Source organism: Barbus barbus (assembly GCF_936440315.1).
Source record: "Barbus barbus genome assembly, chromosome: 35".
NCBI lineage: Eukaryota > Metazoa > Chordata > Actinopteri > Cypriniformes > Cyprinidae > Barbus > Barbus barbus.
The window spans coordinates 24,624,033-24,696,121 of record NC_136763.1 but is presented as its reverse complement, the minus strand read 5'-3'; the positions used below and the strand labels follow the sequence as shown (position 1 = coordinate 24,696,121).

Here is a 72,089-nt window from a genome sequence, read left to right as displayed (position 1 = left end):
CCTGCCCCTTTAGCTGGTGCACACCGATTATCCCCTTAGCTTCCTAACAGTCCATTGCAGTCTTTTTAAGTCTGCTTTAAGTGAAACCAGGCTGTTATAGTCAAGTCAAGTCACCTTTATTTATATAGCGCTTTTAACAATGCAAATTGTGTCAACGGTGACCTCGAAATAAGAAACAGACTAATATTAGCGTAGATGTCAATCTTCTTACAATGTAACAAGTACATTGTGTGTTATGGGAAGTGTTCCTGGTTCCGGTTGACCTAATTAGTGCAGCCTAACAATCCTTTATCGGATTTGAATATTAGAAGAGTATTAGTGTGTTATGTGTATGCCAGGTTAAAGAGATGGGTCTTTGATCTAGATTTAAACTGACAGAGTGTGTCTGCCTCCTAAACAGTGTTAGGTAGATTGTTCCAGAGTTTGGGCGCTAAATAGAAAAAGGACAAACCGACTCAATAACAGCTGAGTAAAACTGTGTGAGCAGCTCCTGTGGCAGGTTGAACTTCCTCAGCTGGCGAAGGAAATACAACCTCTGCTGGGCTGAATGACTCTACTGCAGCCACAGTGCTGTCCATGATGGTGAGTGGAGGGAGTGCTGGGGTGTTTCTCCTGAAGCCCACTATCATCTCCACTGTTTTGAGTGTGTTCAGCTCCAGGTTGTTATGACTGCACCAGACCTCAGTAGAAATTGCGTTTCACGCCTTTTGGTAGAAATCACACGTTTGTACTAGACGTGTGATATTTATGTGAAGAAATTACACTCTGAACCCCATGTGGATTTTCACAAACTGAGAAAGTCAAAAAGTGTTAAGTTGTGCCCTTCTCTCCCCTACTGTTAATGTGCCTCTATAGGAACCGAACTGCGAAACACTGAACAGAAAGTAGTAATAGTAATTAATTGTAATAGCACATTGCTAGCACATTGTCAGCATTTTGTCGTTAAATTTAAAAGCATTTTGTCGTTAAATTTAAAAACCTCACTGAGATTGCCTGGATTCACAAATATACATATACAAGTAACAATATATAATAAAACAAACATAAGACAACAACCTTAAACATATTTGCACATCATTAATTCATTCTCTAGACCAGGGGTAGGCAACGTTGGTCCTGGAGTGCCGCTGTCCTGTAGAGTTTAGCTCTAACCCTAATCAAACACACCCGAACAAGCTAATCAAGGTCTTCCGAATTACTAGGGCTGCAGGCAGGTGAGGTTTTTTTTTTCAGGGTAGGAGCTAAACTCTGCAGGACATCGGCACTCCAGGACCGACGCTGCTCTAGACCTTGCATAACAATTTTAAAATGATTGAAAGACTTATGTAGCCATTCTTTTGTTTAAAAATATTTCCAAACTGAGATGGTGGCATATTTAAAGGCTGGTTCTAGTCAGAGGTACATAGAGATTATAATAAGTTTGTGAGCATAATAAATAGTTACCTGCTGTTTTTTGTTTTTTTTATGAAACAACAGACATAAAAGACTTAATATATTGTATATTTTGCTCTGCATATCATTAGGTACCAATGCATTGTCCTTTGAGTGGTTATTGACTGTGTTCCACACAAGCTTGCGAGACAGCCTAAGTTAAAGGGGAAAAACAAAAAGAGCAAAAACAAAAATAAACACAAACACAAAAATAAAAATAAAGCCACTGTAAAAACCTAAAGATATAACTTAAGTATTTAGCTTTTTCTCATGAGTTTTTGTCACTGATTATTTCAAGCAGGATTGTTTTTAATAGAACCAGACAAAAAAACGAAAAGAGTCAGGAGATGTTTTTATTTAGGGGTAATAAGTCATTAGTATGGCTATTATTGTTTATGAAAAAACATCAGACCTTTGGGTCGATATCAAATTAACACATCGTTTGTTAAAAAAGTAAATGATGTTGAGGCTTTAAATCAGTGCTTCTCAAGCTTGTCATGAAGATCCCCACCACTGCACATTTTGTATGTTTCTTATATCAGACAAACCTATTTGTGGTTTTGCAATCTCTACTGAGATGATGAGTTTAATGAGGTGTGTTAGATGAGGAAGACTTCCCAAATGTGCAGTGGTGGGGGGTTTAGACAGGTTTGAGAAGCACTGCTTTAAATAATACAATTATTAGATTATAATAAAGGAAAGGTAGTTCTACAAAGGTAAATGGGGAAAATACATAATATTTTTATATTACACTTTAGAATAGGGAACACTTATTCACTATTAACTACGACTTTTGCCTCAATAAATTCCTAAATTGCTGCTTATTCATAGTTAGTAAGGTAGTTGTTAAGTTTAGGTATTGGGTAGGATTAGGGATGTAGAATAAGGCATTAATATGTGCTTAATATTAATTAATTACTACTAATAAATGGCTAATATTCTAATAATATGCATGCTAATAAGCAACTAGTTAAGAGACCCTAAAATAAAGTGTTACCATATTTTAAAATTATTGATGGTTAAACACTAATATAAATTTACATCGTAGTTAAATGTAAATATAAATTTACTTCATAAAGCTTTGTATGTTACATAAATGTTGAACAGATGCAAGGCTTTTCTTGAAACATTTGCTATTATCTGATGATTTTAAATAAGACAGTGGGTTGCTTATAGAATGATTACATTTACATAACTGAAGATGCTCCACATAACTATTAGGTAAGCGGTGAGTGCCACCCACTGTACTTTGATTTTTGTTAAAGAGCATAGATTAGTTAGAGTGCCATGTGAATTCTTACCATTTGTAAAAACTGTAAATATTTTCTTTTACATTTTGTACCCCCTTTGTACTTTTTATTCCCACCTTCTGTAAATAACGTAAGTACTTGGTAAAAACTTGGGTTTTCATCACTTTGCATTGTCCTGTGCACTGCACTATATTTTTCATAGGTAAAGTTACAACCCTATATCTCTTGATTGACACCTAGGGATATAACAAATAACCGAAGGGCAAAAAGTCAGATTATTGCAACCCAAGAAAAGCTAACCACTGACAGGAAATATCTGCAACTTTTTATGACGACACACACAATATATTCTGTAATTATTCAGCAACTGCCACATACAATAAAACCATTTAGATAATGTGAGGCATATTACATATGACATTTTGTTGTTACAGTACAATGAGGCCCTCATTGTTCATATTTAATTTACTTATTAAGAGATTGTACAGACTATGTAATATGCCTTAAAGCAGAACTTTTCACACCACTCGCCCAAGCAGGAGGGGGCGGCTCTCTGCAGTGGATCTCCGGCTCAGAAGGTTCCACAGCATTAAAGGCACTGAGCTTCTTCCAGAGCTGAAACTGCTGCTTGTATTATCATCTCTCAGTGGATGGTACTCCTTATATCGCCTGGATAAACAATATAACTTGAGGGTGACTTTAATGTACATAAACTTTATTTACATTTAACTAGGCAGCAAACAATAACATATTATTAATATTAATTTTGATGAAACCCATATGTGTATTGGTGTCTTACTTGTATGTAAATGCAATGGCCCCCACAACACAAATAAAAACCAGGACTCCCAGTGTTGCTCCAGCCATGTTCTTTGATGAATTTGTGTCTGTAATTTTAACAAGATAAGCTGTGAATTAGTGAGGTTATATGCTCAAGAAAATACATTTTATTATTTTAGATATGCTTTGAATTTATATGACACTTGCCTATAGCCACACTGAGCTTTGCACTGGTTACAGCCAAGCTAACATCATTGGTTAGAGAGACGTTGATACAGAAGGTGCCAGAGTTGTTGAAAAATTGTCGCAGCACCATCTGACACTCAGAGGTTGGAGTCACAGCATTACACTGTAGGGCCTGAACAGGGCTTATGCAGTCTGCATCAGATACCACAGTGCAGACTTGATTTGGGAGGCTGGCAAGCAAATATAAAAGATTAATAACTTTGCATAACACATTTTATGTTCTACAACAGCCATTATTATTACCAATTTAAGACTATTATAAAACAGTAAAAGCTGAAATCACTAAAGCCTATATACAGCCTATAAAATAAATCCATATTGAAGGAATATTTACCTTCCCTGGCATGTGACTGTAAGATCTACAGCATTCTGCTCCAGCTCTGTGGCCAGAATGACCACATTATTCACCTCCACAATCTCAACACTCTCTATTCCCTCTGAGTTGGGAAAACATATATGTAGAGAATATTAAACGTATGTAGACAGGCAGTTTTTGTGCTCATCAATACACTATTAAGTGATTATAATAAAAAAAAAAAGGTAGAAGAGGTAGAAGTGATCTGTTTACAGGTATCATTAAGACAAAATAATAAATGTTAAAGCAGATGTGGCTTCTGACCATAAATCTAGGCATCTAACACTACTAAGCTATGATTAACCACTAGTAGCCTGAGTTTTACATTTAAAATACAAATGCAGAATACTTTTGGCAGAGGTCTAGTGTCTTTGTATAATTCAGCCTGAGGGTGGCACTCTAACCTTAATGGGCAGACTCTATATACATAGAATATTATATTAGAATAGACTGTAATGTAGTACTTTATGTGTTTGAATATTCAATTAGAATGTTCCGAATTTTGGAAAACAAAAGGCATGTTTGTTTCCCAGAACAATTAACCAAGTTACATGGGGAACTCTGTTACTTACCAAAACAAACACAAATTCACTATTTGCAGGCTATTTTTACACACACACACACACACACACACACACACACACACCACGCACACACACACACACACACACACACACAGGGTAATGTGGGGTAAAAGTGATGTATCTGAGAAAACGGATTTCACAGTGATCTAATTTTTAGCATAAGAAAAAAAGGGTTTTAAAGCTTGTTGTTTGGTAGAAAATCAGTTATTTGTGATATGAGAATAGTAAGGCCTATATAATTATATTTTCAGAATGACAAAAAAAAATGTTCTCAAACATAGTTTACTATACTCATCTCACTTTACAACTTAGAAACGCCAAAAAATAATTAATGAATAATGTTGAACACATTTACAAGTTAACAATTTAGAATTGGTTCAGTTTATATAGAGTTTGAGATGTTTATATAGAAATGTTTTCAAGTGGATTAATATTTTATGGCTGTTTGAAAGCCTGTTTAGCATTAGTATAGTGTTTCTCAATTTCAGCCATGGCACACATTTTGTATGCCTCTCTTATCTGACACAGTCCAGTTCATGGAGCTCTTTCCTAATGAGATTATGATCTGAATCAGCTGTGCTAGATAAGAAAGACATACAAAATGTATAGAGCTACTGCGTTAGTACAGCAGTGTTAACATTGCAGCATTTTATGGATTTGACCCTGCTAGACAATTTATTATTTATTATTTATTATTTTCATTTCATTATTTGAGGTGATATGTAACCCAATTTTGACAGGTAAGCCAGCCAGGCAAGTAATGCTGAAGTGAAGCCATGTTCGTGGTGGTTGGAATATAAGGATCAAATATAGCAGAAGTTAAGGGGCCAAGCACAACAGAGGCAGAATGAGGAGCAAGCATGGCATGGATGATCAGACCAAATGAAACAATGAGTAATTAAAGACATCTTAAAGTTGTTTTACTCAAAAGCCTAAAAAAAAAAAATCATTAATTCAACCATTAGTGCTTATCATGACTTATTTAACTTCATTTCGATTTTTTTTAACTAGCATTTGAATCATCTTGAATTAAGGGATCAGAAGAAAAAAATATGTTTGTTTCTACCCCATACAGTTCAAACGTTATTAGCACAAACATGAGTGCAAATTTGGACAAGTGGTGGCGCTAGCGGGTTTGAGTTAGAGACTTCAAATTTGGTGTGATTAATGTTCAGACTGTTCTGTGTGCCAAATTTCACAACTTTTACCTTGGACAGCCATGGACTGTTGATTTTTTATTTTTTTTTATAAAAAATTAAAACATTTTTAATGTGTACTTTTGCATAAATCTCTTCTTTCTTTTTTGCCCAGATGATTAATATTCAGGTCTAGTTTTAAATTAAATTAAATTAAATTAAATTAAATTAAATTAAATTAAATTAAATTAAATTAAATTAAATTAAATTAAATTAAATTAAATTAAATTAAATTAAATTTAATTTAATTTAATTTAATTTAATTTAATTTAATTTATAAATAAAAAAAAAATACTCACGGACTACTGTAAGAGTTGTAGAGAAGGAGCCATAACGATAAATCATACAGTTAGTTTCTGCTGGCATTTCTGGTGCTTGCCGCTTTGCAATGACTAGAGCGACCTGGGTTGCCTCATTTCCTGCCACCAGTTCAGCTTCTAATTCACTCACTGTTGCCTCAGGTATGCTAGTTAAGCCTGCAATTAAAGCACCAATGGAAATACATTAAATATATGACAAAATTCATTGTTATGGATTATATAAAGTTATGAATGTCTAAATAAAGGTTGTTTTTTTTCACCAGTGATAGCTTCGGTTGCCTCGTTGACCCCAGCAACAGTCTCATTAACTGCTTCTATGTCCTCTACTGCAGGTATAACAGATGCTACAATATCTGTGACCACTGCCTCAGGGGTGATAATGATTATTGCATCACCAGTTGGTGCCACTGTTTCTATAACTGTCTGAACAGAGGCTGTGTCAACTACAGCAGCAGGGGGTTCTGGGAGTACTGTGGCTGCCAGATTGATAATAATCTCGTCTCCTTCTGGGGCTGTGTCAGCCACAGGAATTTCTGTCGCAGGTTCAGCCTCAACAGCCGCAGGTGTGGCTAACATAACTGCAGCAGTATTGTCAGCTTCAGCCACAGCTGTGTCTCCAGCAACAGTGGGCACCTCCTGGGCAGCATTATCTAATTCTGCTTCTGTGTCAATTGCTGACACTGCTAAGTCATTGGCAACGACATTGACATCAGCTGCAACTCCTTCCTCTGCCGTGGGCACAGCATCAACCGACTGAGGAGAAACAGTCAGTACAGTGTTTTCCACTGTTGTAGCTTCATCTGGCAAAAAGGAGAAGGCACCAACTTATAAATCTTTTGGAAATCTCTTCAAAACACTTTCTGGACTGAGAATTGTCTTTCAAATGCTATGAAATATGAGATTTGGTTATAGTAGGAAATTCTACCTGTGACAGGAACAGGAGGTACAACAGTGGCTGCTGGAGTTGGACTGAGCTGACAACCAGTTGAGATGGCTGCCATCAAAACCACCTGTGGCCTGAAGGAACCAGTTGTAAGGTATGTGTGGGTAACAGTAGTTTCTCGGGAAATGAGAGTTCCACTATTGTCACCAAAATCCCAGTTGAAGGTGATGTCTGACCCACTGAGATAATGGCTAGGGTCATGCAAATTAATGCCAAAGGACACAGCTCTGTTCTGGATAAAGCTTTGGTCACCCTGATTGATGTCACCAACCTGAGATAATGTCACTGTAAAAGGAATCTGGTCTAGAGAAGAAGAGGAAATTTCGTTAGGGTCTTGTGGGAATATGTTCAGTAAATGACAGCATTGGTTTACTCTCCAGTTACGTTGATCACTTTCCAGGATTTCTAGATAAATGTGCAATTATCAAACTACTCACCAGTGATGGAGAACTGGGTAGATGCATAACCAAGGGGAATAAACTTGTCTTTACCACGGCAGTGATAAATGACTATATCCACTGCGTAAGAACCAAGAGGCATATTGTCTGTTTCAATGGTCAGTAGAGAGGAGGGACCATCAGCCACCTGCCAATATTTTCCTGAAAGAGAGATACAATGAAAAGAGTGACTAAAAATCAGTCACTAATAGCCCCGACACTGTCCCTAACACAAAGCTACCCTCTAAAATCAGAGAGAAATGATTTTAAAATAAATGGTTCATAAGAATCTTGTACAAGCCTCCGCAACTCTAACCTTAAAGTCTTCATAGATTGTTGATCCAAGTGTGTGTCCTACTTGCATATGTAAATCCATCTCTCCACTAAATGTGTAGGTTAATATATATTACTCTAGAATAAAAATACAGGTTTAAACTTGCTCTTACCCCATGTTTTCCATACATAGATGAAGCGGGGCTTTTTGTTAGAGACCTTAGTTAAGGGTGTCCTGTCAGGGAAGACACCTGTCCATTCTTGAGGGATGTTGGAGTCAGGGTATACAGTCTGGCCCATAGTATAGGATGTTCCTAAAAGACAAATTGTATATATATATGCATTATACGGTGGGGTAAAACATTTTTTTTGATCCCCTGCTGATTTTGTACATTTGCCCACTGACAAAGAAATGATCAGTCTATAATTTTAATGGTAGGTTTATTTGAACAGTGAGAGACAGAATAACAACAACAACAAAAAAAAATCCTGAAAAACGTATTTCAAAAAAGTTATAAATTGATTTGCATTTTAATGAGTGAAATAAGTATTTGATCCCCTATCAGTCAGCAAGATTTCTGGCTCCCAGGTGTCTTTTATACAGGTAATGAGCTGAGATTAGGAGCACTCTCTTAAAGGGACTGCTCCTAATCTCAGTTTGTTACCTGTATAAAAGACACCTGTCCACAGAAGCAATCAATCAATCAGATTCCACAATGGACGATGAACGGGACCATGTACCGTCAGGGCCAAGGCATTGAAGCCGGCCAGGGCATTGAAAATGGGTCGTGGATGTGTATTCCAGCATGACAATGACCCAAAACACACGGCCAAGGCAGCAAAGGAGTGGCTCAAGAAGAAGCACATTAAGGTCCTGGAGTGGCCTAGCCAGTCTCCAGACCTTAATCCCATAGAAAATATGTGGAGGGAGCTGAAGGTTCGAGTTGCCAAACGTCAGCCTCGAAACCTTAATGACTTGGAGAAGATCTGCAAAGAGGAGTGGGACAAAATCCCTCCTGAGATGTGTGCAAACCTGGTGACCAACTACAAGAAACGTCTGACCTCTGTGATTGCTAACAAGGGTTTTGCCACCAAGTACTAAGTCATGTTTTGCGAAGGGGTCAAATACTTATTTGACTCATTAAAATGCAAATCAATTTATATCTTTTTTTAAATGCGTTTTTCTGGATTTCTTTTGTTGTTATTCTGTCTCTCCCTGTTCAAATAAACCTACAATTAAAATAATAGACTGATAATTTCTTTGTCAGTGGGCAAACGTACAAAATCAGCAGGGGATCAAATAATTTTTTTCCCCATTGCAATTTTTGTAATGTAAATGTATTGTATTATGGAAGCTTGTATACCATTAATTGTACAGTTTCTTGCCCACACCACCTCTCCATCAGGAAGTACTGTCTGGTTCTGAGGGAAGCGAACATCAACGTTGAAAGTAGCTTTGGCTCCTGTCAGTGTAGGAGAATCACTTCTGACATCAAATGTCACCTCTCCACCTATGGCAAAAAAGCATTTCCAGACATAGTTTAAAAGAAATGTAGCAGGTGTAGCATATCTTCTTCCAAAAAAATTTAAGTTAACTCAATAAATAATTTTGACAATTTATTTATATGCAAACCAAAAATTTTCTTTTTGGCAGAAGGAATTCTTGTTCATTATTTTCCATAGAAGTTTGAAAATACTTTGAGTTCAATGTCTTGTGCTTTAACATTTTTAGAATGAGTCAATTAATTGTGTATGCTTGATGTACTGAAATACCTTTCCAACAGTCTCTGTATCTGGGATCTCCATCCCTCCAAACTGGATACATCTGTGAATTCCATGAACGATAATGTGCAAAGCGTGTTCTTGATTCTAGAATGATGAAAATAAATAATTAAAAAATTATTTGTGAAAGAGCATTAAAATTAATTTTCAAATGAGTAATTAATAAAGTTAATTTCTTTATTCAAATCACTCAAGTCTTCTTTAAAACTCATCTATGGGGAAACTCTTTTCTCTTTTTTTTTATGATTTTTCAATTTCCCAATAGACCCAGTTATTAGAAATCATTAGATGTGTGAAGTGCACATTTATTAATTTAATTCCCTTACTTCAACTTTATAAGCAACCCTACAAACAATAAAATGGCCTACATGAGACAGCAGATTAGAAAAATGGTATAATAGATATTTCAGACTCGGTAAGTTAAATATAGTACAACATAATACATAGTATAATTTTAAAAGGAGTAGTTAAAGTAAATAAAAACAGGGTAGTTGTTAAAGGTTGGCTTAAGTTCATAAGCGAGTCAAGAGACAAAAAAAATCAAGAGAATGTGAGGACTGGCAAATATAGTCACACGACCTCCACAATCCCATTCAATCCTTTTCATGTGACTTTCAGCTGAGGTTACCACTCTAATCCCCACTGCTGTAATGAGGTAAGATCCCACAGAGCTCTGACACATAGTCAACCTTTGAATTTTCACATTGTATGTATGTGTGCATCTGAATGTTTGTGTATCTGATTGTGTAAGTTTTTGTGATTTATTATGTTTTAAGACTCATTACTTACATTAACATTTAGTTTATTTGGCATATGTGTTTTTATCCAAAGCAATACATTTCCAGAATGTCAAAGCCATAACCCGCACAATTCTTTAACATCTTGCATCATGCAGCAACACTATACTTAATAAAAATCAAAGAATGGCCAATTATCACTTTAAAAGTTAGCCTTGCAACAAGCCTCTTTAAAGCATTCATCATGCAATTCATTTAGATAGAATTGTAAGAAACTGAATTGTTTAAAGTGCTGGTATTTAAAATAATGCAACTATTTATCAGCTATGGATTTAACCCAAAGATTCTAAAAGAAGAAATATATATGACAAAATTTTTTACAAATCTTGAGTAATTTTATTTACTATGAGGCATTTAATGTATCTGCTTTATACTTTCAAATTCTGTACAATCAGTGGTTCTTATTAATGGTTTCCAGTATATAAAGAACAGAAATAGGCTACTCACGTGAAAGTGCTCCTGATGAGAACGTAAGAATTAGAAAGATGAGAGCCCTCCACATCATCAGGGTATGCATTGATAGCTACAACACCAGCCACTGATCCAGCTTTACTCTAGAGACCCAAGAAGTGTCTTGCATATTCTTCAATATCAGCACCCAAAACCAAATCCCAATGTATGACATCATAGATTTGTGCATATTAGGTTCCTCCCACAGCCTCAAGTAATCCTAGAGGGTTGTAGTTTAGGAATGTTTCATTCTTACAATGCATTACTATTATGCAGCCTCTCTTCCTTGGGATCTTGCTGGGATTTTCTGATTACATAATGATTAAAGGGTTAGTTCACCCAAAAATGAAAATTCTGTCATTAATTACTCACCTTCATGTTGTTTCAAACCTGTTAGACCTTCATTCATCTTCGAAACACAAATTAAGATATTTTTGATGGAATCTGAGAGCTCTCTGACGATCAGCGTCCAGAAACATGGCAAGGAGATCTGTAAAATAATCCATGTGACATCAGGGGTTCAACCATAATTTTACGAAGCTACGAGAATACTTTTTGTATGCAACGAAAACAAAAATAACAACTTTATTCAAGTTTGTCTCCTCTACGTCAGCGTAGAGCCATTTTGGAGAATATCTGCTGGACGGAAACTACATACGTTCTTCTGTGTCAGCCGCACCACGCGGATACGTCTTTACGAATATTTACGTTTTGATTTGAACGACAACAGCGCATCTGGTATGCAGCTAACACAGAACGGCAAACGCAGTTTCCATCCAGCGGATATTCTCCAAAATGGCACTAGGGTGACGCGGAGGATATGAATTTGAATAAAGTCGTTAATATATTTTTTTTCTATTGCGCACAAAAAGTATTCTCGTAGCTTCGTAAAATTACAGTTGAACCCCTGATGTCACATGGATTATTTTACCGAGCTCCTTGCTACGTTTCTGGACCTTGATCGTGTAAGGACCCTTACTGTCCATGGAGGGTCTGAGAGCTCTCAGATTTCATAAAGAATATCTTAATTTGTGTTCTGAAGATGAACGGAGGTCTTACGGGTTTTAAACAACATGAGGGTGAGTAATTAATGACAGAATTTTCATTTTTGGGTGAACTATCCCTTTAATTGAGAACCTTGAATGTTAACCAAAAATAAATAAATAAAAAGCTTTTTTTGAAACTGCAGACAAAAAGAATAAATGAGGATTAATGAAATGATTATCCTTTTATAATATTATTGATTTCATTTATGTTACTATAACTGTAACATGCATTTTCTTTTAGCCATTTTACCAGTTTCACAAGTTTACACAATTAATTATCATTATCTGTAGGCTACTCGTGTGTTTTACAACAGGTTATACACAAATGTATATGTACATGTATAATCCTTTATTGAATACAGGAAATCTAAAATTACCTAGTAGTATGTGTGCACACCCTTTTATTTTGATGGAGATGGAAAAAATTTACTAATAACATTCAAACTCTTACTGAAAAGTAAGAGTTTACGTAACGCTACTTAATCCTGAACAAAAACTCCCAAAACATTACAGATGCCACTGAATACCATGCAGGCCATCATCAACAAGGGGAGACAATGTGACAATGACATCTAAAAAGATAAAGGAAAAGTAAGCAGGTCATCTGTCAAAAATTGATGGAAACTACAATAATGAAAACTTGTCATTTGTCACAATAGAAAAAATCATAGATAGTGCCAAATACCAAACCTTTTTTGGCACAAGACCTGCAGGCCTCCATGAAAATTTTAAGACGAAGAGGGATTTCATCTTTCAGCACAATAATAGCCTCAAACACAAATCAAAATCGAAAAAGGAATGACTTCATAAGAAGAAGAACATTTTGGAAAGGCCCAGTCAGAGCCCACACCCAAATCCAATCAAATAAACTTTTGAGTTGACTTGAAGAGGGCTATACTCAAACGATCCCCTGACAATTTGAACAGTCTGAAGCTCTTTGAAAAAGAAAAGTAATAAAACTGACAAAACAAGAGGTGAAAAAAAAATGTTGGCTTCATTAGTATTAGTTGAGGGGTCATTTAAAGTCTTTTATTTTTCTTTTGTTTTTCCTTAGATTCTTTTGTATTGAGATTCTCTTCAGTCAACATCACTGCCGAGTTTTACATTGAATTCACAACTGTACAGAAATATTATTTCAAAATGATGGATTTGTAAATGTGAATGCCGCTGCTGCAGCTCCTGATCTTGTGATCATATGTGGATCCTGTGAGAATAAATGTCCATTCATTATCTACAAATGAAGACAAGAAAGAGGGCAATATTCTTGGATCATGGCTGTCTGAGAATCGTGATTTTTGGGTCATATCTGATATGACCCAGAGCTGCAGTGATGGAGAGTCACAAGATGAGAGTATACGCACAGACCAGTCAATGATGTTCTTTCATTATTGTTCTCTTTCTCCTCATGTCTTTACCTTCATGTACTTTTCTTGTTCATTCTTTGCATTCTTGGGTTGGTATTAGTGTTACAGTAACAGTCCATTTATTGTTATTCTTGGAGGTATCTTTTCAAAGTAATTAGAATTTAGGAGTTAGGAGTTAGACTTTTTGATTGCAGTTAAATGTCAAAACTTTGCAGAACAAATTTAAAATATACAAAGAAGTGATCATGTCTGGTTTGATATCAGATGGTGGGATGTCATATTCTCTTTACCAACAGTACTGTATAGTCATGTTATAAGTCAAGTTTTATACATATATATAGTTTTATAACTAATTGCTGAGAACTGCATATCGAGACATCGCTATTTCTCTGTTTTATTTGGTGACCATTATAATATAATATATAATATATAACTATATACAGTGCTGTGAAAAGGTTTTTGCCCCCATCCTGTTTTGTTTTCTTGTTAGTTTTTTTGTCACACTTAAAAGATTCAGATCAAACTAATTTTAATATTACAAAGATAATGCAAGTAAATACAAAATACAGTTTTTAAATGATGATTTCATTTATTGCGGGAAAAGAGCTGTCCAACCTACCTGGCCCTCCTTGAAAAATTAATTGCCCCCTCCTGTTAAATCATGAAAGAACTGTGATTAACCACATTATTTTAGAAAGCTGAGTTAAATTTATCTAGCCAAACCCAAGCCTGATTACTGCTAGACCTGTTGAATCAAGGAATTACTTAAATAGAACCTGTCTGATAAAGCGAAGCATGCTTAAAGCGCAACACATTATGCTGCAATCTACAGACATTCATGAACAGATGAGAAACACTGGTTGACATGTAGACCATGACCCAGAACAACATCTAAAGAACTGCAGGCCTCACTTGCCTCAATTAAGGTCAGTGTTCATGATTCATGAACAATAAGAAAGAGACTGGGCAAAAACAGCATCCATGGGAGAGTTCCAAAGGCAAAAGCCACTGCTGACCAAAAAGAACACAGTGGCTTGTCTCACATTTGTCAAAAAATACCTTGATTATCCCCAAGACTTTTGGGCAAATATTCTGTCGACTGATTCGACAAAGGTTTAACTTTTTGGAAGGTGTGTGTCCCATTACATCTGGCGTAAAACCAACACAGCATTTCATAAAAAGATCATACCAACAGTCAAACGTGGTGGTAGTGTGATGGTCTGGGGCTGCTTTGCAGCTTCAGGAACTGGACAACTTGCCATAACTGATGGAACCATGAATTTTCCACTCTATCAGAAAATCTTGATGGAGAATATCTGGCCATCAGCTTGTGACCTCAAGCTCAAACACACTTGGGTTATGGAGCAGGACAATGATCCGAAACTCACCAGCAAGTCCACCTCTGAATGGCTCAAGAAAATCAAAATTAAAGTTTTGGAGTGGCCAAAACTTAAATCCGATTGAGATGCTGTGGCATGACCTTAAACAGTCCATTCATGCTTGAAAACCCTTCAATGTGGTGAATTAAAACAATTCTGCAAAGAAGAGTGGGTCAAAATTCGTCCACAGCGTTGTGAAAGACTCGTTGCCAGTTATCGCAAACGCTTGATTGCAGTTGTTGCTGCAAAGGGTGGCACAACCAGATTTAGGAGGCAATTACTTTTTCAAGTAGTGTCAGGCAGGTTTGGACAGCTTTTTTCCCTTAATAAACGAAATCATTATTTCAAAACTGTATTTTGTATTTGTTCGGGTTATCTTTGTGTAATATTAAAATTTGTTTGATGATCTGAATCTTTTAAGTGTGACAAATATGCAAAAAAAAAAAAAAAAAAACAGGAGGGGATTTACAGGAAATTAAAACCTTTTCACGGCACTGTATAGTATATATAGATCGAATATATAGGTGTGTTTGATTAGGGTTGGAGATAAAGTCTTCAGGATGGTAGCCCTCCATAAAAAAAAAAAAAAAAAACTAAACCTAATCAAACACATCTGAACAAACTAATGAATGTCTTCAAGATTAATAGAAAGCTATAGGCAGGTATGTTTAATGGAGCTAAACACTGCAGGAAGTGGATCTCGAGGGCCAGAATTGCCCTCAGCCCTGACATAGATTGATGTGGATTATTGTGGATTAACCTTTTTTTTTACCTTTAAACCAGGTAACTGTTCCTGGAGAGCCCTGTTGAAAAAAAAAACTGCATATGCTATGTATGTTTTGAAGCATGACTGCTGGTTTAAGATGGTCATGTGCTGATCATAAACAACTAGCTCCTGCTCATAACCAGCTAAGAACCACCTCAAACCAGCAGTCATGCTTCAAAACATGAAATGAGCTGAAATGGTATGTTTACACATACGAGGAATTTGTTTTAGTCAAGTCAAGTCAAGTCAATATTATTTGTATAGTGCTTTTAACAATGCAAATTGTATCAAAGCAGCTTTACATCGGCTTGATATAAAGCTGGGTGGCTTTATATCAGCTTTACGGTATTTAGAGGGGGAAATAGTTTGTCGAAATAGTGTCATATAGTGACAGAAACTCCACAGTGCAACAGAATGACAGTGATAAAGCAAGACACAGATGATAAAAGAATAATATACAAATATACAAAATGCTGCCATATCACCCTGTAGCTGGGAAAACTAGGTTGCTGCCGGAAGAGGTGTTAGTGAGGCCAGCAGGGGGTGCACCTGTGGTCTGTGTGAGTCCTAACTCCTCAGTATAGTGACGGGGACACTATACTGTAAAAAGCACCGTCCTTCGGATGAGACATTAAACTGAGGTCCTGACTCTCTGTGGTCATTAAAAATACCAGGATGTCTTTCAAAAAGAGTAGAGGTGTGACCTCGGCATCCTGGCCAATTTGCCTATTAGCCTCTGACCACCATGGTCTCCTAACAATCCCCTTATCTGCTGATTAGCAGGTCTCCTCTCCACCAGTAAGTTGATGTGTGTTCTGTCTCTTGTCGCATCATCCAGGTGGATGAGGAGATCCCCCTCTCAATGTAAAGCACTTCGAGTGCCCAGAAAAGCGCTATATAAATATAATGAATTATTATTATTATTATTATTATTGACAATGTACAAAAAAGCAAAAACACAATATACAAAATAGACAATTTTGTATGAACAGGTATGTTATGTGCAAATTTGAAATGTAAGTAAGTATGTGTGTTAAATAAATAAGTGTATGATAGTGTAATGTGTTACACATTTTGTTGTCAAGTGTTCATGAGATGGATTGCCTGAGGGAAGAAACTGTTCCTGTGCTGGCCATTCTGGTCCTCAGAGCTCTGAAGCAACAACCAGACGGCAACAGTTCAAAGAGGGAGTGTGCTGGATGTGAGGGGTCCAGAGTGCTTTTGCCAGCCCTTTTGCTCACCCTGGGCAAGTACAATTCTTGGAGAGTGGGGAGGGTTGTACCAATGATTCGCTCAGCAGTCCAGACTACCCTCCTTAGTCTTCTGAGGTCAGATTTGGTAGCTGAGCTGAACCAGACAGTTACTGAAGTGCAGAGAACAGATTCAATGATGGCAGAGTAGAACTATTTCAGCAGCTCCTGTGGCAGGTTAAACTTCCTCAGATATGTTATGCAAATATGTTTTGCCTTTATGCAAAAGGTTGCAATTCCTTCATTTTATGTGGTAGGTTGCTACAGCACTGTCACAAAGTTGCCATTTGACCACTGTTCAGGGCCATTGTTTTTCCCCTCTCAAAATAACAGATCATTCACAGTTATTTAGACATTAAGAACATGTGCAAGTCTCAATTGTAGAGCTCACCTATTACCGTTCATGGTTTGATTTCAGTAAATCAGTTTGACTGACAACAATAACGTTTAGATAATTTTTTGTTTATATTGCTATTGGGAGTATAATTAGCGTATTATTATAAGTATTATTGTTAGTTGTTTTTTTTGTTTCTTTGTTTTTACAGAAACCAATAATATCTTGTGAACCACCACCAGCCCCTAATTCTCTATGTAATATGATCAAACTTAATTTGCCCCCACTACGCACGTGATTTATTAGTCTATTAAAATTCAAAATTCAAAGCATTCTAAATTGCAGACTGCAAAAATGCTTCTGTATGATTTTTATAATTATATAATTTAATATAGTTAACTTAATCTATATCACACAAAGAGTGCCTTTCCCCCCAGATATCAACATGATAAGAAATGTAATAATTTTATACAAGTTTAATAAAGTTAGCATTAAGTGACTTTTGCCAACGAAAATAGTTCCAAACAAAGATCTCAGCACTGATTTGCATCTCTGAGCAATGGACGGTGTTTACTCATTGAATGAATCAGCTTTTTGAACGAATCGTTTGAATAAATGATTCAGCAATTCACAGTAAAATGTTTTGTTTCTGAATGAATCAGCCGTTTGAATGAATCGGTTGAATCTCAATGACTCAATCATGAACAGTCACTTGCTGCCACCTACTGGCAGTTTTAATTTCACATTTGACTAATTTATTTTCATGTTTTAAATGATTTCAAATCAACGTTTTATGTTAAAAACAAAACATTAGGCCTATTTATGCATCTGTAACTGCAGGTTAAATGCATCCATGTCCCCTGTGAGCTACACTGAACTGTGTAAATACATTTAAATATTACTTCAGATGCAGATTCCAGAAATGTTTTATTGTGTTGGAATGAAAGACTACCAGATGAAGTGCTTCTTATTCTTACCCAAAGATACAAAATGGAAGAAAGAGTTCAAACTAAACACAATCTTGCTACTCAGTATGAACATTTTTATATATATTTATTTGCTCATTTTCCATTTTGCATTTACTAGTACTTTTACTTTCAATACTTAAGTACGTTTAATATATATAAAAAATACTTTTCATACTTAAGTACAATAAATATCACATACTTTAAGACTTTTACCCAAGTAATATTCTAAATGGTGACTTCAACTTCTACCAAAGTAATTTTCTGGTAAGATATCTGTACTTTTACTTGAGTACCGCTTTCAGGTACTTTATACACCACTGGTAACAGGTCACATTATTTTGGGTGTAAAATCTTTGCTAGTGTTGGAATAAAGCAATTATTTTATTATGGGTTTTCTTTACTCAACATGATACATTATTTTACATCTTTTCTTGTAAACAATCATATGGCTTTATTAAAATGATGTTGTTTTAAATTTAAAATTGGAAAACAAAAGATGAATTGTCACGAGGGAATACAGGTCCTTCTCAAAAAATTAGCATATTGTGATAAAGTTCATTATTTTCTGTAATGTACTGATAAACATTAGACTTTCATATATTTTAGATTCATTACAACACAACTGAAGTAGTTCAAGCCTTTTATTGTTTTAATATTGATGATTTTGGCATACAGCTAATGAAAACCCAAAATTCCTATCTCAAAAAATTAGCATATCATGAAAAGGTTCTCTAAACGAGCTATTAACCTAATCATCTGAATCAACTAATTAACTCTAAACACCTGCAAAAGATTCCTGAGGCTTTTAAAAACTCCCAGCCTGGTTCATTACTCAAAACCGCAATCATGGGTAAGACTTCTGTCCAGAAGGCCATCATTGACACCCTCAAGCAAGAGGGTAAGACACAGAAAGAAATTTCTGAACGAATAGGCTGTTCCCAGAGTGCTGTATCAAGGCACCTCAGTGGGAAGTCTGTGGGAAGGAAAAAGTGTGGCAGAAAACGCAGCACAACGAGAAGAGGTGACCGGACCCTGAGGAAAATTGTGGAGAAGGACCGATTCCAGACCTTGGGGGACCTGCGGAAGCAGTGGACTGAGTCTGGAGTAGAAACATCCAGAGCCACCGTGTACAGGCGTGTGCAGGAAATGGGCTACAGGTGCCGCATTCCCCAGGTCAAGCCACTTTTGAACCAGAAACAGCGGCAGAAGCGCCTGACCTGGGCTACAGAGAAGCAGCACTGGACTGTTGCTCAGTGGTCCAAAGTACTTTTTTCGGATGAAAGCAAATTTTGCATGTCATTCGGAAATCAAGGTGCCAGAGTCTGGAGGAAGACTGGGGAGAGGGAAATGCCAAAATGCCTGAAGTCCAGTGTCAAGTACCCACAGTCAGTGATGCTGGTGTTGGTCCACTGTGTTTTATCAAGGGCAGGGTCAATGCAGCTAGCTATCAGGAGATTTTGGAGCACTTCATGCTTCCATCTGCTGAAAAGCTTTATGGAGATGAAGATTTCATTTTTCAGCACGACCTGGCACCTGCTCACAGTGCCAAAACCACTGGTAAATGGTTTACTGACCATGGTATTACTGTGCTCAATTGGCCTGCCAACTCTCCTGACCTGAACCCCATAGAGAATCTGTGGGATATTGTGAAGAGAAAGTTGAGAGACGCAAGACCCAACACTCTGGATGAGCTTAAGGCCGCTATCGAAGCATCCTGGGCCTCCATAACACCTCAGCAGTGCCACAGGCTGATTGCCTCCATGCCACGCCGCATTGAAGCAGTCATTTCTGCAAAAGGATTCCCGACCAAGTATTGAGTGCATAACTGAACATAATTATTTGAAGGTTGACTTTTTTTTTGTGTATTAAAAACACTTTTCTTTTATTGGTCGGATGAAATATAAACTATACGACTTCCAGGGGGACGCATCCTCCCTAGAGGATTTCATGGACGCCGATGAGTATCACGCCACAACCGAGTCCGTCATCACCATGGCCTCAGAGCGTGAGTTACAGAACTTTTAGATTTTTTTACTTGTTTAAAAAATTATGTAGCTTAAGCTAATGATCTACACACTTTAAGTGTTCTCTGCACTCTTTAAATGCAGTTCCACATCTTTGCCTTGCCTTAAACCAAAGGGACACACAACACAGATGAAAGTACTGAGTTCTATTCAAATCATGACACATTTTTGTTGCTCTCTGAAGACGTCACCTTTACTTATATAGTGCTTCATACAAAACAGACTGTGTTAAAGCAGCTTTACAGTATAAATAGTACAATATAAAAAATAGTTTATAGATAATGCAAGAGGACAATAGTAAACATTAAAACAATAGCTTTTTAGTTAAAGTCAGTTCATCATTGATTCAGTGCTGTCATTGCCCTGGTCATTTCAGTTCAAATAGTATCTGTGTCCCCAACTAAGCAAGCTAAAGCTTGTGTTAATGCATCAATCTAAGATTGCTGTAGAGACAAAATGTAATTCCATCAAGTTAGCATTTTTAAACATTCGCTCACTTAAAAATAAATCATTTCTGATCAGCGATTTAATAACCACAAACAACCTGGATTTTATGTTTTTAAATGAAACATGGTTAGAAGACAGCTGCAGTGCAACAGTCCTTCATGAAACAGCCCCTCCTAACTTTAATTTTATAAGTGTCTGCAGGACTGTTAGGAGAGGTGGAGGTGTAGCTGCTCTGTTTAAAGATGTTTATCAGTGCAAGCAAATGTCATTTGGTCAGTATTCATCTTTTGAATACCTAGGTATTGTGCTGAAAGGTGCTCCACGCACCCTGTTTATCATTATTTACAGGCCTCCAAAATATTCTCCAGCCTTTGTTGATGATTTCACTGAACTGTTATCAATGATTTCCTCAGAGTTTGACTGTTTTGCTATTGCAGGGGATTTTAATATTCACATAGATAATGCAGAAATCAAAACTACAAAAGAAATTATAACTGTTTTAAACACTTTTGACCTGAGTCAGCATGTGCACGGACCCACACACAATCGTGGACACACCCTAGATTTACTCATCAGTAGAGGTCTAAACATCTCATCCATTGTAATCAAGGATGTAGCACTATCTGATCACTTCTGTATTTTCTTTGATATATTGATCTCGGTCACCACTGAATCTAGATCTGTCTCTATCAGAAAGAGATGCATTAACGAGAACACTAGTGCGCTATTTATGGAGGCAATATCATTAACACCAACCATTTCTGCAGACTCTGTTGATCTTCTCCTGGAGTCATTTAACTCAAAAATTAAGAATGTTATTGATGATATTGCCCCGATAAAGGTCAGCAAGAAGACGGGGAAACAGAAATCAATTTGGAGAAAATCAACAGCAGTTCAGAGCATGAAAAGACAATGCAGAAAAGCTGAGCGGATGTGGCGGAAGACGAAACTCGAAATTCACTATAGCATCTATAAAGACAGCCTTCATGCTTTCAATGTGGAACTAGCCACAGCTAGACAGACTTTCTTTTCAAACCTTATAAACAGTAACTTAAACAACACTCGCACTCTTTTTGCGACTGTTGAGAGACTGACAAACCCCCCAAGTCAGATTCCCAGTGAAATGCTCTCCGACAGCAAATGCAATGAGTTTGCTTCCTTCTTTTCTGAGAAGATCAATAATATCAGAAAGGCGATTGGCACATCCTCAAGTTATGCAGAGGTCACACAGATTCGACCGCAATTTCAAAAAGAAGTGACTATGTGTGTTTTTAAAGAAATTGATAACAAAATTTTGGAAGAAATAGTACAGCACCTTAAATCTTCAACCTGCTATCTTGACACACTTCCCACATCCTTTTTCAAAAATGTGCTTAACTGTTTAGAGGCTGATCTCTTAGAAGTGGTGAATGCCTCACTTCTTTCTGGGACTTTTCCAAACTCCCTCAAAACTGCAGTTGTTAAGCCCCTTCTGAAAAAGCGCAATCTTGATAACACCATGTTGAGCAACTATAGACCCATATCAAATCTTCCTTTCATAGGTAAGATTATTGAAAAGGTAGTTTTTAATCAGCTGAACAACTACTTAAAGTCAAATGGATACCTGGACAATTTTCAGTCTGGTTTCCGAGCACATCACAGCACAGAGACAGTACTCATTAAGATAATAAATGATATTCGCGTCAATTCTGATTCTGGCAAAATATCAGTGCTGGTACTACTAGATCTTAGTGCTGCGTTTGACACTGTCGATCATAACATACTTTTAGAGAGACTGGAAAACTGGGTCGGGCTTTCTGGGATGGCACTCAAATGGTTCAGGTCATACTTAGAAGGGAGAGGTTATTATGTGAGTATAGGAGAGCATAAGTCTAAGTGGACGGCCATGACATGTGGAGTCCCACAAGGCTCAATTCTTGCACCGCTCTTGTTTAACCTGTATATGCTCCCACTAAGTCAGATAATGAGGAAGAACCAAATTGCCTATCACAGCTATGCTGATGATACTCAGATTTACCTAGCCTTATCTCCAAATGACTACAGCCCCATTGACTCCCTCTGCCAATGCATTGATGAAATTAACAGTTGGATGTGCCAGAACTTTCTTCAGTTAAACAAGGAGAAAACTGAAGTCATTGCATTTGGAAACAAAGATGAAGTTCTCAAGGTGAATGCATACCTTGACTCTAGGGGTCAAACAACTAAAAATCAAGTCAGAAATCTTGGGGTGATTCTGGAGACAGACCTTAGTTTCAGTAGTCATGTCAAAGCAATAACTAAATCAGCATACTATCATCTCAAAAATATTGCAAGAATTAGATGTTTTGTCTCCAATCAAGACTTGGAGAAACTTGTTCATGCCTTTATCACCAGCAGGGTGGATTACTGTAATGGTCTCCTCACCGGCCTTCCCAAGAAGACCATTAGACAACTGCAGCTCATCCAGAACGCTGCTGCCAGGATTCTGACTAGAACCAGAAAATCTGAGCATATCACACCAGTCCTCAGGTCCTTACACTGGCTTCCAGTTACATTTAGGATTGATTTTAAAGTACTTTTACTCGTTTATAAGTCACTCAATGGCCTAGGACCTAAATATATTGCTGATATGCTCACTGAATATAAACCAAACAGACCACTCAGATCATTAGGATCGAGTCAGTTAGAAATACCAAGGGTTCACACAAAACAAGGGGAGTCTGCTTTTAGCTATTATGCGGCCCGCAGCTGGAACCAGCTTCCAGAAGAGATCAGATGTGCTAAAACATTAGCAACATTTAAATCAAGACTCAAAACTCACCTGTTTAACTGTGCATTTGAATGAGCACTGTGCTGTATGTCCGAACTGACTGCAATACATTTTATGTATAATCATTTTCTTTAAATTTATTTTAAATCATTTTCTATATCATTTTAAAATTCCTTGTTTTTATTATTCTTATTTCCATGTTTTTATTGATTTTAATGTCTATTTCACTTTCTTTTATGTAAAGCACTTTGAATTACCACTGTGTATGAAATGTGCTATATAAATAAACTTGCCTTGCCTTGCCTTGCCTTAAACCAAAGGGACACACAACACAGATGAAAGTACTGAGTTCTATTCAAATCATGACACATTTTTGTTGCTCTCTGAAGACGTCACCTTTACTTATATAGTGCTTCATACAAAACAGACTGTGTTAAAGCAGCTTTACAGTATAAATAGTACAATATAAAAAATAGTTTATAGATAATGCAAGAGGACAATAGTAAACATTAAAACAATAGCTTTTTAGTTAAAGTCAGTTCATCATTGATTCAGTGCTGTCATTGCCCTGGTCATTTGAGTTCAAATAGTATCTGTGTCCCCAACTAAGCAAGCTAAAGACGACAGTTGGGGGGCTGGTATGGTGTGGTTTCATTCCAGGCTGCAATACAACACACAATATTATGTATAAATGTATACAATGTTTAATAGGGAGCCAGTGCAGTGTTGACAGAACCAAGATAATATGGTCATATTTCCTGGTTCTATTAAGAACTCTAGCTGCTGCATTTGGACCAGCTGGAGTTTGTTTATTAAGGGAGTCATAAAAGTGGGGGAATGTTGCACATGTATTGTAAAACCAAGAGTGCCCAATAGATGTCAGTAGCGCATAGTGTTAAGCAGTTCAGTAGCACTGTTCAAAGCTGAGAAAATCTAGAGCGCAGTGTATGACACTTGTGTATGTTGAATGCTGCTGAGATGTGTCATTATTAAAGACACCATCAAGACATAAGACTGTTTTCTGAGCCTTTATTAGTATATATACTAATAAAGTATATATTAGTATAAATACTAATAGATATTAGTAATATCTTATAAAATATTACTAATTTTTCTGAAATCAGTGGTTGAACTTTTAAAGTTTTAGAAGTTTGCTTAATACCGCAGGTGCAAAATAACAAACATTAATGCAACTTAAAAAAAAACAGGAATAGTACAGATAATTTATCACACTATAATTTATTACACTTTTAAGAAGACACTCCTAGCTCAGGAAAATAGCTATTCTAGAGACTACATTAATGTAAAACAATAAAGAATTTTTTTGAAGTGTTAGCACTGTTGTTTGCTTATGGTGTGTGACAGAGCTTTTGGACCCAGTAGGCGTGACGTCAGACTTAACAAGCGGATAGTCGCGCTAATGCATGGCTGGCTGTTGGACTCTTGAATAATAATCACGTTGTCTGCGTTTGCCCAAAGTTATTTGTTGTCAAAACGTGGACGGTGAAAAGGGGTATCCGCTTGCAATGCTAGCTGCAAAGCCAACGCAAGTGACCGGGGAGAGGATTCTGCTTGGTCTTAAAGCCTTCGGCGAACGTGTTCCCAAATCAAACAACGATTTGTACAAAACGCGGAGTGGTTCTCACTGTTTCCAATTTAAAGTTTTATATTCGTACGCTCTCTCATATTTAGGTGAGCATAGGCAAAATCCTTTTTAAGTTAGGTGATCATATTAATAAACTTTTTTTTTTTTAAAATGGCAATTAGATTTTTATTTACATAGTAATTCAGAAAAAGTGATGCCTATATCAAAAGCAAGAATCTAACCTGCAAATAGCGTTCTTTGCACAAGGTAACACTGATTAAATTAGGGCTAAAATAGCCTATAAACTATATCTGCAATGAAAAGTTAACTTCACTTATAAAGTTTGTGTCTAGTAGGCCCAGCTAAACTTATATTGCGTGGTTCAGAGTGTCAGAATATAGACAATACATTCTCTCTCTCTCTCTCTCTCTCTCTCTCTCTCTCACTCTCTCTCTCTCTCTCTCGATTTAGTGACAAACCTGTGAGCCTTTTGTTGAAATGTTAGCCAATAGAGACGGATTACGCCACTAGGCAGCAGTGATATATAAAGGGGGCTTTATAGACGCATTTGTACAGTTGAAAAAGACATGCTAAAATATTTTCCGACAGTGAAGCAGGTAGCTGATAAAAGGACTTGAAAACACAAACTGAAATGCAAAAAGGAACGTTCTTTAAAAGAATCCGATTATACTCGTCGCTTTGTCCGTTTAAAATGGAATATATATCCTGCTAAAACGTCTTAATTTCTTTTTAGATAGGCTAGGTAATTCGTTGCTCGAATAAATATTCTCAAGATAAGAACCACAGTATCTTTCAAAGTCAAGAGGAAACCCGTTGATACTAACATCATGACAAGGTATAACTTTTTGTTGTGTTTAACGGTTCTTATTTCTTTGGGACTGTCCGGGAGCGATGAGCCGGACCTCTTTCAGGATCCACTGAGTGAGATGTCCTCGGATGCTGGAGTCTCTCTCTTTGATCTGGAGGATGTGGACTCTCCAGAGTGTTCAGCGTGCGTTTGGAGAGAACAGAGTAAAGTCTTACGGCTGGAAACAATCAAATCACAAATCCTTAGCAAACTGCGCTTAAAACAAGCGCCCAACATCAGCAGAGAGGTGGTTAATCAGCTTCTTCCAAAAGCACCTCCGCTGCAGCAGCTTCTGGACCATCACGACTTCCAGGGGGACGCATCCTCCCTAGAGGATTTCATGGACGCCGATGAGTATCACGCCACAACCGAGTCCGTCATCACCATGGCCTCAGAGCGTGAGTTACAGAACTTTTAGATTTTTTTACTTGTTTAAAAAATTATGTAGCTTAAGCTAATGATCTACACACTTTAAGTGTTCTCTGCACTCTTTAAATGCAGTTCCACATCTATGAAAAGTTTAGTGGCATATGGCTGTTTATTAGATTTTGTATGGGACAAATGCGAAAGGTTGATCATAAATGTCAACATTGTAATGCTTTATAGAGAGAGGGGGGCGGGGGGATAGATAGATAGATAGATAGATAGATAGATAGATAGATAGATAGATAGATAGATAGATAGATAGATAGATAGATAGATAGCCTATACTGATCTGCCTTCACTTGGTTGCGCTCGTGCCCGTTTACGTTTAGGCTAATAAATCAATAAGGACAATGTAAAAAGGCATGATAGGCAGATGCGCTCAGTGTCGCTTCCGAGTAGGCTACATTATAATTAAAATATATATCTGAAGAGTTTATTTGCAAAAACAGATAACTCCGTTTTTTTAAATTGTCAAAAATCATGTTTTTTATTATGTTATCCTGTTTTTATTGTGTTTTATTGCGTTAGTTAGCTGTATTTTGTTGTACATTTTTAACCTAATCAAAATAACCCAAATGCAGTTTGATTGAGATTAATTGGAATGCACAATAAAAAAACATGATTTTTGAACATTTTTTAAAAACTGAGTTATCTGTTTTTGCAAATAAACTCTTCATATAGTATTTCAGATGATTAATAGATATTAGTATTAAAAATGATGTGCTTTAAAGCAGTTGCCAAAGAACCGTCTTGCACAAGCAGGCTCTGTTGCCTTTAGTCTCTGCTAGAAAAAGTGCCCCAAAACACTACTATTGTTTTCCTTACAGCAGCAGCAGCAGCGCCTTACGACTGCGCTTGCCTTTAAATGTGAAGTTTATAGGCATAGCCCGTTTTTTCACTTTAGTGTGGACACAAAGCCCGTGGAGGAGTTTGGGTCGAGGGGAGTGTGTGACCTTTTCGCTGAGAATAGCCGGGGTTCAACAACATTTACACACATAATGTATTCCGCACAAGGCAGATGAAAAGCCGAGCAAATAATCCGTTTTTTTTTCTGACCAGAGTGAACAAAGATAGGTTTGTGTTCCCCTAACTAACCTCTCCGTTGATTGTCACACAGCCCACGTTCCCGCTGGCATAATGAACGCGCTTTACATTCAAGAGACGAATCACATAAATGATCATTTAACGGCTGCAAAGCTCATGGATGGCTTTTATAAATAGCTTTTTTGTTGTCATAGATTGTTGTTGTAGCTGTGCAGTCTGAGAAGAGCTATGTCATTTTGACCATCACATGGTTCAGGGAGTGCATTTACTCATGTATTAAACATCAACTGTATTTATTTGTTTGTTTGTTTGAAAATATAACTTTCAAAATATTTCAAGGTAGTAGAGAAGTTTCATGTAATTAGTCAAATGTATGTTCTTTTTGTGTTGCATCCCTTTTCAAATACTAATTTGAGTTTATTCAGTGGGCTCTCATTTTATTCTATTCTTTTATTCTGCTTCCTTTCTATTATTTTATTCTTGTTTTGTGTTATATAATATCTATATTAAAGTTTAAATTGAATATCATAAAAATTAAACCATTACTATATTCTTCCAAGATTTCTTATAATGTTGTTTCTTTGCAGGTTTCTTTAAGTTTGTCTTTACTTTTCCTTTATTATTATTATTATTATTATTATTATTATTTTCAGTAATCCATGTTTCTTCAGCTTCCCACTCCCATCACTGCATCCATGATCATCTCCCATTCTCATTCTTTATCACACAAGCAGTCAGTTCTCCACTGGCTAACAAAAGCAAATGCTTGTGACATTAAATGCAATCCCACAAAAACAAAACTGTCTCTTTCTCGCCAAAAAAGGTAGTTCTCTCCTTATACCCCTTTGTGTAGGCTACAGTATGCACATTACTAGTAGGTGACTAATATAAAGATCAAATATACATAATATCGTAAAATACATTACTTAACACATTGCTGCTCTAGTACATTCAAAGGTGTCTTGTTAGATTTTCCCACTATTAAAGCTTATATTTTGGGTGTTACATATAAAGGTGGACATATGATATAATAGACGTTGCACTGGTATGTTTTGTTCTGCCTCTGTTCTGAATTTTGCTGTGCATGTGTACAGGCCAGAGTAGAAAATCGACTATTAGAGCTCAGTTGTTGCCAGTCTATATATTTAGACCAAACCTTTCTCCCTTGTCAGTGAGCTTTCATTACAGCCTGTGGTTTTTGTTTTTGTCAGTAATTTGTCTGCTTATACTCTCACCACACACACACACACACACACATGTTGGTTTTTGTGGTTTATGGGGACTCTCCATAGGCGTAATGGTTTTTATACTGAACAAACTGTGTGTGCTATTGCCCTACACCAACCCTACACCTAAACTTAGCCCTCACAGGAGACTTTGTGCATTTTTAGATTTTCAAAAAAACACCATTTAGTATGTTTTTTAAGCCTTTTGAATTACGGGGACATAGGCAGTGTCCTCATAAACCACCTTCATATTGTAATACCTCTGTCATACCCATGTCATTATACAAATTTGTGTCCTCATAAACCACATAAACATGCACACACAATCACCCTCCTCCCTGACTTAATTGTACTTTTTTGTTTTACTTATTGCAATATGAATACATTTCCAAACAGTGATCATTATGCTCTGCAACATTATACTTTTACTTTTTACTTTTTTGTCTGTTTAGACAGCCATGAACTATCATCTAACAACCACCAAACTGTGCCAAATGCTAGGAGAAGACAGTAGAAATACAAAATGTAGGGCACTCATTGTTTTGAGAGATTGAATTATCTGATATATATATAATTTGCCATAATTTATCTTTTTGTTCTCCAAAAATTTTACTCTGCAGTACACTCCCATAGAAACACACATTCATCAAGTCAGAGAGGAAAAGGCCTCCTATTGACAAGAAGGGTCAGAGAGTTCACAGCAATGTGATATATTGGATGAGGAGCCAATTAACCTCTTCAGGTCTTTTTCTTTGGCCGCAAAAGAGAACTAGTAGATTAAACACTACTACCCCCACCTAAAATGTCAAAAAGGATGGGTAGGAGATTAAACAACACTACAAGCACTGCCTCCCCCACCTAAAATGTCTTTCTTTCACACACACAAAGTCACATACACACATATACACACATTCACAAACACCAACCCACTAACCACTCCCAACTAGGAAAAAAACCAAAGGTCTTTTATTGTGTTGACCCTATAAAAGGGTAATTTCCTGAAGGTGCAGGAACCATAAACATTAGAAGAGAGAATGCTAAAAAGACAAGACGGTTGTCCGACCATCCTCTGATCAATGGGAAGTGTGTGTGGGAAGTTTTTTTTAGTATTAATTCACCATGTGAACACCTGTGCCTTAGACTACTCGCAGACTTTCCTGTTCATTTGAGAGAGTGAAAGAGGAATAAAATAAAGCAAGAAAGCAAACTCATGTTTTTCTTTCCTGTTTTGTAAACACAAAATAATAAGTGAGGTAATTAAAGAACAGAAGTGTTGTAGAAATAACGCTTCATGTAGTCCATTTTTTGGCTAATAAACTTTCAATGGAACTGAAGTCCATTATACCCTGGGTACAATTTCACTGTTCTCTCAAGAATGCCTCTCTTTCTTTCTCTCATTCTCTTTCCTCTTCCCACGGTTCAATGCTTCTGCTCCCCTTCTGGAGCAAATCCAGACCCAGATAAGCAGGTACTGAAGTCATTACATGCGACAAATAAAACTGCATCTCAAACATGAAAAAAATTAAATAAATAAATATATATATATATATATATATATATATATATATATATATATATATATTTATTTATTTATATATATAAACACACACACACACACACATACATATACTGACAACTCAAAACTTGTAGTATTATGTATTATAACCTGAAAATATAATAATGTTTTGTATGGATCTCTCTGGAGTTATATATGTACTGTTCTTGCATCAAGTAATGCCTGAGCAGTAAAGTGAGTATAATCTCATTTCAATATCATACTGTATATATTATTTTCCCTTAGTCAAACTACATTCAAAGGCAATATATAAAGGTTGCACACAGAACATGTTGCACATGAACATGGTCAATTATTTCATGATGATAAAACTGAGGCATAATTATGCTTTTGCTATATATTTCATTATAAATTTCTGTTGCCTTGGGATTGCTGAGGAGAATGACATTTTAGGTATTGTCTGGGGATTTAGCCAGTCATAGTCCATAAAAGAGTACCCATGAATTCTAAGACTTTGTGGGAATGTGCCTAAATATGCAGTTAAATATTACATTAAAAATTGAATCTGTATTAGCAATCTGCTTTGGAATTTTCCCACACTGTGTCGGCCACTCAGCCTTTTTTTTAAGAAACCAAAATCTTGTCTCAAGATCATAGTTTATAAATCAAAACCTCTCTTTGATAGAGTAATTGACTACTCCAGGTAGACCAGTGATTGACTAGGGGAAGAAACCACTGTTTCACTGAACAGAGTGAAACTGCAAACATGGATGAGTTATGATTTAAGACAAATTAATACAAAATAGTAATGTAATGAAGTGCAAAAACCCAGCTGCCTTATCTTTATCAGCCATTATGAACCCAGATTATTCAGGAAGATATTAAGAACTAATGCTGCAGTAAAACAATATTGCACTCCCCCCACACCCATTATTTTCCCTAGGCTCTCAAACATTCACTAGGCTCTTAAATTCAATGTACATTTTGGAGTAAACAAAATATATTATTTCAATCTTTAAATCAATAGTTTAATATTTTTCTTGTTTTCAATGTACGTATGTATTTCACACTGTTTCATGGGATTGTAGTTCTTACCCTCATTACATTTCCTCATTTAAATACTTTTTTGTTCCAATTCGAAGTTTGTAATGTTGTTAATCATCTCTGGTTGGTTTGGTTCTTGGCTTGTGACTCTTAAACAAAGACCTATTTAAAAACCTTGTGATAAAAATGAACTGGAAAATTACTTCCAGAACTAAGGCCACTGAAAAAGAGGATGGGCACTGTTGCACTCTATTGTGGTGCTAGAGCTTTACTGTTTGAACGATATGGCATTAGAATGTAACAGCCAGTTGTTTAGCAACAAACAACCAATCATAAACTGAGCAACACTTGCATCATTAAATAATGCACTTTCAACAGTCACAGAAACTTGTATTTCATTTCAGCATTTGAGTGAAAAATCAAAATGTCACCCTGTGATGATAATGTAGAATTGAATATGAGAAGGCAAGGCATTACAGTGTATAAAGAGCCCATGTGCTCTGTTCATCTAGTCAGTGATATATATATGTATGTATATGTATATATATATATATATATATATATATATATATATATATATATATATGTATATGTGTGTGTGTGTGTGTGTGTGTGTATGTATATATGTATATATATATATATATACATACATATATGTGTGTGTGTATATATATATATATATATATATATATATATATAAGTACACTATAAACAGATTTACAAATATATATCCTCAAAACATGAATACCAAGGATTCATTTGGAAGCAAAGCTAAAGACATATTATTCCATTTAATATGTCCTTTTTATGAAGAATCACATGTTAAACAGCTACAAGTATAGAATTACATACCACATGAAAACAGCTATTATTACGGGGGGAGGGGGGGGGGGGGTTATTCAACAATGCTGTTGAGTAATATCAACAAAATATGCACCATCACATATGGGATATACAGAGAGAAAATGAGGAGCACAGAGGTCAGAAGATGCCCCCTTTTTCATTGTCAGTCATCTCATTTTCAGTGCCAAAAAGAAAAATAATGTCAGCAAACATGAATATAAATTAATTCATTTCATGAATTATTTATTTGGACAGATTGCCATTTAAAATTAGGCCACAACAATGATCTGTGAGCCAAGGGGGAACTGAAAAAAAAAGGCTCAGATGTTCTTTTTTTTAAATAGAATCTAAAATGAAGGCACACATACAGCTTTAGACTTATCAGTTAATTGCCTTAGTATTTAGAGTTTCCACATGTATATGTGTGTGTGTGTGTGTATATATATATATATATATATAAATAAATAAAACACATTTTGACAAATATTTACATTTTGAGCAAGCTATATTATATGTACATTTGTGAGTCAACATAATTGTCGAGATAGACACTGTCATATTAAAGGGGGCTTTTATGGCAAGTTTAATTCATACTTTAAATATTTCAGAATCTTTGTATGGCAACATATTTGCAACATAATAATAGTCGTAGTGAAATGCACTGTACAGAATAAAAATTGACTACACTTGGTTAAGCTTTACCCAAAACTTAAAAGACAGTACGGTAGGTAACAGTAAATCTTTAAAACAAGCATTATTGCTTAACATTTAAGTAGGTTTAGGGAAACTATCAATGTTCTTTATTGTGACTAATCTGCTAAATTTGCATAGATTTTGCCGCCAATGGATCAGCCATCTGTCAAGCAATTGTTTATACTTCTCTAGTACATCTGATATAAGTCAGTTTTCTCCAGGTTTATTAATAATAATAATAATAATAAGGTATAGTTTCTAGATTTGTGCAACAGTAAGATTGCACCTTAATCACTGTTTCTTGATTGTGGTGGCTCCAATGTATTCCTTAATGCATAAATGAGTAAATAAATAATCAATCTCATATCTGCACTTTTGTGTATATATTGTTATTGCGCTTGGTTAATGTATACAATAGAGATTTTTAGAACATTTTTAGTAGCTAAATACCCCCATTATTATGGGGAGCGTGCAGGACATGCTTTTGTTGAGCATGGGGGGCTGCGCTGCCTAAACTGTGATAGGAGTCTTGTGCCTGGCCCTGTCCCCCAGGAGCATTCTGAATGAGGGTGTCACTTGCGATCTGTACCCCCCATTTTCTCAACACACACCAGTCCTCTGTCCCATGTCCTCCCCCACTTCAGCTCTCCGATCTCCTGGGATAGGGGGCCAAACAAAGAAGGAGCGAGGCAGCATAGGCTGGGATGATGGGGGGTGCTCTGTGGGCCCTGTCTTATTAGAAGGGTCGTGAACGTGTCAGAATGATTAATTTGCAGAGGTGCACAGGGATACCCTTGAGCCACATTTATCCAAAGTCTGAGCTCTCTAGCACACACATCCCTTGATGTGTGTTTGACATTTGCTATTAGGAAAATTAAGAAAAGAAAATAGGAATAATAGGCATGCAAAAACAAATTCAAAAAATGCATAAAATGTTGATCAACCTAGACCCCAGCATGCATTACCACAGACTGTTTGTTTATAAAAACAACAACAGGTGATACATTACTGAAATATCATCTACATTTTGGCATTCAGTCATGTAGTATTTGTAGTTTTCTTTACAATTCCACTATTTCACATCACATATAATTAATAATTCAATGATAATAACAAGTAATTCAATGATAATCTGTTTGTTCAGTTGGAATAGTTTGAAATTGAACAAAAACATATCAGGCATTGCCTGTAGAAGAAACCCCTGATATTACACGTAAATAAAAGTCCAAAATCTCTGAATTGATTTTATCCCCTCCCCCATCCATCATTCAGTAGTAGTCCCTAGAGAACTAAATGTCATTATCTGTAATGTGTTCTCGCTTTCAATATTAATTTCCATCCTGAACACCAGTCTTTACCATCAAACCATCTGAAACAGACATATATCGATATACAGTTTATGAAATATGCTTAAACGTTCAGTAGATTGGAAGGCAATGTAGATATCTTTAATGGGATAGTGATCTTTAGGGCTTAACTCTAACCCCTGACCACTGGGGTGTGTGTGAATAATCTAAAGAGACAGGCAGCAGGGTATGTTTGCTATGGTCTCTGTCACTCTGTTGTCAGTTTCTGAACTTGTTGCCAAGAGCTTATAGCAAGGCCTGTGAAAAGTACGGTTTTGCAAAAAGCTGCCAGAATAATCCAATAAACATGTCATTGTTTTGTGGCCTTTGGGTAAATATTTATTTTGCAATGTATTAAGCTGGGATGTTAAATGGGCTATTTATTACAATTTTAGAGGTGCTTGTTTTTGCCATGCCTTCAAACATCTTATCCGAAGAATACAAACACAGTTTAGCATGTGCATTATGATGTCAATGTTATCAAGGGAAATAAATAGAAATATTTGCAAAGAAAGTTTTGCAGTATATCAAGATTCAAGATTCAAGAGTTTTATTTGTCACATACACAATTATACAGAGTATAACAAGCAGTGAAATGTAGGTACATATACAGTTTAGGGGGCCTAATGGTTAGAAAGTTGGACTTGTAACCTGAAGGTCACGGGTTCGATTCTCAGTACAGGGGGGAGTGAATTAACAGTGCTCTATTCCACCTTCGTTACACACAACTGAGGTGCTCTTGAGTAAGGCATCAAACCCCCCAATCACTCTCCAGGTGCCGCAGCTGCTCTGAGTGTGGATTTATTACTCACTGCTGTGTGTGTGCACTTGGATGGGTTAAGTGCAGAGCACAAAATAAATTCAAAATACTGGAGAGTGTTGTTTCTCTTTAGAGTGTTGCTTTTTAGATGGATGCGGTGGCTTTTTAGATCAGGTATTATCTGCAATCTCTGACCCAGTTTGCTGGCTTTCCATGGCTTCAATATGCTGTTTTCTCCACCATTTAGCAACTTGGGATGTCGACATACTACTGGGTAAATTGGCAGTGGGTGAAATTACACAGCCCAAGACAAAAACAGACATTCTGACATGGAATGCACATTTCAAATTCGAATAACTGGCTGTAGCACTATTTTTCGGAGAAACAAGTAAGTGAACTTAACATGCTTTTCAACTATAACAACTTTGCAGACCTTATGCATTCTTGTAGACTGTTTCAGATAAAGTTGGTGTTAAAGTTAAAGATGCTGTGGTGATACTTTAGATTAGGAAACACATATTCACTTTTAACTAAGAGTTAATAGTAAATAGTGTTCTCTAATCTAAAGTGTAACTGAAGCTGCCATCTGAGAACCATTGAGAGGTCTGTTTCTCAAACTGGATACTCTGTGTAGTATCTACAGTTGTTGTTGTGCATTTGGGCCATTTACTTTTGGCCTTATCTTGGTTCCTTATCCAGAATTTGTTTTCTCCTTTAAAGCAGTGTATGGCATAGCCTTGCACTTAAAAAAAACAAACAAAGAAAAACATCAACCTGAAACTGTCTTTTCCACACTATATTAAGCATCACAACTAATTTTAATTGTGCTGAATCACACACCAAATCATCATTAGAATTATGGCTTAATCTTCAGGATTATGTAACGTTTTAATCCAAGTCTTCTGAAGAGACACACTTGCTTTATATCATGTATAAAATCATTTTATTTTAATATAATTTATATTCATTTTAGTTTTAATATTTTAAATGTAATGTCATTTTAATTTTAGTCAAATATACTTCAACGTTTGTCTCAACTGTCCACAGAGCATTTTCCCAGAAGCTTTGTTGAACATTTAGATGATTTGGGCATGAGGCATACCTTTTTCCCCAACAGGTTGTCTTTTCATGGACAACATTCTCGTATTAGACACATTAACAAAGACTTTCACAGTTTGCAGAATTTTCTGGGGATCTTTTGCAATGTTTTCTCACCTCTTTCAAGATTGTCCTTTGTTCTTTGAGTGATCTTTGCAGGATGTCTGCTCCTAGGGAGAGTAGTATATTTTCACATTTGTAGACAGGCTGATATAAAATGGATAGTTCTGCTCCTTAATTAAGATTGGCTGAGCTGCATTTGAAGCCATGGTTAAATACTCTATAATCTCACACCCTTGACCTTGTTACTGCATCAGTAGGTCTATGTGTTGCTTGGCAACCATTCTGCTAAACATTGCTAGAGAGATATTGCTTGGTAGAAGGATTATTATTTGTCATCAGTTTGCTGCTGTATGTTTATGTTCAGGTTTGGGGATGTCCAAACCTGTTCCTGGGCCACTGTCTTGCAGAGTTTAGCTGCAACTCTAATTAAACACACCTGAACCAGTTAATCAAGTCCTTCAGACTGACTGTCAAGCAAATGTGTTCTGTCTGGTTGGAGCTAAACTGTGCTGGACATTGGCCCTGCAGGAGCAGGATTGGACGTCCCTGTAGTAACTGTTTTATAAAATCAAAAATTCCTCTGAAGCCATGGTTCACAGTGATTTTAAAACTGTAAAATACAGCTTTTTTGGGGTTATTGATTTGTCATGGATTCATGAACTTCTCATGAACTACGTCTTTAGAAATGCTTTTGTAGCCTTTTCAAATTTTGTGCATTTGTCTAAAGGGATGTTAAGGTCCTGTGAAAACGTTTAGGATCGAGGCATGGTTCACATGTAACACATGTAACCAGTCTTTCTTGAAAAGAACAAATTAGCCAGTAACCAGGATTTGTGTGCTTTTATTTAAAAGACAGATTACCTGTGTGACCCACAGTTCCATGCACATTTACACATCTGGAATGCATCTCCTCCTAAAATTCACCTCCTAAATTGTTTGTATTTTCCAGTATGATGGATTGGTATCTGCCTTGAATGCTTTTCAGACAACTTTTCCACATGGTCGTTTTGAATAGCTGGTCAGTGAAAATGCGTGTCCAGAAAGTATGAAATATAACTTTAACATTGCTTTGGTATTTGTCTTTTTGCCAATGGTTTGCACATTGTAACTGACCTTTTTTTTCTTACTGAAAGCTTAAAGTTAATGTACTGTTTTTAATCATAAAAATAATTAAACTTGTGCAAGTTCAAGTTGTGTCAAGTTTGGCAATACAGTTACTGTTGTAATGATTATTTAATCGATTAGTGATTAGATTTGATACATATGCTTACATGTATAGTTTTAAAAACTGAATAAACTGAACAATTGCTTCTCAAAATTATTCACAGTTTGCCAGTTTCAAACACTATACATTGATGACATCTGCTGGTCAAAACTGAGTAAATGCAATGAGAACAGCCTAAATATGTACTAGAACTGTCTACTAGAATATGTAATATGTACTAGAATCTTGCCAGGTTATATGAAAAACTGAGACATTTATTGAAGAAGATACAAGATACAAGAAACACTGTACATAGGACAATAACACCTTAGTCCCCTTCAAAGTTGGCACATTGGGACCTCACACAGCTCTTCCTCTGTTCAAAACACTCTGCCAAATCCTTTGTTACAATCATCTGTAATGAATCATCTATAATTCATCTGCTGCTTTTTCATGTTTCTTGAATCTTACTGACAGTCTGAAATCTTTCAAAGATGAATTTCAAATGTGAACTTCTTAAAAAAAAATCTCTATTTTTCATATTACGTGGCTGAATGCTTTCCATACACCCACAGATTACACCTTTTACAAACCAAATGTTTTCATGAAAGTGTAATTATCACTATTAAAACTGAACATGTTAATTTTGTTATAAATTATAACATTGACCCGAGATCAGTTAAAACCATAAATTATGCACTAGTTAATGTAGTTCCCAGATCAACACCACCTAGCAGTGAACCATAAAATTTGAAATGTTTTAAAACATCACACCTTTTCTTTTTAGAGCGATTATATGCGCATTTATGTTCTCCCGCATTAGTTAACTCCAACCACCAAGCCAAAAAAACTCCTGTAAACCTCCTTCCTCAGCAGACAGTATTTGAAGTATGTGTGTCCCTCAACCAAAATTTGATAAATACTGCAGCTCAGTAGCTAATACTTTAAAATTTTACATGGTCCCAAATTTAGCACAATGAACTCATCGACATCGGCACTCCAGGCCATTGCCTACCCCTGCCCTACTCCAAACCCAACCCTAAACCTACCCAATATTGTTAGAAAATGCAGAACTCATATAAAAATGCATTTGTTGATGCAACTGTGCCATTTGAACTTTTTATATGCAGATTTGAACTGTTTTGTCAATTTGTCAAACCGTAGTTTCATGGGATTCATACTGGCGACCTCTCAAGTGCAACTCCATACTGTGTGAGCTAGCTACCGAACAAACCTACTGATTATGAAAACCCATACATCTTAAGCTGGATATGACATTCTAGCATTCAAAAGTATCAGTTTTCAAATCTCGCAGCATGTTAAAATTGTTTTGATAATATAATATTCTTCAAGTAATTGTGACAAAATTAGGCTTTGTTAATCGAAACTGGACCTGTAAATCATACTTTGTGCAAAAAACACATACAGTACATACAGTGCCCTCCAAAAGTATTGGAACAGTGAGACAAAATTGCTCTGTTGGCTGTGGAGTCAAGACATTTACAAATATGATTAAAAGATGAATATGAGACAAAACTACAGAATGTCACATTTTATTATTGGGTGATTCAACACATAGATGTTTTACCAGCTAAGACGTTTAGCACTTTTAGAGTTTCATCCCTCTATCTGATGTGAGCATAAGTATTGGAACCAGTTCTAATCCCTGGTTATCCGATGTTCTTCGTGAGAATCGGACCAAACTCAGAGTGGCAGAGAGAAAATGGCGCAAATCAAACAATCCGTCGGACCTGAGTAGGTATCAGTCTTTGCTTTCATCTTTCTCTACTGAAGTCCACACTGCCAAATCCTCACATTTCCACAACAAGATCACCAGCGCTCCAGACATGCGTAATCTCTTCAGAAAATTTAATTCTCTCCTCTGTCCCCCTCCTCCACCTCCCACCACTTTGATAACCGCTGATGACTTTGCCTCTTTTTTCACAGACAAAACTAGAACAATCAGTAACCAGTTCTCAACTCCACAGGACCTCCAATCAACCACATCCACTGATCTAACTCCCATCTTCTCCTTCTGTCCCCTCATCGAGGCAGAAGTATCAAAACTTCTCCTCTCCAGCCATCCTACAACATGTCCTCTCGACCCAATCCCCTCACACCTTCTCCAAACAATCTCTCCCACACTCTTACCGGCACTCACACACATTATCAACACATCTCTCCTCGCAGGCATCTTCTCCACAGCATTCAAGCAGGCTCAGGTAACCCCACTGATCAAAAAAACCTACATTAAACGCTTCTCTTTTAGATAACTACAGACCTGTCTCTCTCCTTCCATTCGTAGGGAAAACACTCAAACGAGTTGTCTTCAACCAGCTCTCGTGGTTTCTTTCACAGTACAACAAACTGGATGCTAAACAGTCAGGTTTCAGGAGTGGCCATTCAACAGAGACTGCGCTACTCTCAGTCACTGAAGCCCTACGAACTGCAAAGGCTGATTCCAAATCGTCAGTCCTCATTCTGCTGGATCTTTCTGCTGCTTTTGACACTGTCAATCATCAGATTCTCCTGTCTACCCTCTCATCACTGGGCATCACTGGGATTCCACTTCGCTGGTTTGAATCCTATCTCACCGGTAGATCCTTCAGGGTGGCCTGGGGAGGGGAGGTATCCAAACCACATCAACTGGTCACTGGAGTTCCTCAGGGATCGGTTCTTGGACCCCTCCTCTTCTCCACATACACTACATCGCTGGGTCCCATCATACATGCACATGGCTTCTCCTATCACTGCTATGCCGATGACACACAGCTCTATCTCTCTTTTCAACCAGATGACCCAACGGTAGCTGCACGGATCTCAGGCTGCCTGGCGGACATCTCGGCATGGATGAAAGAACATCACCTACAGCTCAACCTGGCAAAGACGGAACTTCTGGTCTTCCCTGCCACTCCGACTCTACAGCATGACTTCACGATTCAGTTAGGCTCATCAATGATTACCCCATCAACTTCGGTCAGAAATCTTGGTGTAATCTTTGATGACCAGCTGACCTTCAAAGAGCACATTGCAAAGACCGCTCGATCCTGCAGGTTTGCACTACACAACATCAGAAATATCAGGCCCTTTCTGACAGAGCATGCTGCGCAACTTCTTGTCCAGGCCCTTGTTGTTTCTAGACTGGACTACTGCAATGCTCTTCTGGCTGGTCTGCCATCAAACACAATCAAACCTCTACAAATGATTCAGAATGCAGTGGCACGACTGATCTTCAACGAGCCCAAAAGAGCGCATGTTACACCTCTCTTCATCTCCTTGCACTGGTTACCAGTGGCAGCTCGCATCCAGTTCAAGACACTGATGCTTGCGTATAGAACTACCACAGGCTCAGCACCCTCCTACTTCCACTCACTATTACGAACCTACATCCCCTCCAGAAGTTTGAGATCTGCTAGTGAGCGACGCCTTGTAGTACCATCACAGAGAGGCTCAATATCACTCTCCAGAACATTCTCGTTCACCATTCCTGGCTGGTGGAATAATCTTCCCACCCCTATCCGGAACGCTGGATCCCTGGCAATCTTCAAGCAACAACTGAAAACTCATCTCTTTCGGCAGTACTTGACTTCATCCTAAACAAAAAAAAAAAAAACTCTTTCCTTCTATCTTTCTCTCCGCTTACTAGCTTGTACTTATTTGAACAATGACTGAGACTTGGTGTTACGAGCACTTCCTCTGTCTGATTGCCTCTTCAAGATTAATCGCTTTTTGTATTCCCCAATTGTAAGTCGCTTTGGATAAAAGCGTCTGCTAAATGCATAAATGTAAATGTTTACACTCTTTGGTCTTCACATGAGGGCTGCCGCGACCGCTGTGGTATACTAACCTTATTTATACCCCTCAAAATAACTGTAATTGAATTCAGCTGGACACGCTTTATCACAACAAAGGGCCTAGAAAGCGCATGACACTAATAAGGTATGCGATATAGTACGAGACCAAACTTTTTATTCGTCCTCTTTCTTTCAGCACGTCTCAACACTGTGAACAAAACAACAGGGCAATCCAGCTTACTACAGAAAGGTTTCACAAATCTTATGGAATTGTGGAGAAAACTTTGCAGGTCTTATCAGTAGAGGCAGACACAGCTGAACTTATAGCAACCAATGCTGCACTGTTAGATGATGTAGACCAATGGTCTAGACAACCTTGTGTAGGGCACTCCTTTGGATCATAAATGTCCTAGAGGACAGCAAAAATCGAATGGACATGATCAAGTTTACTTTGGGCTTGCTGAAAGATTTAATGGGAGAACAAGTTTTTGAGAAACCACCAGAATTGAAAAAAGCACATTGTTAACTGATTCTTAAACCCAGAAATGGTCTGCTTTCAAGGCCCACTCATGTTTGCTTCAAACGTTTCCAGAAGACGGAACAAACTCTGTGCTGGGCCAGGCAACAAGAGTTGCAGATTTGACCCCGGCCTAAGCACAGCACTCTCTAAGAAGTGTGCTGCTTTCGGAAGCATCAAAATGATGACCTACTAGAAAGGAATTTGCCGCAGATTTCTCTACCTGACCTGTCTGCATCTTACACATGAAGGGGAAGATTTACTTTTAAAACAAAATCTGAAGCCAAAACCTTTTATGATTCAAGATTCAAGAGTTTTATTTGTCACATACACAATTATACAGAGTATAACCAGCAGTGAAATGTAGGTGGATGATGGATAAATATGATAGTTGCTGCTATAGGGAATCATTTGACTTGTACAGACTGCTTCTAAACATCTTGTCTGGACTGGTCTAAAAATATGTACATATTAAATGCTCTGCCTGTTTGTATGCTTTGACAATTCACACCTTTGCTTAGGAGGGTATTGCTACAAACACAAACAGCATGTAGTTATATGGACTTTACAACATATTGTATTTATGTTTTACCTACCCTTTTATGTGTGTCTGATTACAGTTGATATTTACATACAACAGTGGTATTCAAGTGGTGATATTTAGGATGGTGGGAGTTCAGTAGTTGTGTGGTTAATGAAGAGTTGCTGGGAGTGTAATGGTGATAATAGAGGAATTCTGCAGCTTGCCTCAGCAAACATAGGAAAGAATGTTTTTATGTTTTTGGATTGGTTTACTTCCTTCTTGGTTATGCTTTTTTCTGCATTTTGTTTTTGTTTTTAAATGGTCATTTCATGTTTTTTTGTTGTTGTTTTTTTAAACCAAAGATATCAAGAAATTGAATGTCATATATAATGTCATATGTTAGTTATGTCACATGTGCAATGGTTATTTTTTCACAGCAAACTATGTCAGATGTTTTATGTGGAGGAGTGACAGGAACGTCATCTATTAGATGTACACTGTGTAAGGTTAGGTTTAAACAGCTCTATAAAGAGGTCTAAGGTATTCTCGCATCTTATGCGTCTTGGAACAAATATTGCTTTCCTTCTAGAGACACACTTACTTAATTCAGATTGCCTCAGATTACAGAAAGAGCAGGTAGAACATATTTTTGGTTTTAAGTACAATGCCAAGAGAAGAGGAACGGCTATTAAAAAACACAAGAATTTAGTTTTCTGTTTCCAGTTTTACCACTGATCCTCACAGCTATTATATTATGGTTTCTGGAAAGCTGTTTCGATCTTGCTAGTGAATGTTAAAGTCAGCTTGAACTGTGATGCCAACTTTATTTCAGTGTAGTGACGTATTTCCGTCTGAAACGGAATATTGAATAGCGGGCAAGGTTTTATTTTAGCGCTCCTCCTCTCTGTCTCTCACTCATAGAAAACTAACGGTTGGAGGGGCGTGGTTAAGCATATTCTGCCCAAGCCGTCAAACTGACATCATTACAGAACGGAAGTAAATGTTCAGATTTTGATTAAAGATTACCATGACAAACTATTTTTTTTTTCAGTTTATTATAACTTGCACAGATTAATTGTTTACCTCAAGACTAACAATGTATGCTAACAAAATAAATAAAGTCAATTTTGATTTCATGAGGACTTTAATGGCCTCAGTTGGAATGATGGAAACTTTGTAAATAAGCTGATTTTGGCTCTACTCAATTTTAATTCACATTACTTGATTTTAAACATAGATCTTAACTGTGTAATAGAACCAACTTGAAACTGCTCCAATCCTAAACCAAAGGCACTATTTAAAATGGTTACCGAAATGTCAGCCTTCATGTGCTATGTGGGTATGCAGACCCCTGCATTTTTTTTTGCCCACAATGTTTTTTGTTTGTTTGTTTGTTTTTGTATTTGTTTTTATTCAGCTATCGTGGAGTCTGATCATGGACCTTTCTTTGCCACAGGCTACATGTAGTGATAGACCTGACACTGCTGTCAGATAAATCATTTTGCCAATTCAAGTCATATTTTATTGACAGTTTTCAAAATTTTTTACTCCACGGATCAAGTCTCCCCTCTTTCATCTGTAGGATGCTTAGGGAGGACATATTATAAAAAGTGATTGCTCTTCAGTCCCGATACAACAATTTCAACATCTTATGCACAACGCCATGAGATGTTCTTCATTCACAAGGATTTTTTCTATATGCACAGGGAAAAAGCCGACTAATTACTAGCTCATCAACTTAAATCCAGATCTTCTGACCAACATACAGTATCTCACAATTTGAAGATGATTCTGGGAATTATATACTGTAGATTCCCTAACTAACCATAATGTTTTTACAAATTTCCATTCCTCTCTTTATTAAAAGTCCTTGCTGAGTTTTTTATTTGTTTGTTTTTTATTTATTTATTTATTTTTAATTTCCTAAAATGAAAGCAGAACTTCAACCACGTTCAACAAAAAATTAAATAAAAATCTAAGTACGCTGGTTGCCAGCCACCATTAAAAACCAAAAAGGCTATTTTACCATTGCATGTCGGCAAGGCCTCAGGGCCTGACAGATTCCCAACTAAATTTTATAAGATGTTTTCTGCTAAATTCTCCCCTTCTACTCTGTACACAGTTTGAACACTGTCTATCTCAAGGCACTTTGCCAAAGTGTCTTACTGAAGCTTTGATGACATTTTTACTTAAATCAAATGAAGATCCAGGAAAATGTAGTTCAGGTTACCTGAAGTTTTTTTTTTGCTAAGGGTAGTTTTTTGCTAAGGTTTTGGCCCCAAATCCATATAGTAGATCCAACCTTTGTATACTTCTCCAGTTGCCTCAGTGGCTATTAATAAGTCAAGGGGTATATAATTTCTACAAATATAAATGTCTATAATAGTGTAGAAATACAGTGTAGAAATAGATAAGATCAGGAGCGATTGGAAAAAAAAGATTGGATTAGAATTTTTAAATGGTATTTGGAGCAGTGCACTGCAAAGTACATACTGTGCACGAATGAACCTAATACAGTTTATGGTTTTGTACCTTTTGTAAGCATAGCATGAATACCTTCTTTTAATCATACTTTTGATAAGATGTGTAACAAAGTCACTAGAAGGCAAGCCTGCAACCATTAGCTGAAAAAGCGTAACAGCTAAAGCTAAAGCTATATATGTCAGTACATGGGAAAGGAGACCAGAAGACGTTTTTTTTTTGTTTTGTTTTTTTGAATGGATGTCAATGGAGGAGAGACTTCACTATGCTGAATAAACAGCTTTTTTTTGAGGAAACGGCTTATCATTTAATGAATCAACAGCATATCTGCTAATCTTCAACATGTTTTACACTAAACAATACTTTTGGATTTAATTATTTTTAGAGTTAAAAAAAAATGCTGTTTTATAAGAGAAGTCGCTGACTTTTTGCAGCTGGTGTGATTCAGTTTACGGCACTTCTCATTCATTCCTATGGTATCCATAAATGGCAATTGAGTGTCGCACAACTCTGACTGAAATTCAATGATGTCAAGGCTGTAATGTGATTGGTTATTACGGGACACATGTTCAAAGTTAGCCGTTACGCTTTCTCCAATAGTAAGTAATACAGACCCTCTTATCTCCCTATAGTAAGACAATCTCTGATGTGTAAGATGTTTTACAGATGTAGCAGATTTGTGACCCTGGACCACAAAACCAGTCATAAGTGTCAATTTTTCGAAATTGAGATTTATACATCATCTGAAAACTGAATAAATAAGCTTATTTGGCTGAGATACAACTATTTGAAAATCTGGAATCTGAGGGTGCTAAACCATCGAAATACTGAGAAAATCGCCTTTAAAATTGTCTAAATTAAGTTCTTAGCTATGCATATTACTGATCAAAAATGAAGTTTTGATATATGGTAGGAAATTCACTAAATATCTTCTTGGAACATGATCTTTACATGATATCCTAATGATTTTTGGCATAAAAGAAAAATGGATAATTTTGACCCATACAATGTATTTTTGTCTATTGCTGCAAATATATTCCGGCGACTTAAGACTGGTTTTGTGGTCCAGGGTTACATTTATCCCACATGTTTTGGTCTTGACTGTTTACATTGACTTTTTACTGGTCCATTATATTTGACACACTTTCTAAAGTGTGTGAGGGAAAGCTGAAGCTGTGTGCTGAAATTGGCATATTTTATATTCCAGGTGATAACTAAATGTTACTGCTTTTACATCCTTATTGGCTCGAAGGCAGTTCGGATTGAATTGAAAAGATGCAAGCCCATTTAAAGCAGTGCATCTGTTTGAAGATTTGATGTTGTCTTTAACCTTGGAACAGATCAAACAGTCAATTAGAAGGTCTGATCATTTGTTCTATGTCTGGCAACCCTTTATTATCATGTTTTCTTCATACTTTCACTTCATGGGGAGTCATGGGACTTGTTTATTTTTGCACTCTAAAAAAGGCTGGTTTAAAAACAACCCAACTAGGGTTATTTCGCAACCCAGTGCTGGGTAAATATTGGACAGAACACATGCTGGGTTATTTTGACCTGGGTAGTGTAATTTATTGTTTAAAAAATTATTATATTGCTGGCTTAAAATGGGCTGGAAATTAAAAATCACACACAGAATTACTAGAGGCAACAGCAATAATAAAAGGATGAAGATTTATTATTTATTATCGCGTTTCATTCGTAGCTGAGAGATGCTGTGACTGACTCCATAACCTGCCCACAAACAAACAGTACTGAGATTAGAGAACATATTTTTTACACTTTTACAACAAATTAAATTACACTCAGTATTATAACAAATAAAATCCATTTATGTTATGCAAGGCAAATGAGTTTCCAGGGCATCCTTATGTAGCGTTGCATAAAATAATATTATTTACACCACATTAAAGACTTTATAAATTAAATCAAATGTAATACAAACCTTCACTACTTGTAATTTTGTATTTCATGTCTTCTAAAGCAGTCTGTTTCAGGCTTGTTGGGATGGGATTTAAACTGTAAAAATCATGGTCTTTGTACAAATAATAACATCTGTTCCTGAGAGTAAAAATAATAATAATAATACAAAAACTGATAAAAGCACCCTATTATTTGATCGTCAACATTTTGAAAAGTTTTGAAACCGTATGACATAATGAAGCCTTGATTTCTAAAATAAAAAGCCTTGGGTTTGATACTGTTTAACCACAGATTCACTATATGTAAAATTATTATCACACGCACACACACACACGTTTGTTTCTGTGAATTGTGGGAACTTTCCATGGACTTCTATTACTTTTATAGTAACCCAACCCTAAACCTACACCTTACAGAAAACCTGTTTGCATTGCATATGGTCCCCACAATGTTGCATAAACAAGTACACACACACACACACACACACACACACATGTTGGTTTTTGTGGTTTATGGGGACTCTCCATAGGCATAATGGTTTTTATACTGAACAAACTGTGTGTGCTATTGCCCTACACCAACCCTACACCTAAACTTAGCCCTCACAGGAGACTTTGTGCATTTTTAGATTTTCAAAAAAACACCATTTAGTATGTTTTTTAAGCCTTTTGAATTACGGGGACATAGGCAGTGTCCTCATAAACCACCTTCATATTGTAATACCTCTGTCATACCCATGTCATTATACAAATTTGTGTCCTCATAAACCACATAAACATGCACACACACACACACACACACACACACTCACACGCACACACACACACACACACATACACACATATATACAGAGGTGGGAACCAAGCCATTCCTTGAAGTCACAAGCAAGTCTCAAGTCAAATCCCAAGTCCCAAAGTTAATGAGATAATTAAGTGGCTAATTAAATGATGATTGTGCATTATTGCAAAAGGGATGAACACCTGCTGTTACTGAGAATTATAGAGGATCAGATGTTGATTTTTTGTTGGTTAAAATTATGCCCCCATCATGGAGATCAGTGTTTGCATTAGTTGGGCTCTTGACCCTATACTTTCTGTGTTAGACATCTTTTTTGTAACACTGTATGCGGTGTTATAAAGCAGAAAGGTCAATGCTTTGCATTAAGCAAATATTAGCTGTTTTATATGATGCTATTTATTTATTCCATTTAGGTTTTGCATAACCAACCCTGTGAAACCACAGCATGCAAGCAGAGCGTTGCTCTAATAGTTATTGCAAATTAGTTGTAAAATTATCTAATAAAAAAACTTTGAGCTCTTGTATTACTTAGACACACACAGACATCAAGAACCAGCATATGAATCTCAACAATGGTGACAATCCCCAAAAAGTTTCATGCTACGATGCGTTCTAGGTAACACCAGAGTAAAAACATCATGCGCTGCATTATGAATAATTATTTTCACCACTGTTGAGGATAGTATGATAAATTTTAATGTCTAAAAGCCTGAGCCAATACAGGTCCTTATTTTCAACATTGAAGTGTCATAGTGGCATTTGTTTAAAAGTGTTTTATTTTTTTGAGCAGTTCTGTAATAGCTGAACAGCCAATAAGCCACAGAGACAACTTCATAATGTTCATTCAAATGAGTTTTAAGCTAACCTGCTAGTTCAAGCTTTTGATTCAGCAATGTGCAAATGTTTTCTGTGAAACATTGCAGTTGCTTAGATGCAAATTATTTTCAGAGACACCACAATTATGGTGGCATCGTTTGTTTGATTTTTTTCTTGACCAAAAAATAAATAAATCAACATCTAACCTCCTGTTAAGTTTCAATAACAGAGTCTGTAGACATAAAATCAATCTGGTTAGTAATGAATGAAGCTGGGCTGTGTTCAGTCCCCCGAAAAAACAGTGCAAAACGTTTATTAAATGGAAACGGTGATGCATTGAACGCCCTGTTCTGATGACGCAAGTGTTGCAACTATGGCAGCTGAGAAGGCCACTCTATGTGTTCTTTTTGAAGAATTTTCAGAGCCTGATGAAATCTACAAAACACACTCGATGTTACAGTCACCATCCAGAATAAAAGAGAACATCCCAATGGCGTGAAGGGATTTGTGGAAACTGTGGTTCCTAATTATTGTGATCCAACATTTGCCTCACATTTCAGGATGAAAATAAATTTCAGGTGAAGGATAATTCACTTCTTACCTCCGAGACTGTGTTATGATCTATATGACCTTATTATTTTTATTGTGAGTATTAGGCTAATCATTATTACTGATCGCTGTTGTATGCTATTGTAATATTTACCATTATATAATCAGAGGAGCATAGAAACGTTTATGAAAGTGTCACTCCACAATACAATAGCAAACTATATAAATATGTGTAGTATTTTTATGCTACATTAATTAGTGTATAGCACACCTTCCTAAGGAAAGGGTATGGACCAGAAGACATTGCAATTACTACGTGATATTTAGACAGACTTAAAGAAGTTCCAGATCTATACTTGTGCTCTTATTATTTCAGTTATTTTGCCTTTAATGTAAATAATTACATGTGCAAACAATATACTTGTTCTTGTGAATTTATTTTGATGTTAATTACATTTACTTACAAATTCATCATCATCATGTTGATATGCTATGTTACTATAAAACTCTTACGACAAACATGTCTTCTAATATCTTCAATTGTTGCGCATACTGAGGTGCAGCGGACACATATTAAATGACTTCACTTGGACCCATTGTGCGATGTGTCTCTTTAATACCGCGTGGTTTATATACACGTTGCTGCTGATTGGGCTGACATTTTTGACACACCCACCAAACAAGAGAAAACGTATCTCAAACCCCGTTGCACACCGTTTCCAGGAAACATGTCGTTCAACCCGGAAACCGTAGCAAAACATTGGGCCTGTGTGAGCCTGAACGTGCCCCTGGTGATGCTGTTTGTGGAGTTGTTTAATCAGATCTTGAGAGATGTCTTCTTTTAATTCAGTTGATTTCATCCAAAGCTGTGGCTGAAATCAGTTGCAGTTCTTGTGTTTCTCTTTTCTTTAATGAGGCTGCTTGTTAACAGCAGGTCTTCATCACTAACGCACAATCATCTATTAGTCACTTAATTATCTCATTAACTTCAACTCTTTGAGGACTTGGGATTTGACTTGAGACTTGAATGCAAAGACTCGAGACTTGAAAGGACTTGAAAGGAATGACTTAGCCTAGAAAAATCTAGGAATTAATATAACCATTTAAGTTTGAATTGTTTAGTCAGCAGTATGGTTTAAGGCAGGGGTGTCAAACTCAGTTCCTGGAGGGCCGCAGCCATGCACAGTTTAGTTCCAACCCTGCTCCAACACACAACCCAAGTAGTTTTCAAATAAGCCTGAAGGACATGATTAGCTGGATCAGGTGTGTTTAATTAGGGTTGGAGCTAAACTCTGCAGGGCTGTGGCCCTCCAGGAATTGAGTTTGACACCCCTGGTTTAAGGCAGTTCTGGAGGAAACAGCTATCATTGTTACAAAGCTGACCTTGACCTTTAAATAGTAACCCCCTCTTGCAACACCAGGAATGTAAAAGGCTGCCAGTGTTGACCCCTGGCCCCATTTCTTAACTGGATCCACATCTCTAAATAACCCTTTGACCTGCTGAGTCTATTCAGGTTGCCTACGTAACCATCAGTTTACCTATGAGTGACAGTTTCATGTTCTTTATGCAAAGTGGGGAAGGTACATTCCACTCTGTGCATGGACAATCATGAATCAAGTCATGGGTTCTTAAACGTTCCCTGCTTGGAGCACAATAAGCAAGGTAGGTGTAGGTGTTTTTCCCTTTTAGGTTATTTCTACAGATAATATATGGATCAAACTATGTTTCATTGGTTGTCATTTACTAATGCATGATAAAGGACAGATTTCAGTTTTGTCTTTTATTACTATCTAGGCATATTTGTCTGTTTTTACTTGAAGTCTTTTCAAAATGTATTCTCCACAATGACCATGAAAAATGTGGCAAATCCAACACAATATTTAATCGTTCCGTCAATATACTAGCACATTTGCTATCTAACAACAGCATAATAGCCATTCGTAGCAAAATGACATAATGACTTTTCCCAATTATGTTTTTCAACATCTATGTGTTATTGACAGGTTAAGCCCTGCATTATGATATATTATTTTATGTGGGGTCTAATTAGCCTCCAACTATGACTTTTTGAAAGAAATCAAGCACAGTACGTGTAAATGTCTTTTAGCATATCCTACTGTCCATTTACATGTCTGTCAGTTTACACGTGGAGTAGCATAGTGCAAAACTTGCTACAGAACCCGACATAATGTATAGACACCATACCTGGACATATTGATGCCAGAGTTCCTTGACCCATTTACTGTTCCTTTCAAAAGGAATTGTGTACCACTGTTTCATTCAAATTCTGATCAAATAAAGATACATTGTTTAGGAATCTGCACATGTGATAATGGAAGCATAATTAATGGCCCCTTGTGAGTAATAAAAAAGGAGATTTAGCACTTGTGCACTTATTGTAAAATAAGCTGCACAGTCAAAAATTTAGGAGCGCCTTCTGATCAGTGACAAAAATGAACCTTCTCATTACGAGGCAATATTTAACTCCTTAAAGTGATTTGCAGAGACACCTTGTGGCATTTTTTCTAACCTTATATCAAGATCAGCAATCTATATTTATAAACTTATATATTTCTTTTAAAATATATATGTATTTATATAATTGGAAAAAATAATGAAAACATTAATGAAAACAATAAATTAAATTAGGATAATAAGACACAATCAGGAAGAATAAGTTCAGTGTTTACTTTAGCTGGGCTCTTGACCCTTGACTTCCTGCATTGGTTCTTTCTATTGCACTGCATGTGATGTTATAAAGCAGAGAGATCATTGCTGTAGAATTTTAGTTTTAGTATATTTTAGTATATTAGTATATTTTAGTATATTTTAGTTTTCCAAAAAGAGGACAGTAGGGTGTAAGGTTTGTGGGTGGGGCTTTGCCTAAAAGTATAAGTAGCAAGGTATAATATAAAATACAAGTAGATATAATATAAAAAGAATAGGGAATGCTAGTGTTAGAGGGTCATTTGTAATATTACTATTTATGTCAACAACATACTGACCTGCACATTTATATTTATATTTTTTTATCTTTTATTTTATTTTATTCATTTATTTTTTTCTACTTTTCTTTTTCTTAATATTTGTATTCTATACAATTGCACTGTCCTTGGAGCGGACCTGACTTACATTTCACTGCTGGTTATACTCTGTATATAATTGTGTATGTGACGAATAAAAATCTTGAATCTTGAATTTTTAAATGAAAAACAAGTCAATAGAACAGAAAAAAATAGATAATGCTAGTGTTAGAAGGTCATTATTTATAATAAATAAAAAGACGATAAGTAGAAAGAATAGAGAAAGAATATAGAATGCTAGTGATAGAGGCTCTGTTTCTTTATAAATAAAACAATTAGTTAGAACAGAAATAGAATAGAGAGTGGAAATGCTAGAGGGTCAAGTTTTTTAATTAAAAAAAGCAGATAAAATTAGAATTAGCATTAGAATAGGGAGTGCTAGAGTTAGAGGGTCAAATGAAGGTGAAAGAGATGTGTTTTCAGCCGTTTTTTGAAAATATTAAGGACTCAGCTGCTTGGATTGAGTTGGGCAGGTCATTCCACCAGGAGGGAATAGTTAATGTAAAAGTCCATGAAGGTTTTATCATAAGAAGAATGTAAAATGTTTCAATACAAGCATTTCAGTCAAATGTAATTTATGCAATATTTCAAACCTTTAACCCACTTGGGAAAATCAACCCATGGCAACAGTTTAAAAGTAGCCCAATTCTGATGAAAAAATGTGGACTTGGCAACCCTGCTTCCAACAAGAGCTGCAGGAGTCAGATTTGACTGATCACAGGTCGAAAATAAGGAGAGATGACTGACAAGACCATGCTCGAGTATTTGCTGCTCAACAGATCCTGAGCTCATTGACAAATATCTGATCTTGTAAGCTGTGCTTTCCTAACACAGAGTGCGTGTGATCGCAAAATCGAAAGTGAAAGAAAAAACAAGCAAACGCTCATTCAAAAATATTTAAATACACCGCAGATGCGCCAAATTTATATACAATATTAGATTGTTTACATTTACATTTAGTCATTTTGCAGATGCTTTTATCCAAAGCGATTTACAATTGGGGAATACATGAAGCGATTCATCTTGAAGAGGCAATCAGACAGACGAAGTGCTCGCAACACCAAGTCTCAGGCATTGTTCAAGTAAGTACAAGCTTGCAAGGGAAGGAATAAATAACAAGAAAGATAAAGTGTTTTTTTTTTTTTTTTTTTTTTTTTTAGTTTAGGATGAAGTCAAATAGTGTCAAAAGAGATGAGTTTTCAGTTGTTGCTTGAAGATTGACAGGGATCCAGCACTCCAGATAGGGGTGGGAAGATCATTCCACCAGCCAGGAATGGTGAACGAGAATGTTCTTGAGAGTGATTTTGAGCCTCTCTGTGATGGTACCACGAGGCGTCGCTCACTAGCGGATCTCAGACTTCTGGAGGGGATGTAGATTCGTAATAGTGAGTGGAATAGTTGGTGGGTGCTGAGCCTGTGGGTGTTCTATATGCAAGCATCAGGGTCTTGAACTTGATGCGGGCTGCGACTGGTAGCCAGTGCAAGGAGATAAAGAGAGGTGTAACATGGGGTTTTTGGGCTCGTTGAAGACCAGTCGTGCCGCTGCATTCTGAATCATTTGTAGAGGTTTGATTGTGTTTGATGGAAGTCCAGCCAGAATAGCGTTGCAGTAGTCCAGCCTAGAAATGACAAGGGCCTGGATAAGAAGTTGTGCAGCATGCTCTGTCAGAAAGGGCCTGATCTTTCTGATGTTGTGTAATGCAAACCTGCAAGATCGTCTTTGCAATGTGCTCTTTGAAGGTAAGTAATTATTTATTTGTCACATACATAATCATACAAAGTATAACCAGCAGTGAAATGTAGGTATTATAGGAAGAGATACAGCTTGACATGAGGAGAGGGGGGAGAAAAAAAATAATTCACAGACTATGCTCCTTGGAGTACAGTGTGAGAACAGGAAAAACACCCCAGCAAACAAAAAGCACATAGTCAATCAACAACATAATCACACGACTGCAACAGGGGAGTAATCCAGTTCCGGCAAGCAGCCATCCGGTCCTGCAGCCATTCTCGGCGCCGGTCGGACCCGCTTGTCAGGCTGGTGGTACAAAGCGGCGAAGACGAGGGATCGGGGGTGGGGAGGTGAGTGCATATCTGTGTATGTGCATGTGTGTGTGTATGTGCCTGAGGAGCCGCCACGCTGGCATTCAAATCAAGTTGTCTCAGTCCGCAGAATGTGATAGCGACACAGCACGTTGCTATGGAGACAGCCTTGATCAGGACCCAGACAGAGTCAACAATCCGCAGGTGTCTGTGGAAGGGGGGGAGGAAAGCAAGAGCGTCACACTGCAGTGCTCTTCCCGGGTTGTTTTCCAACAAGACCTTGTCCGAGGCTGTGCTGTTATGAGAGAGCCGAAAGAAAATAAGATTGTTTGGTCTTGGGGTGAGTAGCCGTATTCCAATTTTCACGGCAACTCTCTTTGTCCATTCTGGTCTCCAAATCCATCAATTTTTCTTTTCAAATCCGAAAGCTTCTCCGTGATGGTATCCATATTGCGGTTAATAGTCTCAGTCTCAGAGCTGACCGCTCTGCCCACTGCTTCAATCGACGGGCAGCCTTGTGAGGCTTTTGACCCGTTTCCTGAATTTTACGATAACCCAGGGCAAAGCCTAATCCAATCAGAAGACCTGTTATCATGGAATAAAAATAAATAAATTGTCAGCTGGTCATCAAAGATTACACCAAGATTTCTGACCGAATTAATGGGGTAACTGTTGATGAACCTAATTGGATCGTGAAGTCATGCTGTAGAGTTGGAGTGGCAGGGAAGACAAAAAGCAGTCAGTTAAAGTAGTGGAGACTAAATGTCACCGTATGTCACTTCACACTTTAAATCGCTGGAGTAAAACACATGTTGTGGGAGTGGTCAGAAATTCAGCAGGAGCAGGATTAAGAAAACAGCTGAATCCCAGACATTTTGGCCGATTAAGAAATCCCGGCCGAGCGCATTTTATAGGCCCAAAAAGAGGACGTATGGTCACCCTAATCTAATAGTTATAGTGAATGAATTTTTAAATCTATGAAATGCATATAAAATTTGAATTCCTGTATCATTAAAATACACATACAAACAGAAATCAAGAACCAGCATATGAATCTCAACAATGGTGACAATACTATGGCAACACCATAGTAAAATCTCCCATGATGCACTGCAGTATGAAAAATTATTGGCACCACTGTTGAGGTTCGTATGATAACTGTTCATGTCTAAAAGGCTGAGCTGATATAAATTTTTTTCTTTTTCTCTTCTGCAGTTCAGTAATAGCTGAATGTCAGTCATTAAACCAAAGAGCGTGAGAACATGTCATGATGTTATGTTCATTCATTATGAGTTATAAGTAGTGGTGGGCAGAGCGAGGCTTCGTGAAACACTGAAGCAGTTGAAGCAAATGTGTCGAGGCTTCAAAACGTTTCGGTACCTGTCTCTACAGTGACACCTAGTGGGAATTTTCAAGTATTGCTCTGAAACAGCGTCGACAAAGAACCAATTGAGCGAATTGACGAATTGTAATGTATGTTGTGTCAGTGAGGCCACCAGGTGATAGGGGGGAGTGGTTAGTGTGCTCGATTGCAATGATGTTTCCGTGGGTTCGAATGCTGGGTGGAACAGTTACTTTTACAAAATTATAATAAACAATTAAAATGTGTGTTTTTATTGTTCTCTTCTTGTAAAGTTTTGAAACATCGGACTGACATCTGAATTAACAATTTGTGAATAAGTGTTACTTTGGTAATGACAAATAGACAATAAAATACATCAAGCCACAATGTCTTCCTTTTTTTAAATATAGAGATTTTTATTTAAAAATATTAATTGTTCTGCTATTGATGAACTTAGCCTACTTCTTTTTTCACATAGAATTTATCCAGCCTTTGAAAAAATCCTCTCACAAGGGACACTTGTCGCTGGCATGCACAGATACTTTTTAGCTAGAACGTACAGAGTAGGAAAAATAACTGCTCTCTCCTTCCAGTACTTTAGGGGATCTTCCATTCTGGGCAGAAACGCATCTGTGAGGTACTTTTTTAATTCCACTGTGGCATCAGCTGTAGCACGGCAAAAAGTTCCCATAAACAGTCCTGGCTTTCAGCTGGTGTTGTTGATGATGATGATGGACCTGATGCTGACCATTGTGACTCTGATTGAACAAGTGAAAATAGCAATTAGTTACAAAGTCTAAACTCATGTCATATATGAAGTTACATAATTATACAGATGAAATAACTCCATAAAATTAGATGAAGATTGAAAGTGCTCACCGTGAGTTGGTGAATTTGAACGCATCAACGAAGCGCACTCCAGTGTGAGGTGTTTTTCAGCCTCCTGGCCTTTGGCAGGATTTCCAAAAGCCACTATTTTGAATCTTGGGTCCAGCAATGTAGCCAATGCCAAGGCTCTGAATGACTCATACCCGCCACATCTGGACTGCAGACCTTCTTGCAGGTGTGAGCCTGTGCAAAACAGGAGCAAACCATATTAATTATATTATACACTTAAGATCATGTTGGATGCATTGTCAGTCACCATACACTGAACTTTGGAGGTAATTCCCCACTCAGACATGAGCAAGGTTTTAGCCTCCATGAGATGCTGGGCTGTGTGGGTTTGGTAAAACCTCCTTACACCCAATACAACAGTTACCATCTTTGCTTCTGGTGTAATGCAGTGACAAGTTACACCAAGATATCCGTCCATATTGATGGATGACCACATATCAGCCGTAAGATTAACAAATTCTGCCTTTTGTAGGTCTCTCATTGTCTTCTCCTTGGTGCTGTTATACCTTTCAGTGACTATAGTTTTAAGTGCCTTCCGGGATGGGAGGACATAGCTTGGATCAAGCTTGTTCACAAAGGCCCTGAAACCCATATCCTCCACAATAGTGAAGGGCTGCAAATCCTTCACCACCATGTCTACAAGAGCCTCATCCAATTCCTTTTGTCTGCCTTATAAAAGAGAGGAGTAAAACTTATTTTCAGTCAAATACATTTAAATTATTTAGATTGAAATAGTCCACAGCTATAAAGACTAATCTGTTGGTTCATTAGTTTGAAACCTTCCTGAACAAAGAAGTGTGTATATACACACACATACATACATAGATACATACATATACATATATAGAACTATATTGAATACATTGGCTAAGTTTGTGAGGTGCTATTTTTAAATATTCTCAGTGGAACTATTTTTAACACGATTGTTAATTGTGAGTGGGATGTTAAGTTGTAGGGCTTAGGTTGACATAGGCCTAAGTCTTTTTAAAAATATGTATTTTCTAAACAGTGTCTCAATACTTTGTGATCTGACTTAGATTTCATACAATGCATACCTTGCTTAGATGGCCCAGCGGTGCCAATAGGCAGCCTAGGTGCAGGAGCAATGTTACCATCCTCTGCACCCCCCAAAAGGGCAGGATGAGTGCTCCTCAAATGGCGCATCATGGATGACGTATTATTACAGTAGGCTAGCTGCCTATCACAATACATACATCTCACTTTATTTTGTGTTTCCAAATGGAAATGCTCCCACACCACAGAGGGCCGGCATCTCTTGTGTGGAGCTTCCATTATTATGCAATTTCAATATGAAATAATCTATCTAACAACTAGCCTATGATATCCTATCTGTAACTTGATGTGTTTGTCACTATCTAACGTATATGAATGTATATGTATGCCTATATGAATGTATCAGTATATCTATCCTAATTATCTGTCAATGTCTATAGCCTATCTATCAATATCTTAATAATAACTTTTAATGTAGCCGAAATATAATGAACCAAATTACACTATAAATATCACTATATCGCAAAATCTCTCTCCTCTCACAAAAACCCACGAAGTGAAGATGCGTTAACTGTACTTTTATACTTTGTGGGAGTTAGGTTGAGACAGATGTGCAATTGTGTGATTTGTTCCCGACCCTGTCAATCAAACGTCAAATCGGCAGGTATGACACGTCTCGAAACACTTGTGACACGCGCCAGAGCTTCGAATCACCATAGTCATGTGACATGGGTGTTTCGAATCAGGCTTCGGAGCAGTGTATCCCTAGTTACAAGCAAAAAGCACAAGTTAATTTGCTACTTCAAAGTTTGATTCAGTAGTGTACAAATGTTTGCTGTGAAACAATATTGTAATTGTTTAGAAGCAAATTACTTTAAATTACTAACAGGGTCAAGAGACAAAAAGCTAACCTTGACCACAATTATGGTGGCATCGTGTGTTTATTTATTTATTTATTTATTTTAGTTGATTCCATCCAAGGCTGTGGCTGAAGTCAATTGTAGTTCTTATGTTTCTCTTTTCTTCAATGATGTTGATTGAGCAGGTGTGCATCACTAATGTGCAATCATCATTTAATTAGTCACTTTAATTATTTAAGTTGAGCTCTTTGAGGACTTGGGATTTGACTTGAGACTTGCGTGTGACTTGAAAGGAATGATTTGTGGCCTGTAGCACAAAGGTTTCAGTTTTTACCCAGGTAAGTTCATGTTCAGTTTAAGCAAACTCTGAGTTTTTGGGCTCTAGAAAGTGGATTGGTTTTGAGCGGGTTTCTAGGTTAGCAATTTATTCTGGGTTAGCAATTGCAAACCCAAACTGGACCAATCAGCTGTGAGCAAAGTGACATATCTGATGCAATGAAGCCACTCCCCTGTATCTCTCACTCCAAATTAAAGCAGTTTACAGTCAAATAATTTTAGAGACAAAATTGGCCAACTTTTGCAGCTTCTTATTTTTATATTTATATTATATTCATTGTAATTGTTTATAAGTCATATAATATATTCATATAATTATTATATGAAGTGGCAAATAATTTTAAGTTTCGCATTTAAATTAAATGAAATATATACAGTCGTGGCCAAAAATATCGGCACCCTTGGTAAATATGATCAAAGAAGGCTGTGAAAGTTAATCTGCGTTGTTAATCCTTTTGATCTTTTGTTTAAAAAATTCACAAAAATCTAACTTTTCATTGGATAATAAGAATTTAAAATGGGGGGGGGGGTATCATTATGAAATATGTTTTTCTCTAATACACATTGGCCACAATTAACGCCACCCTTTTATTCAATACTTTTTGAAACCTCCATTTGCCAGTTTAACAGCTCTAAATTTTTTCCTATAATGCCTGATGAGGTTAGAGAACACCTGACAAGAGATCAGAGACCATTCCTTCATCCAGAATCTCTCCAGATCCTTCAGATTCCCAGCTCCATGTTGGTGATTCTTCTCTTCAGTTCACCCAACTCATTTTCTATAGGGTTCATGTCAGAGGACTGGAATGGCCATAGCAGAAGCCCACAACATCAAAGATCAGCAGTATATTTCATTATATCCCAGTATTTTCAATATATTATTTCACTTTATCCCTGTGTTCACCAAGCCCATCTTGAGTGTTTGCTGCTAAAAAGCCATTTTTTTAGTTTATCTGACCATAGAAGCCAGTCCCTTTTGAAGTTCCAGTCGTGTCTGATAACTGAATATGCTGGAGATTGTTTTTGGATGCGCTAGGAGAATTTTTCTTGAAACCCTCCCAAACAACATGTGGTGATGTAGGGGCTGTTTGACTATTTAAAAAAAAAAAAGGTTTTCTGAACTATTTTCTGCAAATCTCCAGCTGTGGTCCTTGGAGAGTCTTTATCCACTCAAACTCTCCTTCTCACCATGCATTAGGACGATATAGACACATGTCCTCTTCCAGGCAGTTTCAAAACATTTTCTGTTGATTGGAAATTCTTAGTTATTGCCCTGATGGTGGAAACAGGAATTTTCACTGCTCTAGCTCTTTTCTTAAAGTCACTTCACTAATTTGTGAAGCTCAATTATCTTTTGCTGCACATCAGAAATATATTCTTTGGTTTTTCTCATTGTGATGGATGATTAAGGGAATTTGGGCTTTGTTTTCCCTCCTATTTATATTTCTGTGAAACAGGAAGCCATGGCTGGAAAATTTCATTTTCATAATCCCCCTGGAGTGCTCAAAACTGTGAAAATGAATGGGAATATACTTCAGAGATATTTTACTCAATTTCTAGGGGTGCCAATAATTGTCCAACGTGTATTTGAGAAAAAACATTTATTTCATAATGATATTTCCCCCCATTTTAAATTCTTATATCCAATGAAAGGTTAGCCCTCTACCGCATGGTGTAGCCATATGGCAAGATACACTTTGTGTTAATTTCCTTGCCACTGCCTCTTTAAGAGAATATTCTTGTTTTTTTTGTTGGAGCTTAGTTTAGCCAATGATGTGCTTTGAAGTGAGTGAAGTGAAGTGACATACTGCCAAGTATGGTGACCCATACTCAGAATTGACTGCCATCTCTTGTCAGTAGTTGCTGAAAGCAAACTAAAACGTCAGTAACAAAGAAGGACCAGCCTGTGTCACATGCACAAAAAAAATCATAACGATCACCTCTGATAAGTTATAATGACATATTCACTACTCAAAAAGGTTTTTATGAAATTAGTTTTTGGTAAATCAATCAAATGTATGTGTTGCCAAGCTACAACACTGTGCAATAGTGGAATGATATTATTGCAATAGTTTAGCTAGCTAGCAAGGTCAGCTGCAATCTGTTAAACTGTAACAATAACAATATTAATGCTAGTGATATAATGTTGATAAGTTGTATGTTAATGGCATGTGTATAATGGATAAAATCAAGTTTAAATTGCAATTTTACTTTTGATTAGATATAAATACAGGTAACATTACATCAGTGAGCCACTGGCCTAACATGGTGTCTCAAAAAGGCAGATGCAAGTATCCTGGCTGTAAGGGTATTGTTAGGATGAAATGCACCAAATGTGAGGTATACCTGTGTCTCACCTCTGGAAAAAAAACTTCTTTGTGAAGTTTCATACATAGAGTGTCAAGGGTTATTGGTGGGGCTCAAGTTCTTCCTCTCATAAGATTGCGTAGTGTTGAATTTTCATGAACTGCAGTGTTTTTGTTTTGGTTTTATGTCAGTGTTTTATGATACGATATACAGTATTATATTTGTCTTAACTGTATAAATTTGAAATTTAAAGAATATTCATGAAAAATGTAATGAAATTCAAAGACTATAAAGCAATATTCAGATAAAAAGAATGGAATAAATAAAAGCAGAAGTTGCTGGAAAATACGTATAAGGTTATAAGTACTGTGGTAAAGCTTATAATAACACCAATTGAATCACCACAAACATTTCTGAGGAAAAATGTTAACTATAAGTAAACTTACACTTATTCTAAGTTAGATTCACTGTTGTATGTTGTTGCCGTATGGCAACCTATCATAAAGTATGCTAATATTAGGATAATATTTCTTTGCCCTTTTTTTTTCTTCTTTTTTTTTTTTTACAACACTTCAAGTTAAGCCATTCCAACAAAAGAAAAAGAGCCATATTTATAGGTCTATCATAATGTGTGCGGTAGAGGGTTAGATTATTGTGAATTTTTTAAATAAAAGATCAAAAGGATTAACAATGCAGATTAATGATTGTAAAGCGCTTTGGGTGTACAGCAATACACAAAGTGCTATATAAATGCATCATTCATTCATTAAGTTTCACAGCCTTCTTTGATCATATTTACCATGGGTGCCGATATTTTTGGCCATGACTGTATACATATAGATAAGCTTTAATATATCCAACCTTTAAAATGACTAAGCTTATGTTTTACTTTTTGAACTCTGTGTGAAACCATATACAAATAGCCTAATTAAATTCAGTTGATTTCTTTGCATAGTCATATATTTTCTTTCTGCTGCCTTCCCAAACTTTTGCTGCAGCAGAAGTGTTTATTCCTGCCTTGTAAATGCATTTAAATTTATTAAATTTTTAATAACGACATCTTTTAATCTGCACATGACTGCACGAGTCACGTGTCACGTGTCGCTCCAGAGTTAATCACGAACTCTGGTTCAAACTCTGACTTAACAGAGAATGTTTATATCGAGCTTTGTGAGCCCAGTGAACCTGGGGCCTGTACCATGAAGCCGGATTAACTGGCTAGCCAGGTAAGTTTCAGTTTAGTTTGCACCAATCGTGGGTTTTAGGTACCATGAAAGTGGCTTGGCTTTTAGCTGCATTCATTGCCATAGTAACTTACGCTCCACGGCTAACCTGCTCCGGGGCAGGTTATGTTCTGAGTTAGAGATCTCAAACTGAAATTGGACCAATCAGATGTGAGCAAAGTGATGCATGTCTGACACAAAAAAAGTCACTTCCCCAGTTTGTCTTGCTCCAAATTAAAGGTTTTTACTAAAAATGTCTGGCTTTAATGATAGTAATTACTTTATTTATATATATAGTTATTTTATATGATTTATATAATTATGATTTATATTATTAGTAATCCATTACACACAAGCATTTTTAGTTCAACAGTTATTATAATTTATTTTAAATGAATGTTAATATATACAGATCGTATGTAATATAAATAAGCTCAATCAATAGATAATGCTTTAAAAATGACTATGTGACCTTACATTTGAGTCTCTATCGCTTATCGCTGTATATTACCAACTGCATAAACTAACTTAACAAGTTCCACTTGTGACTGCACTGATGAAGCAAGATAGTTTATTTTATTTGTCCTCTTTCATTAACAAGTAATTTTGTTTCATTGTAAATGAAAAATTAACAATGGAAAAAAATAATTTAAATTCATCATATTCTTCAATCCTTTAACCAAGGCTCACGATTGGCTGTTCGGCAGTGATGTCACACATTCATGTGCACGTGCTCCACAAACTCAGGATCAAAGCCTGAGTTGACAAAGAAGGCTGATGATCAGCATCATGGTACCAACAAAGCCATATTGGAGTGGTTTGGTTTTGTCAACTCGAAACTAATCCAGTAACTCTGAATTTCTACCATCATGGTACAGGTCCCTCATATAAACCAGGCTGGCTTTATCAGGTTTTGTCAATTCAAAACTTACTCTGCAACGCTGAGTTCATTCATCTCGCTTCGTGCTACAGGTCATTGGTTCCGCCTCTGGTGAAATCAGCTGCTGAGTTCATGGGTGGAATAAACATATGGCAGGACTTTGGCTGTTTCTCAATATGCGTACTTGTCTGTACTTGTGTTCTTGTGGACTTGTGAAACGTCATCAGTCGCTGCCCAAGTACTGTTCCAATTCAAAGTTCACATCTAGCCAAGTCCAGTTCAAATCCCCGGATGTGTTCTTGATCCGCCCCTTTTACCGAGGATGCATCGAGAGGTGACTTGTGCGGACTTGATACGGGCCATAACCCAGAATTCAGTTCGTCCTCCCGTCCTCGAGAGTTCGTTCTTCTGAGTCGAACTTGGCAAGTCCAAACTCGAAAGGACGGAAGTCCAGACTCTGCGAACTTGGTATTGAGAAACGGCCCCCGTGTGATCGGCTGTGTAATCAGAGCAATGTGAGATTGGTGACAGCTGTGTGTCGTCAGTGCAATGGATGATGGGAATTGTAGTCCAATGGTGAAGTGCAACAGTGGTGTAATGCAAGAGTCCATGCGGTGTGACCTCTGGTGGTGAGTGAACGGAAGTTCATAGACCGGATTCGTGACACACACCAAACTTTGTCAACCTGATGCCAAGACACTGATAATTCTAAACGGTGTACGGAACTGCCATGTTGAGGGATTAATGATAATAATAAAAAAGGAAACTTTTAAGTCCATTGTTGGGTTTATATTAAATTGAGATTTTAGTTATTCACATCATAGCACTACTAGCTGTCAGCAGGAAGTGTGCACATTCAAATGAGTGGCATAATTGTACTCTATTGTAATTCTCTGGCAATGTTCTGTATTTTGAGAGGAAATCATGACACTAAAAGATAGTCACCTCTTAATTAAGCAGCCTTTATTTATATCTAAAGTATTGCATATATTAGAAAAAATGTTTTATTCGGTTTTCATTTTATGCATTATGTGTAAGTAAAACAAATAAATTAGTGGCTGAAGGAAATTTTCAGACGTAAATACTTACTTTTATTTAGGTATTACGGTCACACTTTATTTTAAGGTCCAATTCTCGCTATTAACAAACCATTGACTACGAGTTTTGCCTCAAGAAACTCCTTAATGCTTATTAATAAGGTAGTAAGGTAGTTGTTAAGTTTAGGTATTGGGTAGGATTAGGGATGTAATATAGTAATGCAGAATATGTGCTCTATAAGTACTAATAAAAAGCCTATATGTTAATAATAGGCATGCTAATAAGCAACTAGTTAAAAGTAGTTAATAGTTAATAATGAGAATTGGTCCCTATGTGAAAGTGTTACCCAAAGTATTTCTGGTATTACATTTGGATGCATATTTAGACAGTATAATTTTTATTTTTTTTGTTGGAAAAATTTAGATTCCTTTTTAATGGTAACTAACTGGTTAGCAGTCTCCATTTGAAACTTTGATCTCACTCTGTCTCTCTCTTTGTCTGTCTGTTTTACACTCTTGAAGTTTTGTGGCTGAATTATTTATTTTATTAAAAATATATATTTTTTTTTACAGTCACAGTAGCATGTAATTAAAGGCTGTGTATTTTCGTATTTTTTGTATTTCTCATTTGTTTGATATGGAGGTCATTTTAGAGAATGACTATTAAGAATAGAAGTATTATAATTGTTTTAGGACCATTTATTATTTTCCGGTCAGAACTAATACACCTACAGCATACTCCCACCTTACAGTATACGCACTGCACTTTAATTCCATACAGTTCAAACTGGACTGCCAGTACACTACTGCACTAATACAACAATATTTTTGCTACCACTGGATACCATCCAATGCACATCCATGACATTTGCGTATCCGGTTTATATATAATCTGCTGCATCTTCACACATTATTGTGTGTATATGTGTACATAATGTAGAATGTGTGTATCGATAACTGTATGTATGTCTAATAGTACACTGTGTGTACTGAGTATATGTATGTGTACATTACACATTGTCATCTGTATAAGTCTGTAAGTATGTATAGTAATGTTTATATGTAAATTGTTTCTGCACTGTCTGGAGCACGCTCTCAAGAATTTCACTCACCAAGACACGTGTGCTGTGGTGATGTGACAATAAAAGTGATTTGATTTGATATTTTTTGTATGTTCATATTGCAAGTATGACAATTGGCACCAAGTTTCATACCATTTCCGGACACTAGCAACCAGTGTTGGGGGTAACGCATTACAAGTAACGCGAGTTACGTAATAATATTACTTTTTTCAAGTAACTAGTAAAGTAACGCATTACTTTTTAATTTACAAGAAAATATCTGAGTTACATTTTCAAAAAAGTAACGCCAGTTACTTTTTGGCAGCGGCTATTTGCACAGTGCAAATAGCATATTTTTTAGTGACAGATGCTATTTACACTAAGTGCAAATAGCAATAGATTCTGTTTACACTGTTAAAATAGCAAGATTTTTTGCTATTTATACTACTTATTGCAAATAGTGGCAATTATCTGCACCTCAGTATTGTAGTACATTATAAAACAGTACGCAATAATAACGTACTGAGTGTAAATTATAATTTTAATTCAAATTTATTAAATGGATGCCACCTTATTGGGACAATAAAGCCCTCCCTACATCTACCCTAACCCTACCCGATACTTTATTTTCAACTTTTTGATTATTTCCTTGTTTTATTGAAAATAAATGCCTTTCTGATGCGATATGAGATTTGAAAAGGGAGAAAAAAATGTTTGGCAAAAGGTGGGTTCGAACTCGGGTCGATCGCGTCAAAAAGCATGTGCCTTACCATCTACGCCACTGAAACTGATGTTAAACTAACTTCTTTTTTTATTGTTGACTAACCCAATCACACGTTAGTGGGCGGAGTTAGTGTAAATAGCCTTTGCCAACAAGATGGGCTATTTGCACAGTGTAAATAGACACTCCGTTACTTTTTCCCCATTTATTGACTGACAGTGCGCTGTGTGAACATGCTGTTACTATAGATCTTAATGTGAATGTGCATGAATTCATCCCACTCGCAAAAAAACAGATTTAGTATTCATCTAAATGAATTAAAACAGTGAAATGCAAACTCAGAATATGACGCAAACTGCAATAATTAAATATGTTAAACAACACAAATGTGTCTAATCCAGTGGCGGCTGCTGGTCTTTCAAAGAGGGGAAGCTCATTTTCGGCCTACATCATAAAAATTGTCCATTTATTTATACGTAAATTCTGTCATCGTGTGCAGTTTGCTAGCTGGCTAGTTCACCGCCTGGCCTACTGTATGAATGAATGAATGAACAAACGATCTAAAAAAACATTAAACTCGATGGAGGAAATGTGGGAATTAGGTTAAACTGAAACAAGGAATGTGGTGTATAATTGTGTGAAACGTATAATGAAAATTGGCCAGCAATTTCGCCAAGCAAATATCAAGAAATAGGTTGCAGCAGTTTGTCTTTTGACTACACTTGCAAAGTCCACTATGGGACTGAGCTCGAATCAGTGTTGCCAACTTCTTTCGATGGAAAGTAGCTAAAGCCAGTTTGAAAAGTCGCTAAATGTCGCCAGATGACGTCATGCGCTTATTACCATATTAATTACGTCATCGCGTCATTTTGCCTTTTACATTGTTTGTCTCTCTGTGCTCATACTGTATTTTAATGCAGCCAAATTCTCAATAAAACTGTTCTCCTTTATATATTTTACTGTTTATGTTGTCAGTCAACGGGATAAATATGAAATAGTGACTGAAACGCAGCCCTTTAAGAATACATAACCAGCTCTCCCTCCCAAGAAGTTAGTCTGCACAAAAATCCTAATTTATAATCGAGCCGTCGTCTGATGAAATCAAATAATACACACAAGATAAGACAAGACAATTCCTGTGCTGTGATTTCGGCTATATTTGCATGTAAAATTAGAGAAGCAACATATCTATTTGAACTGAACGCGCTACTCCTCTCAGCCGCTCACTGAACAGAGAAAGAGGTGCGTGCGCGCTGACCTCGCGCCGTTGCGGCAGTTCCAGCGATCACAGAGACTCGCTAAGGTTTGTCAAAGAAGTCGCTAGATTTGTCGCTAGTCACTTTTGGGGAAAAAGGTCACTAGGGTGGTCTGAAAAGTCGCTAAATTGGCAACACTGGCTCGAATGGCTTCAGCATCAGCGACTTCTTATAGGACACAATCGCTGTCAATCAAAAGGAGATGCAGTCTTTCGACAAACCCTCCAATCATCACGCAGAAGCCCGGAGTCCAGTCCCGCCCACTCCTCCATTCACCCCCAGAGACGCTGAGCGTCCGGGGGCGGGACATAATCGCAGCATTTATCCAATGAGCGTCTCGTTTTGAAGCACTGAAAAAAACTGTTCAAAGCAGCTCCATAGAAGTCAATGGACGCTGGGCTTCAGCAGGCAAATACACTGATGCTACGGGAATATATGAGAAGGAAATCGAGTTACCTGCTATATGTAGCTGATTCTGAACGAACTCGTCTTCGAGATTAACGTGTTTTAACGCATTTTTAATCAATAAAATGTTAACACAATAGTACATGTTTGACCATTAATTTTTTGACATTATAGGGGAAGCTGAGCTTCCCTTGCAGTCTTAAAGAAATCGCCACTGGTCTAATCCCATTTTATTAACCAATGTCTTTGCTGCTGACCTTTGATGATCCAGTTCAACCATAAGAAACAATGACTTTAGATAAACTAACAATTGTACTTCATTGTTTTTTTATTGCCGAAGAGTGTTAAACCTTCTTATCCTGAGTTTTACTTTACAGACGTGAATTTACTTTTCCTTCACAAGATACAGGGCTTTTACATTTGTATTAATGTAATTTCTTGTATTAAAAACAATCAAGCCCTGCTCATATTTAAAAAGTAACGCAAAAGTAACGTAACGCATTACTTTCCATAAAAAGTAGCTAAGTAACGTAATTAGTTACTTTTTTAGGGAGTAACGCAATATTGTAATGCATTACTTTTAAAAGTAACTTTCCCCAACACTGCTAGCAACTGAAGAGAAAGGGTTAAATGCATGTGTCCACCGTTCATTGTTTTCCTGAAGCTGCTTGCAGCTATATATCTATTTTAGATTTATATTGTTTTGTTTATATCATACTGTCATACTATTTGACCATTTTAAATGCAATTGCAGTGAATAATAGCATTTTATTTTGTTTCCTTTAGCTGAACCTCTGGTGCAGGTGGATGGGAAACCCAACTGCTGTTTCTTCAAGTTCAGTCCAAAACTGATGTTTACCAAGGTCCTGAAAGCCCAGCTGTGGGTTTATCTGCGGCCACTACAGCAAACTTCCACTGTTTACCTGCAGATCCTTCGCCTTAAACCTATCACTGAGCAGGGAAGCCGACACATCCGCATCCGGTCGCTCAAAATCGAGCTCAGTTCACAAGTTGGTCATTGGCAGAGCATTGATTTCAAGCATGTGTTGCAGAACTGGTTCAAGCAGCCACACACAAACTGGGGCATTGATATAAATGCCTATGACGAGAGTGGCAATGATCTGGCTGTGACGTCTCTGCGGCCTGGAGAGGAAGGACTGGTAAGGACCCTTAGACCTGCTAGACCAAAAATACTGCTATAGTGGAAACAATAATCAACGTACTGAACCAAATGTAATTTTTTTTTTAGCTTTATGTCACTTGAGATGCATTTGAGACTGCAATTTCTACAAGGTGCTTGACCCATCTCTGTATGTCTACTTCCTCCCGTAATCTCCAGCAGCCGTTCCTGGAGGTCAAGGTTCTTGAAACAACCAAGCGCTCACGGAGAAATCTGGGTCTTGACTGTGATGAGCACTCCACGGAATCCCGCTGTTGTCGCTACCCGCTCACAGTGGACTTTGAAGCTTTTGGCTGGGACTGGATCATTGCACCCAAACGTTACAAGGCAAACTACTGTTCAGGCCAGTGTGAGTACATGTTCATGCAGAAGTACCCACATACTCATCTGGTTCAGCATGCCAATCCTAGAGGCTCGGCAGGGCCATGCTGCACGCCCACGAAGATGTCGCCGATAAACATGCTGTACTTTAATGATAAACAGCAGATAATCCATGGCAAAATCCCAGGAATGGTGGTGGACCGTTGTGGCTGTTCATAGAATAATGTGTTTTGGTTGAGCTAAGGGAAAGTGATGGAGGGAGGGTGTTAGGAATGAAATCTGGCACCTACAAGTCTCTGCAATTTCCTTTTATTTTCCTTACATTCCTTGGAAAGAATACTACATAATGTACAGAGAACAAAAAGACATTTGTTATTTCTTTCATAACTCTAGTAGAACACTCTTAGGTCCAGGATCCTAATAAATCCTAATTTCTCCCTTTATTATATGAATCTGAATTTTAGTTCTACCATCATTTTATATATATATATATATATATATATACACATACACCATACACACACACACACACACACACACACACATACAAGAAGACTTGGTTTCTTGATTTTTATTTTTGATGCATTGTGCTGGATAGTTCTGAGATTCAGGTCCAAAATCTCGCTTTACATCAAATCTATCCTTATTGTCTTGTTGCTTTGTGTAATATTACACATTCAGAGAAAATAGAAAAAAAAATACTTGATGCTGGAAACTTGTTGAATTATGGCTGGTAAGGGGACCGTTTCAGAATGGAAGATGATATAAAAACGTAGTGCAAGATATAATAGAACATAAGACAAAATACTCATTAATTTGTGGAGTTGTGTTGATCTATCATTTAGGAAAGTATAATATTATTATATATTTTTTTATTATTATTTGCATATATGCATCTTTCATTTGTGAGAAAGATTTTGACATTGAGTCCAAAGTGTTTAAGCCAGCATACTAAATCTTATTCTAGGTTTCCTACATGTATTTTTATTGTACTTTAATGATAATGTTATGCATTAAAGAAATCATGACAGGAGACAAATGCACCCCACCCCCTCCACTAAAGCTGCTTTCACTATGGTGTGACATTCCAAATAGTCCCTTTCATGACTACTTTGATCCTCTTTTTACTCATGAAAATGACAAAGGAAAAGAAAGGAAGATATTTTTTATTGCTACCACTTTTAAGGGGAAAATTATCATAACCATTTATTTTAGACGCATGAATTAATGAAATTTATGATGTAGTACTATTCATTTGTTTCTACATCTGTGATAGACAAAATAAGTAAAAGAAGTGAAAAGTGTGTCGCAAACAGTAATTTAATTGTAATTTGTGTAAAAAAAAATATTTTCCATGAACTTCAATTTTACATAAATGCTATTTTCAGAAATGTCTTCTCTGCTTACATAAACTCTGCCTTAACAATCTGTTATCAATAAATCGGTGTCAAGGTAAACCAAAATAATACAAAAATGTTCATGGCTATATGCAGTTGTACTGAATACAAATAAGTTTTCAGCTGTACTGAATACAATTACATATAGGTCACTATATTGGCACATGTATTTACATGAATAAAAAGAACAGATTGTCACTGTGGATCACAACAGTACTATAAGACACTTATCTGCAATTTAGAGAAAAGTCATTTAATTTAACGTTAGTTTTATTTAATTAAATAACATTCCCTATCCCTAACCAAACTTTAATGGTACAGTAAACTTTGGGAGTGCTGAAAAAGCAAAGGATGGAGAGGGGGAGTGGTACAGTAGAATAGAAATCTTTTTCTATTCTTCAAATATGTCCCGTTGTTAAAAACAAAAGCACTATGATGTTGGATAAAAGAGGAGCCTTCTTACACTAAATCTAAGTAATATATGTATATATCACAAAAGAGAAAAAGACAAAAAAGGATGGCAGTGTGATGGTGCTGAAGGGTATAAAAGATTATTTTGGGCACTCTACTTACCAACAATAAATTTTGCACTATGGGAAGTAAATGGCAAGAGGAATTTGTATTTCCATTTCTATTTGACCTTTTCAAGCACAAGAACTTTGTAGATGAATTTTAATAACTTAGTAATGTCTATGGAGTTTACACAAGGGATAGTCCATCCACCATATCTTTATGTTAAGTCTTTATGCTTTTGAAATCTTTCTGCTGAAGCAGAGACCAGTTGTTGGCCCAATCTAAAACAAATCATATCTAAAATTTCAAAGCTGATCTATGTCTGAAGTTTTAAATTGCTGTTTTGTAATACTATCAAATCCACAAAACTGAACTTTATAAAGCCTTAACATTCTAGATAACATCTGATTTGAAAGGCAAGTTTTGGCAACTATTGCTTGTGGCTTGAAAAAACAGTGACTATGCACCATGAGAACACAGGTCTTGTATTTAGTATTAACTAGCAACGAACATTTTAACTAGGTAAACAACAGAAACAAGGTTATATGGGCCACAAGTAATTATTTCTACTGAAAATTAAATCAGTCACAAAATAAGTAAAATCTACCTCATCAAAACAGTTTGAAACCTTGCTATGAAATTAAAATTGGCAAATTTTATAACATCTGAAAACAGCCAAAATCCTCTATTTATGGTCAAAATACAAATGCATGTAATTGCATCAAACTTTTTACTCTTACTATTTCAGTTCTGTCAATGTTTTTTAGAACATTATTACTTGAATGATGTACAAGTCTTCTAAAATGCCACAGTGTCTCTATATTAAGGTCCTTTAAGGATACAAAGAATGGAACGCATGATATGGAGATCATAAGCCATCACCCTGTTAAGTTGTACAATTCGAAACTTATGTATAATGTAATGTTCTTAATGTTTTTTTCATTTGTAATGATTTGTAAATGTGAAAAAAAAAATCCAAATGAAAACATTCTACATTATATACAGTTGACAGACTCTGCTTTGAAGATTTACCTACTTATTTTAGTCATGTTCAACCACTCTTTATGTTGTGTAGAGAAATTATGAAGTAGTTTGGTTTTCATGCAAAAAAGAAAACATTATAATTTCTGTCCTTGTTTTTGTTTGATGTACATGTTTTCTACAATAAATACTTTATTTAGAATACAAAAGGACTGCCCCTTTCTTAATACACTGACTATTTTGACTGACTGATTATGTCAATAAGAGTTATTTCAGTTTTTAGTTTTTGGTTTTTTTGGTTCAAGAGGTTGCGGTGGCTTTTTATTGTTTTTTGTTTGTATTTGTTTTTTTCAGAAAAGATCATGAGGAACTGAGTTTGAAAAAAAAAACTATACAGTGTCTGCACAGTTTCAAAGAATTCATGTATGTTTTTAACACAGTCCAACAAAACAAAGTTTAGTCAATGTGCATGGCAATTACTATAGGCCTACAATGCTTGTGGGACATATTTTCACATTTTTTTTCTGCTACACAATTGTGACAGGCAAACAATGCATGTGGTCAGTATTGCATTTATGTAATGCCTGTTTGATCATTTTCAAGAGAAATTTGGAATTTAATCGACTGGCTGGAGAAAAATTAAGGAGAAAAAATAAGTTCCTCTAATACAAAGCCACCATGCAATTAACATATCACCACAGACACCTGCCCCTTTTTGCTGACATGCTTGCTTTCATCCACTATTAAGGCAAACAATCCAATCTCAATCTCACTACTTATTTGCTCTCTCACCTATTTAACAAAAAATATTTAATAAAATATTTATCAAACAATTAATATTTAATGCCTATTTAATTAAAATTAGCTTGTTTATTGTGGTGTGTGTGTTTGGATTTTGTGGATTGTCAAGTATTTTTTTCCCCCAACAAACTTATCAATAAGATGC

General features: G+C 36.6%; 2 protein-coding genes across 2 annotated transcripts; one reads left to right on the top strand and one right to left on the bottom strand.

The window, feature by feature from the left end:
- Positions 1 to 2,769: 2,769 nt before the first annotated feature.
- LOC306855128 (melanocyte protein PMEL-like) lies at positions 2,770 to 11,000 on the bottom strand. Its single transcript, XM_079393579.1, has 12 exons — positions 10,842 to 11,000; positions 9,589 to 9,684; positions 9,180 to 9,326; positions 7,989 to 8,129; positions 7,543 to 7,704; positions 7,088 to 7,408; positions 6,423 to 6,962; positions 6,142 to 6,318; positions 4,042 to 4,144; positions 3,669 to 3,877; positions 3,481 to 3,568; positions 2,770 to 3,350 (listed from the first exon to the last, which is right to left on the bottom strand). The coding sequence occupies exons 1-12, from the start codon at positions 10,909 to 10,911 to the stop codon at positions 3,200 to 3,202; spliced, it is 2,205 nt and encodes a 734-aa protein (XP_079249705.1). The 5' UTR covers positions 10,912 to 11,000; the 3' UTR covers positions 2,770 to 3,199.
- A 14,604-nt stretch (positions 11,001 to 25,604) lies between these two features.
- Positions 25,605 to 68,471, top strand: LOC306855002 (growth/differentiation factor 11-like; the record flags this gene model as incomplete). Its single annotated transcript, XM_079393373.1, has 3 exons — positions 25,605 to 26,022; positions 67,538 to 67,911; positions 68,091 to 68,471. 3 exons carry the CDS (start codon positions 25,605 to 25,607, stop codon positions 68,469 to 68,471), a joined length of 1,173 nt encoding a protein of 390 aa, XP_079249499.1.
- Between the last annotated feature and the right edge of the window lie 3,618 nt (positions 68,472 to 72,089).

Bases quoted from the DNA above. Each gene is read 5' to 3' on its own strand.
- LOC306855128 (XM_079393579.1), bottom strand. From the start codon at position 10,911: ATGCATACCCTGATGATGTGGAGGGCTCTCATCTTTCTAATTCTTACG. The intron at 9,685-10,841 runs GTGAGTAGCCTA...TCATCATTCTAG, and splicing joins CTCATCAGGAGCACTTTCAC to AATCAAGAACACGCTTTGCA. The intron at 4,145-6,141 runs GTGAGTATTTTT...TTCCCAACTCAG, and splicing joins TACAACTCTTACAGTAGTCC to AGGGAATAGAGAGTGTTGAG.